The sequence below is a fragment of the Castor canadensis genome, chromosome 4, assembly GCF_047511655.1.
Source record: "Castor canadensis chromosome 4, mCasCan1.hap1v2, whole genome shotgun sequence".
NCBI lineage: Eukaryota > Metazoa > Chordata > Mammalia > Rodentia > Castoridae > Castor > Castor canadensis.
In genome coordinates this window covers 80,446,475-80,518,563 of record NC_133389.1, presented here as the reverse complement: position 1 = coordinate 80,518,563, position 72,089 = coordinate 80,446,475, and the positions used below count along the sequence as shown (strand labels likewise).

The window sequence follows — 72,089 nt, the reverse complement described above, 5'->3', positions numbered from 1 at the left end:
CTGTACAACCAATAGAATTGATAATCAATAAATCTGGAAAGGTCCCTGGACCAGGTAGAGGAACCAGAGCCAGCTGGACTTTCTTACTGGTGAACGAAATGTGACTTTGGGCAGTTTGCTTCTCTTGTGGGGTCTGTCTTTCCACATGTTAAAAGCAATATTAAGTTTAATGGTATCTCAAGTTCTTCCTGGCACTGAATAACTGTGCCTGTGTCCTTTATTCATATTTAGTTAAAGCACACTGAAGAAAGTGCATGACATGGACAAAGAACCTTCATATGTTTTTTTAAAGATAATTTAGATAACTAAATTTAAAATCTGAAATAAACCATGGGTAAAACAGGTGATCTAGCATCCCACAATTCTATAAACTGAGAAATAAAAAAGTAACAAACATCTTATGGCAGAACTGAGTGGGAGTTCCTCTCTTGGGTAAATTAAATCAATCTAAGTCATTAGACCTCTAATTTCCATTTTAAAGAGAGAAAGTACACAAGTAATTATCTAAAAATATAATTATAGGGTGAAATAAATAAGTCAGAGTGTGTATGTGTGTATTTTAAATTACCCTTTTCAGGATAAATGACTTTGGGAAATTATTTCTGCACAATGAGTTTTTATACTATCGAAGGGCTTTCCATCAAATGCATTCAAGTTTATGTGAAAAAATAAATAAAAGAGCATTTCCCAATACCAAAGTAATAGGCAATCTGAAGGAAAGGTAGATCTCAACCATTATGTCCACTCCATGAGTTTGATTGCTGAAGGTGACATCCTAGTTGTAACTGCTATTGCTACCATTACTGAAATAACAAGCTAGTCTTTTAAAGAAAACTATGGATTTTTCTTAAAAGTTTACATTTGCGGGCTGGGATGTAGCTTGGTGGTACAGCGTTTGCCTAGCATGTGTGAGGCCCTGGGTTCGATCCCAGCACCAAAAAAAAAAGACAAAAGTTTACATTTGCCAGCTTGTTCTACTGTTACTATTCAGAAATGGAATAACGTCCTCATTAACTGATGCCATCTGACTGGGAAGCAAGTTGATAGATGTTTTCTTACCAGTGGGGATGTAGGCAAGGCTCACTTTCAACATCTGTTGCTTGGAATCATGACAACCTGGGATGGGTGCTGCCACGCTGCAAGTGAGCAGGCTGCAGAACCAGCTCAGCTGCTGTTTAGCTCCTTTTCCAAGACTAATGTGTGCAAAACAAAAGCAGTGGAATTTATGCACAGCCCTGAGTAAGGAAATTGGAGCAAAATGGCCCCACATTAAGGGTAGATCCCCTTCCTTTTTCCTTGTTGTCAAACTCTTGGCATTCCATCTCTGAAACTCAGAGGACTTGTATAGGATTTTGTCTGGAGGTTCATTTTTGCCCCACAAAGAGAGGAAAATTATTCTTTAGAAGATTAGTGTTAGCAAGGAGGAGGACAGTAGCATTTTCATTCCTACAGCAGGAACTACCTGAAGGATTTTGCAAGTCAGACTTAGTAATGCTGAGACAGTCTGGAGGTTGTTTATAGTATAGTAGCTAGTTTATGTGAAAATGTTTCTTGGTTCCAAATACAACAACTACAGAAAGGTTAACAAGCTGTGTGCATCCAGATATTCAAATAATAAAGACCCATTCATCTACTCATTCATTCAGTCATTCACTGTACAAACAATGTTTTTAATGCCTGGTATAACCACAGAGAATTCAGCACATAAAGTCCCACATTTGTAAAATTTACAATGTGAGTAGATCTCCATTTCAGCATTTATAATTTTTACATTTTATGTGTTTTATGCCCACATATACACACATGCACATGTATAATAGAAACTGACTAAAGTTGGTTTAAACTTAAAGAAATTACTGAGAGGGTATAAGGAGCATTTCTTGCATTTGAACCCATCCCTTAGGATGCTAAGGAACCAGGCTGGGATACAAAGCAGGAAAAATACCAGGGCCAGAAACATCATAGAGCCATTATGGGAAGACACTAAGGCTGAGCAAGGGTGCTAGACTTCTAGTCCTGCCACTGAAACTGTAACCCTCACATCTGGGCTTTTAGAGCTATTTGCCTCAGCTGTCTGTGCTTCTTACCATCACAGCCAATGAAACAAGTCTCAAAACAGTATGATAAATTTGTTGAGCCTGGTCACAGTGAATGAGAAACCAAGTTCTAGTGCAACACACATAGCCTTTGGTCAAAGGTAGCTGCATCCTTTGTACCCTCCCCCACCACTTGATTGTAGCTTCATGAAGACAAGTCATGTTTGATTTCACCTCTGTCATCTCAGTGTCTAGCACAATGCATGAGCTCATTAAGTGTAAGAATGGAATCATTTATTAGATGGAGTGATTAAGTCAGTTTTTTATTCACTCCACACATGAAACCCCTTTTAATCTTTCAGATTTGACTCAGCTCCTGATCTCTTATTTGAGCTTCTAAAAACCAATAGAATAGAATGAGTCTTTGGTCCTTCCAGATCTTCCTGAGACCCATGGAGTTTCTTGGAGGGATACTAAGGATTGAATGTGCCCAGAAAGACATTTCTCACCCTGGGCAAGAAGCCCACAGGGCAAATTAGACAGAGGTAGCAGGGCTGCCTGGCTGTTATAGCACCGAGGACAGCCAGCTCTTCCTCACTCTCCTCTGAGACCAGGAGATAGGTTTGGAGCAACACCTTTCTGAGAACTGTTTAGTATATTACCTTGAAAATGTCACCTTGAGATTCAGAGTGGTCTGCAAAGGATGACAGGAGTAGTCGGACATTAGTGTCCCACACTTAAGGAGGCTTGTTCTTGGAAGGCTCATTATTCAGAGCAGACATTTAATCAAGGGAGTTGAGTGTCAAGGTCACCCTGCTTAAGAAGAGCCAGTGCGAGAAACTCTTCTAGTTTTCAAGCTAATTTTATGTGTGTCATAAACCTTAAAAGTTAAAAAGTGGGTGGGAATTGCTGGGTATTAAATTTAGCAACATTTTCTTATAATTCTAAGACAATAAATAAAAAACGTTTTCTCTTAGAAAGCTGTTCAGAACCATTGAGATTCTAATAACCATGCATGCGGCATGGAAGAAACTAATCTACAAATCAAGCTCAGGAAGCATAAAATTTGAAGATAAAACTAGTTCCGTTTACATTTCCAAAAAACAACAGATGGTATTTAACAAAATATGTTAATATGACATGGTTCTCTCTTCTTTCTACCTTTCAAATATTAAAAAACCAAAACACCCTTATATATATACATATATATATATATATATATATATATATATATATACAGATATATAAATCTACATGCACATACACACATATACACATGCACATCACAAACTACATTCAGAAGAACAGGAGAAAGAGAATTCACACCTATGTGGTACTTACAGTTATGCACAAATAGAAGGTGCTTCACTTGCTTTCCTGTTTATTCATCATAGCAAAGGTATCAGGTATGTAATGAAAATGCTATTAATTTTTATTTTTCAGGTGACACAGCTGAGAGTCAGAGTCTTTTTTTGTCATGATCAGGCACAGTCAAGAGGAAGAAGTAGCTTTGTATTTTTCTCCAGAATCTCTAAATTGTGTCCTTCATTATGCCAATGTAGTACTGATTATCATCTGTTCACATTTATTGGATATTTTTACTAGAACATTCTTTTATCCTGTGCTTGAAAAACTGCCAGATGGAAGAGTGATGTACATGAACATGTGTGGGACCTAGACAAGGCAAGCTGCACATTTGTAGCCAAATTCCCAAAAGGGCAGCTAAAACTTTTCATTCCCACGTTCAGACTCTTCCCCTTCAAAGACAGATTGCTTTAGCCTTCTATGGGGAAATTTCCCCCTTGCTTTTGTTATTTCAAAAAATGTAAAAACTCATCTGCCACTGTTGGATTCCATAATGTCCAGATGAATAACAAGTGAAGGCAGGGGAAGGTGGGGTTGCTAGGGGAAGAGCTCGAATCTTCAAACGCTGGTCTTCAGAAACCATCACATGGGTTTTCTTGATGTAAACAATTGATATGGTATAGTTGAGGCAGACTGGTGGCTAAAATTTTTTAGCACCACAAATGGAGAGTCATTCAAAAATTGAAACTTTTTTTTTTTTTTTGGCAGTATTGGGGTTTGAGCTCAAGGCATCTACCACTTGAGCCATTCCACCAGCCCTTTTCTATGTTGAGTATTTTTGGGATAGGGTCTCTCAAACTATGAGCCTGGGCTGATCTCTTAACAGTGATCCTCCTGATCTCTACCTCTTGAGTAACCAGGATAACAAGCATGAAAACAAATATTTGAAGTAGACTTAAATGGATTTGCCTAGAAGGAGAATGATTAAACCTCTGAACAGGAATGAGGGGATATGGAAAAAAGAAGCATCAGGGATAAAGCTGAAAGTTACTGCTGTGTAATCTAGGGAATGTTTCTGCCCAGCTGAAATGCCAGGGTATATAAAGTATTTGTTGAATAAGGAAACCTGGTAGGTTTTTTTTTTGATGTGTTAAAACTGAGTTATTTATTAGATAGCCAAGTGAAAACAGTGATTAGGCCCTTGATGTATTAAATATCATGTTTACTGGACAATTCAAGCTTAATCACAAATTTGAAAATATTGAGTGATATACCAACAACAAATATTTTATGCAGAAACATGCCTTATTACATATGCATATATTTAATACTACTACCCATGATGTCCAATTAGTATAAATATCTTTTGGAGACAAAAGTCTATATTCACAACAATTTTTTAAATTAAAATATTAAAACAAACTTTCACTTTCATTGGCTTGCCTCTCCTGGATACTTAAAAGAGTTCACCTGGAAAGAAAGCAACAGAATCCTTAATAGCACATAACTTTAAATAACATTGCTAGACCTCAGGAAGAGATTGCCAATTACTACCTTAAAAGCAAACAAGCAAACAAACAAAACCTTTAAACTGAAACCTAAGTGGGCAGCAATAAGGAGGAAGTTAATTCTAAAGCTGAGGGCAAATCAAGATACCAGTACAGTCTTCAAGAAATTTGAGGAAGGCTCTCAATTTTGAGGAGGAAAACATCTACTTAGTATCTCAGACAGGTCTTCAAAGGAATTAATTAGTGCTCAGCTGCTTCCCACCAAACATAGATCATGGAATTAACAAACGAATTTCCTTTTGGGGTGACAGTATAAAGATCAAGATCAACCAACCATAAGTAGACTAACAATCAACCTTTACCATGAATGACAGTCAGCAGAAGAAACAAACTCCATGTGTTAAATGTCCTCAAAACTTTGGGTACTGAAATTTTTAAAGGCAGAATCTGGAATACCGATATAGGAAATATTTTAAGATATTAGCAACAGGATCACTGAATGAGTTAATAATTAAGACTATCAAAATTTTCAATAAATATAAATCATGGATTTAAACTCTTAACCACAAATTAGACTGCAGTCATTCATAATTTGCCAAGTGAGCCATTTGAAACCATCTGGAATATATGATTTTAATCACATAAAATTCTTTCAGATATAAGGAAAATAAAGCATTCTCTAACTTATTCTATAAATGTAATATAAGTGACAGAGAAATAGACAGGGAAATAAAAGAAAACATGGGACAATTTTTTATTATAAACTTAGAAAAAACTCAAAGTATTAATTGAACAAAATCTGTTGTGTTTGCAACCATGATGAAAAATTTGACTTTATTTCCAGAATTCAAGGATGGTTCGACATTAGAAGAATCTCTGGGTATTATTTATCAATAATTATAATTTCAAATAAAAAAGATTTGTGATAAAGAGAAATCATTTGATATGGTTTAAGATTATTCCTGACATTTTAGTAAATTAGAAATATGAAAGAACTTTCTTAACTTCATAAAGTATATCTATCCAAAACTTAACAGCAAATAGTCTTTTTATTTACTATTAAATATTATTCTCTCCAGTAACACACTGGTGTTATTTTTTCCTATTCTCTGAAGTAAAAGAAAAATAAGTAATTAAAATGTATAAGGCATAGAAAGGAAAAAAATGTTATCATTCACCAATGATATGATTGACTCTGTAGGCAAATTATTAGTTTTAATAAATGAGGTTAGTAAGAAAGCTAGTAAAAATAAATTAATTTCCACATACACAAAAGAAACATAATTTAAACTGAACACATTCTAGGCATAATGAAACTGAGTTTTGGTAAAACACTAACAAAATTCACAATTCCCTGTACTCACCCTACTGCAGTGCAATGTACTCAGGTTTCTGATGCAAAAGAGAAATCCTAACTAATGAGTCGTGAGGAATAGAAATTATGCCTTGTGTAACTCATGAGGAGAGTATCAGTTCTTCTCTTGGCTTGATCAGTGACCATGATACAACATGCAATGGAAGTGTATGTGAAGTAAGGAAGCCTAGTGTTCATTTTCAATCATATTAAAACTGAGTTTTTAGGCACTTGAGTGAAAATGATGATAAGGTCATTGATGTATTAATGGTATATTCTGGAGAAATTAAGCTAAAACGAGACTATTTTGTCATAATAATTATACACATACATGTCTTAATACAACAAGCTCCCTCTCTATGCACCCAGCTAAGCAATCATAGTGAATGTCCTTATGTGACCAGGGGTCAGCAGTACAACACTTAGGAAATGACCACAATTGATGGTTTTTTGTGTGTATATGTGTGTGTATGTGGTTTTTAGCCAGAGTTTTTCAAACTTGAGCATATACCAGAATAACCTATAGAATTTAACTCACAGATTTATAAGTATACCCTAAAGTTTCCAAATTAATAGATCTGTGGTATATTTTGAGAATTGGTATCCTAACAAAGCCCCAGGTGAGGTTGAAGGTGGGTCCTAGGAAGATACTGAAAACACTGCCCTAAACATTTGCTTTCAGACAATTTGATGGAGCTTGGTAGGAAGACCAACAACTTCTGAAGTTGTAAATAAGGTGAGTAAAAATAACCAAATAACAAAGATTATTATACATTCACTTCAGGAATTAGTGAAGGAATAGAAGAATAGAGAAAAAGAAGACACGAGTGTTTACATCACATCAAACACAAAATCAAGGCATGGGAAAGGCAAAGTTTCAGAGTAAATATGGAGTACATCTTAAAAAACTTGAATTGGGGAAACATTTCATGTCAAACATAAAAATACTAGTCATAAATAAGAAAATAGTTAGATTTGATTACATTATATTTAAAAAATCCCTACCTATCAAAACACTCCATTACAAAAGTAAAAAGTTAAGCCAAAAAAGTGAGAGGTGATTAAACTATAAATATATAAGAAACTAAAATGTTAATGACTTTTATAAAGGATGTAAAAATGATGAAAAAGTGCTTTATACCCTGGAGCCTCATTCACAATGGGACCTGAATTAGATTTGAGATTAGATATGATTTCAGACATTAAATTTGCACAATTATTAAATTCACATTTAGATGTGGAGATTGCTGGTACCCTTGCCGCCTAGTTCTTTTCCCATTGGGTATGAATAAGACCTGTGCATATGATGAAACAGTAACCCCTTGAGCAGGGTATGTTATGTAGCACTCATAATCAGTCAGTGCATGATTTTATTACATTATATAAGACTCCATCATAGACAACTGCAGTCAGATTACATGTATGTTTCAATGAGGAATTAGCCAATGGAATAAAATAAAGGAAATTTATTATGGGAAGGAAAAAGTACTTCTCTAGCAAGCACAAGGTTTTTGATTCAAATTCCAACACACCAACCCCAACAAAGAAGAATTGAAAACAAATGCTGAACTAAAACCATCTTAATTTGTAAATGATACAATAGGTTAAGTGGCAAATCTTAGAGAATCAATGACAAAAATAGCAAAGTTTCTTTGCAGTAAAACAGGGTGATATAAAATTGACATAACTGATTATTGATATCAAATCAATAATTTTCATAAAGTCAAAGAATAACTAGCAGGAAGACATAATATTGGACTAAACTACATTTTAAAAATAGTGAGAAAAAGATATTCAGTATAAACTTAGTAATAAATGGGTTTACAAAAAATATCCAAACATTCCAGAGTTATAAGTAAACATGAAATAATAAAAATATTTTGAGTAGAATGACTCAATGCCATAAGATATCAGTTCTCCTAAAGTAATTGGGAGAATTAATATAATCCCAATAAAATTCCAACATGTTTTTTCACAGAGCGATACAAGTTGATACCAATGTTCAGATGGAAAGCATACATAAAAAAAAAAAAAAGCACAGGAAAATGCAAAAAGAGAAGCAACAAGAGGGCTAAAACTCTACTACAAAGCTGTACTAACTAAACCAGTCAGCGCTGCTCAGGATTAGATAAACAGATTAGTAGAATGAAACAGTAAGCTCAAGTACATGAAATTTTAGTATATGATAACAATAGGCATCTCAAAATGCTACTGCAATAGGCTCTTATTGAGAAATTTTAATGGAACAACTGGCTATTATTTTGAAAATGAGAGATAAAAATAGACCTACTTCTCTCTCATATGTAAGAATAAACATATCCAAACATTCTGGATCTTTTGGTTGTTGTTCTATAACATATTCATCCTCCAACAGCTTGGGGGCATCTTTTTTTTTTTTTTATTTTTGTGCTGGATGTACATTGTGGCATTTATAAAAGTTCTTACAATATATCAAATATCAAGAAATTAAAATGTACATACATTGAAAAGTGGATGATTTTATTTATAATCCGGATATAGTTAAATTTTCCAACTATGATTCAATGCCCATTCATAGTAAAAGAAAACATGGCTGTAAATAAGAAAGAGAAAGCCCTTGGGATTAAAAAAGAAAAAAAAAGATTTAAAATCTGATTGAACAATGGGAAGAAATGTGACTATAATTTATAAAAATAATGACAACTTCCCTTAAACATATGATAAAGTATTTGCCCTCACTCAGATTGAGAAAATACAAAAGGAACACACTTGATAAACCATTTTAATCTATAAATTTGTCAAAAATCCAGTATCATACATCATTGCATATTCCCAATGCATCTGCCAGAAGTAATATTTTTCAGTAACAATTAGCACCCATAGACACAAGATTATTGTTTCTAAATATCATTCTTCACTAAAGAGAGCCAAGGCTCCTCTGATAAACAACTGGATACCTGATTCATCTCTTTCTTTTACCATATAAAGCTCATCACCTTGTGCCCAGAAATCTCCAAATTATTGTCTATATCTCCTTAGAGTTACTCCTCACCCAACATGTGGGTTATCACAATTATAAACCTATGGTTTTCTGGGAGTTATTGAAATATGGGAAAAATATAGTGTGAGCCTCAACCATTTTGTGACAGAAAGATTATGATAAAAGGATAATGAAGGCATGTCAGAGGAACAGAAGGGATTTTATTAGTCAAAGCTGGTCTAATTCAAACATCAACATAAATAATGTTACAAATGAATTATAAATCATAAACTCAAATGATAGTGCATAAGTTTTCAATAAAAATAAGCACATTAATAAGTAAACAATGAATGAGAAGGAAAAGTTTCTCCCTTAGTGTATAATGCAAACCAATAAATGTAGAAATGGTGATGGGATTAGAACATCACCTTTGATAATCACCATAGTAAAAACTATTTAAGACATAATCAAATTATCTTTCCATAGTTATAGTTGTTAATTACACAGGGAAACAGTTAAATTTACAGAGAAGATAGACCTTTAACCAAAAAGATCCAAGGTAATTTTAACCAAGGTGATCAAAGTGACACTATAAGTAATGGCCCTGATATTATGTATCAAGAATAATAAAGCTTCCCTGCTTACTTTTACAAAGAAATATGCAAACTATATGTACTCCCAAGGAAACATCTTATAGAAATTTAGAAAAATTTATTTGAAATAAAGAGCCTGGATTCTTAAAACTATCAAGGTCATGGACAGCAGGCCAATTGATGTAGATTAAAAGAAAATAAACACAAACACCACTAAATATAATGCAGGATCCTGTATTGGGTCCTGGAGTAGATGATGGTGGTGGTGGTGGTAGAGGTGGTGGTTATGCTGATGATCCTTGCTTTAAAGATTTGGAACTAGGATTGGGCTCTGGTGGCTCACGCCTGTAATCCTAGCTACTCTGTACGCAGAGATCAGCATGATCTTTGTTCAAAACCAACCTGGGCAAACAGTTCATGAGGGAGGGGGCAGAAATGGCCCAATGCATGTACATATGAATAAATGAATAAAATAAAATAAAATAAAAACAAAATACTCATCTCAAAAAAGGGCTGGTAGAGTGGGGCTCAAGTGGTAGAGGATCTGCCTAGAAAGTATGAGATACTGAGTTCAAACCCCAACAACAAAGTACTGCCCCCAACAACAAAGAAAAAAGAATTAGAACTTGGAAGTATGGTTTGTTGGACAATTTTGGTGAAGTATATGTATGGACTCCTTTGTACTCCTTTCATAATTTGTTCCCTTTAATACTCAGTGTTTTCTTTCAATTGGAAACTTGTGATTCTTATAAATTATAGAAAATTAAGACCAAAAAAACTTTTGAATATTGATTTTCTTGGTCATTTCCTTCCTTACCTAGTTTTATGATTCTTATTAAGCATATCTGAGAGACTCTTAATCTATATTTCATGTTTTTAACTTCTTTCAGACATTTCTCATGTTTTTAGGTTTCTGGATAATGTTTTGCACTGCACTGCAAAACACTAATTGTAGACTATAGTTTTTATATCATTGCCTGAGGATTTTGGTTTTCAGGTCATGTTTTTCTCTTCCAGATTTGCACTTGAATGTTTTTATTTGAATAGCTTTTTTGTCGTTGCTGTTATCTTTTGTGTAGTTGTCAAAGGAAGATATTTTTTCCAATCTAACCTAATGAATCCCTTTCCACATATCTCACATTGAGTGGCCTGAGGTCATGGATTCAATTCCCAACACTGAGAAATAATAATTTTAAAATGCCAGCACCTGGAATCCCCTTTCAATGTCCCTTCTGTTTTCATGTGTAGCTGCAGTTTGTAGTTTGATTCCCTTGCTGTAAAATATTACATTCTATTGGGGATTGGTGAATGATGGCTGATGAGGCGTGTGCAGTTCACTACTTGTTTTTACAAATAAAGTTTTATTAGAATAGCCAGGCATGATGACATATGCCTTTGTTCCCAGCACTCAGGAAGCTAAGAGGCAAGAGAATAGAGAGTTGGAGGTCAGCTGGAGTTACATAGGAAAAAACCTTATCTTAAAAAAAATCTATTGGAGAACCATAAATGTTTGCTTAAAATTGTTTATTTCACCTTTAAAATTACAGAGTTGAGTGCTTGTGACAGAGAAGGATTAGAAATCCTAAAGTGTTTGTTATCTATCTCTTTGCAACCTAAATTAGCCAACCCCTTTATTTACATGGTTATAATGAAATATTTTATTCATTCTATGTTGATGGAGGTATAGTATTATTAATTTCTGATTGTTCAACTAATTCTTCTATGAGAATTTATCCACACTTCTCTTGGGTCCACGCTAATGAAGGAGAGGAATGATTGGACTTTTGGAACACGCATCTTCGATATTTTGAGATGATGCAAACAGCTTTGCATAGGATTGTATTACTGTGCATTTCTACTGTGAGCGTGTTGGAGTTTTCTTTATTTTACATCCTTGGCAACATTTGATTTAATCAGAATTTTATTGTGTTTTTGTATGTTTGTTATGTTTGTTTAGATGTCTCCTTTTTAAGTTCATATCCAAATTTCTTATCTAATTTTCATTTGGGTTGTGTTTTACTTTCAAATTTTGTACATACATATGTACATATACATACATATATATGTATATATACATGTGTATATATATATACATGTGAATATATATATATATGACAAATATTCTACCTTCTTTCCCCTTTGCTTATCACTCATTTAATAGTGTATGCTGATGAGCAGAAATTAATAATTTTAATATGGGACATTTGGTCAAATTGTAAGATTATTTTATTTATTTCCTATTTAAAATGTTTCTCTATTTTAAGGTTATAAAAATAGACCGCTATATTATCCTTTAGTTTTAAACTGCTTCATATCATAATTTATTGGAAGACCAAACTTTCTCCCACTTCTCTATATTGTCACATTTGTAAAAACCCGTATAAGTTCCTGGACCCATTTCGATGATCGTGAAGTTTGTTTTACTACTGTACTCTCTTTAGTCTTGATTCCCAGAAAGCAGGTCCTCTTAGCTTGTCATTTATTGAAGGATTTTGGATCTCTGTAATCATTCGATTTTCCGTATTACTTTCAGAATTATCTGTGTAGTTTGTACATAAGCACACATTAAAAAAAACACTGATTTTTTACTATAATGATGATTAAATATTGATTATACTTAAAGATCAATTTTGGATTGTTTTTTTGTTTTGTTTTTTGATACAGGATCTCACTATGTAGCCCTGGTTGGCTTCAAACTTACAATCCTTCTGCCTCTGCCTCCTGAGGGATTATAGGTGTGCACCACAGTGCCTGGCTGGAATCTATTTTTTAAATTAATCTTTTTGCATTAGCTTTTAGAAAGCTCTGAAAAATATTTTTAATTTAACATTAATCAAAATATCTGAACTTTTTCATGTCCTTGATGTTTTATTACATTTGTACTTGCTTCTTTAGAATTGCTTCAAATTACTTTTGGAGCATAGCAAGGCAAGCATGCAGTTTAAAATTGGAGCAAGGTGGTGTAGTGTAACTCAAAACTATCCATTTCTATCTGTGCTAAAATCTGTGTTGCTTTAAAAATGCATATGTGATTTCTCTACCCAAGGAATGGAGATCCTAATTATAGTAGACCTGAAATTTGACTTAATTATCAATATTTTTAGAAGCTTAGCAGGTGCTATCATTTGGATATTAAATGTTATCTAATGACCTATATGTTAAAGGTTTGGTTGGGAGGTGGTAAGAACTTTAAGAGGTGGGTGGGGCCTTATGGGAGGTCTTTTGGTCATTAGGGTGTGCCTTGGAGAAGGATTGTGGGACACTGCACTCTTCTGCTCTCTCTCTCTTTCTCTCTCTTTTCCCACCACTATGTGCTCCCAACATGATATCCCACCTCTGGTCCAAAGAAATTGGTCATGGACTGAAACTGCAAAACTATGACCCAAAAAATACATCTTTCATCTTTTTAAGTTGATTTAAGTCAGGTATTTCTTTACAATATCATAAAGTTGAGTAACACAGCAGGTACTTACAATAGATAAGTCTAAGTTGAGGGTGCTATATGGAGAGTATGATCTCTAAATGCTGATAGCAGTATCCTTTCTGGCCTTGCTCAATACATTGAGACATGTGTTTGGAGTCACAGCTAATTAATTTCTAGATAAATGAATCATGAACATATCTGCCCAAATCTTTGTATAGCATCATAAAATTCTGCCACCCTATGGGGATGGAATGATATAAACATAGCAGTTTAGGGTTATAGTTTATACATTCATAAATGTAGTCCTCACAAATAAATCCAGTCCTTGGTGAACAATTTCCTAGATGTGTACCTGTGTTTATTGAAGAAATATGCCAGGCTAAATTACTGAAGTGAAAAAGCAATATAGTTAGAAACTTCATAGATTTCTTTCAGATATAGATTAAGAACTTTATTTCTTTCCAGTCTTATTTTCAGACATTGATAGGAAAAAAAGCTTCTCCAAAGAAGATTTTAAGGCAGTTTTTAAGTAAAGTAATATGGTGGGTTCCTGTATCACATAGTGGGCATATTACCTTTTACAATTAATAATATGTAAATTAAGCAGCCTTTTCTATTTACAAAGGAAGATTTGTAATCAATAAACTTACATAAAATCTCGTGTGTACTGAGTGAGTAGGTCCTGAATCTTGTTTGCATTTTGTTTTTGGCCATCGTGTGTGGCCACCCACATTGCCAAAGGGAACTTCACTGATAAAGTTATGAGAAATGGAGACATATCTGTGACCTCAGAGAATCACTTTACTGTTGTGTGAAGCATAATTACTTCTACTCTCTGAGCTAAGTGTTATGACTTAATTAACATTTGTAAAATTGCCATGGATGAAGTCACCATAATCACTAATAGGGATTTATGTCCCTCCATCTCTTTGGGCTCTTTACCTTTTACTCTCCAGCCTGCAACAGTGATAGTGAACACCTTGGGAAAATCCTCCTGACTGAACAAGCTTTGATTCTTTGCAGCAGGAACGTTGCAAATAAAATGAGCACCATTGGAAAAGGAAGGAAAAGTACTGACCAGCACAGGTAAATCTGTAAGAACAGCTGTCCTGGTAAGCATAGCACCTTTGATAAGGAGCACATCAGACATGTTTGACAGCAGCAGAGATTTGTTTTTAACAATCATCACGCCACTATTTTCAGTAACAATAGCTTAGTTACCAATAATGATCATTTAAAATATTCATAGCTTGAAAACAATTAAAAACTAAACAAAAATGAGTTCAGATAAACAATTAAGTATAGAATTAAACTTTCTACCTGCCAAGCAAAAGTATTGCTTCTTGAAGTTGGCCTTTCACTTTACTACTTTACATTTTAGACAGAACTAAAATGTGAAATTGTCAGGAGGTTCAGAATAGAAGTCACTCCCATTGCTTGATCTTCTTTGCAGTCCCTTCACTGTTCAGTTTATTCATTTATTTACTTACTTATTTAATTGTTTTTAGCATGGTTTAACATGGAACCCAAGGTGTCATACAATCTAGGCAAGCACTCTATCACTGAGCTACAGCCTCAGCCCACTATCAAGTTTTGACTCTTCTGTAAAAACACAAGAATACACAGTCCAACAGGCTCTGGAGGCAGAAACTACACCTTAGTGAACCACACTGTGAGTGAACTGAAGTGATTTCTAATCCTTACCCACTTACCTTCAAAACATTGGTGAAACATAGTAGTAATGAGAAGCAGGCTGACTCTATGTTAGCTTTATTATTACTTAAAAATTTCTGTGGACAATGTGCCTGTATTGCCTGTTCCTAAGGTGATAACCCTATAGCCTACCTCTGCCAATAATATTTTTTGTATGTTCTGTTTTCCCAAATTGGAAGATTTTAGAGAAAATATGTTTTCCTATACAAAATAGCTTCAAAGAAGCTATTGAGCAAGATGCTCAATGTCATGGCACATGACATGTTTGAGCAAATACCACACCTGGGCTTTTTTTCTTTCTTTTAGAAAATCTGAAAGAGTATATATGGACCAAAGAATCTGCGAATTAATTTAGGACTGAAAACATCTGTGATGCCCCATGTTCCAGAAGAACTGAAGTATTCTGAAAGGAAAAAGTTTTACAGGAGATCCAAGGCAGTGGGAATACATGAAAAATCTTTCCTTTCCACAGAAGCTCTGGGGCTAATCCAGCTGGGTATTGGTTGGGTAGTCAGAGCTGAGGGTTGGAGAGTCCTGCATAAGGAAGGATGGATATGGATGGCACTAGCATCTTCTGTGGGGGGAAGCCAGGTAGACAGTGAAGGCAAGGAGCATCAGTGGATGCCATCAGAGTGGCGGTCTGAATTAGTAAAATCATCATAATATCTTAAGCAGAGCTGAGCTTGATTTTGACTCTATCATTCATTAGCTATATCCCTTTAGCTAGTTTACTTCACCTCTCTGATTACTAAAGTCTTAATCTGCAAAATGAATTAATGATATCTACTATTCTAGGATTATCATGAATATATATGTCATCACGAATATGCCATGTTGACCAGGTGATGTGATCTATTTGTTTGTGGTGGCAATAAAATAAGCATGGAGAGCCAGAGTCAAACTCTGTGAGGAACCCAAAGCTATGACTGCAGATCTGGGAAAAGTTGGAAGTCAATAGACAGCATCTTTTGTGCCAGAAGCCAGGAACAGGAGGTAGGAGAACAGATTTCAGTTCTGTCTGCCACTGGCTGACTGCGTGACAGCTGATTTGCTACTTGTTTTTTCCTAGGGCTTTTTCAGTTTCCTCCAGAGCATGGTTATTGTTACTGGGCCATTCTGAACCAACTGGTTAATCACCAACAATTTTTATATCCAGATAATTTAAGTGATAATTGTTCCGGTGTTTAAACTATGTTCCTAAAGATACACCAACTCTATGTTATTTGTTTGCCTGCATTGCATCCTTAGCCCTCTTCACTATCTCTCCATGTGGGTGAATTTCAAAGATTGGGACTGTGTTGGGCACAGGCAACAATTCATTCCCCAGACTGTAGGGATTTGAATGTTTTTCTGGGTGAGTGGTCACCAGGGGTGGAGATATCTCAGGTAAATGGTTAAGGGATGCTGACTACACACATGATTTGACCATAGAAAATCTCACATGCATGATAGTTGTTTTTTGGATCCCAAAAAAGTAGAGTTGAAAATTCCCTGACTTTCTTCAGAAGGGCACATTCTTGTTCTCTATTCATTTAATCATTCAGCAAATATTCATTTAGTGCCTGTTATGTCTTAAGTGCTGTTTTAGAAGTTGGAGAAAAAGCAATAAATCAACAGTGGATAAAGATAGGAAATAATAAAAAGGAAGTAACTATATATGGCCTGCCACAGGTAGATAAGCATTCTAGAAAACAAACCGAGGCAAAAGGCTGATAAGGCTGCATAATACCCCCAAATTTCAGAAGCTTATAACAGCAAACATCAATTTCTCTTGCTCAGAGGCTTGTGGTTTGCTAGAGTGTGTCACTTCAAGTTGGTTTCAGGCTCAGATCTGCTCTACTTGTGTGTCATCTTCCTTGTACTAGCAGCCATCAGAGCATGTTCTTCTCATGAAGAATCATAAAAACATGAGGGGGGTAAATGGAAACTCATGTGATTTTTTTTAATGCCTCAGTAAGGAAATGCTACACTCCTGCTAGGACCCATGGTCTATTGGCCAAATCAAGTCACACAGGCAAGTCCAAGATTACTCAGGATGTGAGAGATACCCTCAATCTTCAGTGGGTACCAATGCAATATGATATAACACATAAACAGTTATATTTATTATGCTGTTAAGAAAAGGACCAAGAATTGAAGACAGCAATGCAATGTAATGCAGTACCCTGTTGAGGGATGAAGAGGAGCATCAGGAGAAGGAGAATTCTATGACAGTCCAGGAAACCCTCACGTAACGGATGACAGATGAGCTGAGATGCTGAGGAGGTAAGCTGGGTAAAAACACAGGAGGAGAATGTTCTACACACAGGAACCAACTGTACATAACACCTGAGGTAGGAGTTTGCTTGAGTAGCCTGTGTGAGTGTATCAGCATCTGTGCTGAAGAGATGGAAGAGATAAAGAGCAAGATGTATTAGGGAAGGAGGAGTTGGGGTAGGGGTTAAAGCAGAAAATATACGACCGTATGAAGGTCTCAGTCTTTACTCAAGTGAGACGAGAAGCCATTAGAGGGCTGTGAGCAGAAGAGAGAAGTGATTGGATCTAAAAGGTAGTAATAAAATTGGGGGCTTTTTGGGGGTGAATTCAGGGAGACACAGGTGAGATTGACAAAGACAAGTAAAATGTTATGGTAGCATTCCCTATATGGACTGATAATCTGGTCCATAGCTGTAAAAAATAAGAAGACTCTAGATATGTTTTGAAGGTAAAGTTGATAATATTTGCAGATGGATCAGACAGAAAGAAATCAAAAGTGGTTCCAAAATTTTTGGCTGGAAATATGTGACGTCATTAATGGAGGTTGAAGATACTGTCATTATAACACTTACAAAATCTGGGCTTGTTACTGTGGACAAGGACTCTCTTTTCCTGCTCTGCAGTACTGAGAAGGCTTGATCAAAATAATGCTATTACTAATAGAAAACATTGTTTAGGTTTTTTTTTATAGGTTCTCCTTAAACCAAACTACTGTATCATAAGAGCTGGAATGTGTCCACATTGACTTTTGCTGTACTTTCATTGTAAAAGTCATGGGAAAAAGAACCAAGACATAAATAATTCATGATAACCAAATTTAAAGTTAATGTTAACCAATAGCATGTCATTAAAATGAGAATGTGAAAATAGTTCAATTTTATTTTTAATTAACTCTTCAGAAGTAATAGCTGACGATTGTCCTTGATGAGGTCAAATGCTACACTTAAATACCTGACAGTTTTTAAATACTTAGTAGAAATCAATGGAAACAACTTCCTAAAATGCTTCAGTTACTTTTATCTTTCTAGTCAGTTTTTAATAAGAACCAGGACTTAACAATAACTTTCTGGTTCAACTTGCCTTATTTTTCCCCAATTAATTTAATTGGGGAAATTAATTTCTCACAATCTATATGCCACCCTGATTGTTAAGGGTCAGCATAAATCCCACTTCCTGCATTCAGTGACCCTGCCTCCAGCTCATATGGATCTCATATACTTCAATATCATATCTTATATATAAGTTTTCACTTTCACACTTGTTTACAGGAACCATTCTAAGAAAACATTTAAGTTTTTGCCTATCCTTTCTTCTTTTGTAACCCTTCTTTCCAATCATTCTTGGAAACAGGACACATTTATGATTCTTATGAGCCCTACTTGGTCTCTTACACTCTGAATCATTGGTTTATTAAAGCACCTCACCATGGAGGGTAAGGGAAAGGAAGGGCTGGAAGGCATGGTGTGGGGATTCAGAGGGCAGCCTGTGCTCCCTTTTATTTGATGAGATCTTGGAATGCTATAGAAAAGGGCTGGGCTTAAGATGGCCATTGTTCTGCTGGCATCCATGGGCCATTTACTATGTGATACTAGCCGTAAGAGGGTGAGGGGTGGACAGGAAGAGGGTGAACCCCAAACGGATTTTTTTCACTAGTAAACTATTCAGAAGATGATGATTAACACAAATGCATCTACCTCTGGAGACAGGTGGTGTCATTGGAGAAAGGAAAAGTAGTTCACTAGTGACATGGTCCTTGATGGATCTATCTGTCCTCTTTACAAACCTATTCCCTACACCAGTGGTATTCAGAAAAGATGAGATACAGAAAAGCATACCTTAACTCCTTCATGCAAAGCTTCTGCAGCTACAAGTCTGTCCTATCTCAGAATTTTGGACTGAAATTAAATTTGAATTTTTTAATTGGACAACAGTGAGCTTTAAGAAGCAATAACTTGAACCAAGCATGGTGGTACAACCTTGTACTCCTCAGCAGTTGGGAGGCTGTAGCCTTATAATTTGAGGTTCCACATTAAACTGGATATTTTCCTAATGTAGTTTCCTTCTTAGGAAAAAAGAATGATAATAACAATCTTGCGAGATATCTGAAAAGTCTAAGACCCAGTGTCTAGTGAAAGTGATGGGCAAATGATGACTCTCCTATCTCAATGACATATGCCAGCAGTGTGGTATGATTTTATCTATTTGAAAATACTTGCAATGTGCATATATTTAGTAAATAAATATTTACATCTCACACCTTCTCAGTTTCATCATAAGTAAATTTAAAAACTTTTTAAAAAGACATAATGTCTTCACCTCCAAAGTTCTCTTATCTTCCTTGGTAATGCTATTTGTTTCTCCGAGTTAGAAAAGGGTATTTTTTAGTGTTCTAAGGTGATTTCTCTATATTTCTCTCTTAGTAAACATTTTTTTTTGGAATGGATATCAGAATGCTCAAAGCAATTCATCACCTAGTCAATCATTTATGGCTAAAACTCCTTATCAAAATGATTAGAGTTAGGTGATTCTGAGTATCTCCTTTGACTCTTGCCCTTTCAATTTGGTCTACTGAAGAAAACATTATTTTATGCTGAGTTCACTTTTTTCTACTTTATAAGTTAAAGTCTTGTAAATTTAAACGCATGTAGTTGAAATACAGTGTGGTTTCCATGACATAAAGAAGATTTCTCATATGAATCAATGAGAAGAAACTGAATTGACAGAAACATTGTTTTGATAATTTTTTTAGTATTACTTTTATTCAGTGGGCTAGCAAGTAATGGTGTTTTGTTTCACATCTGATATTGGGCTAACTCTTGTCTCAGTACGGAATAAAGCAGGTAAGACAGGCTAAAGATGTTTTAAGAGGTAGCATAAGGAGAAAAATTCTGCTCTTTGAAATTATCTGAACTTTCATTTGGGTTCATATTTTATCATCACATTGTTGAGTTCTCTTTTTTCATGTTTCTGGGCCTCTTTAAGTCATAGCTTCCTATTGTTCAATAGATGTTGCCTACTAAGTGACTAATGTAACACATTTGTATGGTTGGAATAATTTTGAACATACTTTCAAACATGATTGAATACATACTCTAAATGGACACATCAAATTTTGTTATCAACTTTTTGAAGGAGCTGGTAGGATGGGAGATATTTTAATGTACCTGAGATAAACAAGTCATTAGACATTCTCCTTGAAGGATGAGGCAGCTGAAACTTCTCTGAGAATCTTACTCAAGGTTATATGCTATCTAGACAGGATGAAACCAGACTCTGAGTCTCCTGAGCTGTTATTTTCTTTCACTTGATCCCAGGCATGTTTAATGAAGGTTATACCCAAAAATAGTACAGAATTTTAGAAAATATTCTTAGTCACAGCTGGATGTTTGATTAATTGAAGAGCTCAGTTCTTCACATTGGGCAAAATTAACAATTATCTTTTAAGAATAAAATACTGAAACAAAGTCAGAAAACCAAGTTGTCTGAGTATAGTTATGTCTACAATTATATTCACGTTCCATATATTATTTTACTGTGTAGTATACCAAATATACTTGAGATTGTATTTACTCCTCAGTAGTAAATGTCAAGTAAAAACAGTAATAAGGCCTATTTATAAATTAATGTTCCCCTATACAATTTAAGCACAGAATAAACTTTCCCTAAATTAATAGGAATTGGATAAATCCTTCCTAATTTAACAGGATAAGCTTTTAGTGTGAACTTTGTGTGTATCTTTGTGTCCTTGTATTAGTATTCTGCTGTTTCAGATCTTTTTTTCCTATACATAAAAGGGGAATTTGAGAAATTTGTTCTCTTGGATTGGTCTTTAGTTTGTACTTTGGGCATCAACCTTGAAATAGGTGACAACTATTTATTATTGACTGTGTAATCATGATCCCTTCTCAGAAGTTTCTTGCACTTTGCATATTTCTTGGATCCTGCTTCAGTTATACCACTAAACCCAACTCTGGTCATGACTGATTGCCCCAGGATGGAAATCAGGCAGTGGATCTAACCTATATCAGGCACTAAACTTTACAGATAAATGTTTTTAAGAGATTAAATTAGATTTATTGATTGAGTGTATTAATCACATATAAATAAATGTAGTTGGGAGAAACATGAGTGAACTTGCTGGTTATGGGAAAGTAGTTTGGAGACGAGGAAGAATCTTTCTGAAGAATTGAGATTAGAGCAGATTTGCTAAGAGATGTGTAAGTCAAAAGGAGTACTGTACTTCCCAAGAAAGAGGGAAGAGTCCAGGAAGAAAAGGGAGATAAGAAGTTACCAGACAGGCATGGCTGAAATCTCTGCTTTTTTTCCTTGGTATTTCAATGAATCGTTACACGAAACCTACACCAGGTACTTTTATTTGGGTTCATTATCTCAAAACAACCTTGTGCTTGTCCGTTAAACTCATGACTTTTAATTCAAAAATAGGAAATTCTAGCACTTTCTTTATTTTTGCCATAAAATCTTGAATGGAGTAGGTTACCAATAAAATATTTTATTTAAATCATTAATATTGTAGGGAGGTGTGTTCTGAAATGGTATAGGCTAAACTTTTAAGTACCATCCCCCTTTCTAAGGCAATTTATTTCTAATATACATCAGAGGGGGTTTTCCTATTATATCAGTTGGTTAGAGTTATTATTATGATTAGAAATGAGAAGTTAGAAAGAGGAACGGTTGAATTTTTTTTTAAGTCCAGCTTCAATGAAATTGGATTTTTGATTGAGCACAGAATAGAGCAATCGGAGCCTAAAAACTTACAAAAAGTTCGCTTTACTTTGAAAAACGTTTAAAAATCTTTTTTCATTCAAAAAATGTCTAGTAGATACTAAAACATCTGGATAAAACTAAAATCTTCACTGACACATCTGGATGTTTGCTCCATAACATGTCAAACATGAGGATAATTGAAAGCATAGATCTAAATTACTAAAATGTTAGGCTTTCATCCAGATGTTTGATGCTAACTATGTTAGATGAAAAAAAAATCTTTACGTCAGACATTAAAGTAATTAGGAATATCTAAATGCGACCATAAAATAACATTTCTAATATTGTTCATGGAGAGAATGTAATATTCAGAGATTAGACTATATAGGAAATTTGCTTCTTGGATAAAGACTTTTCCCCCTGTTGGATCAGTAGTAACTAGTAACTAATAAAACATAGAAATATAGCATGGATGTTTCCATAGGATAATTGGCAAGACTGATTGACAAATGCCTGAGTAGATTTAATTTCTAAACTGATTGTTTTGTTGTCATTATACACAGAAACATCAACAAGCCAGTGTTTTTTTGCTACTAATTAAGGAACATAAGAATTGATGTTTGGATATTTGCTGGAGAAATGGGACAAAATTTTGAATTTCAGTCTTTTAACAATGTTTATAAGAAGTAAAATCTTAGGTAGGTATAATTTACCTTTTAATTCATCTTCTTGAAGTGCTAGATGTTGTAGCTGGGGTTGGATCACAAATGATATCCCATGGGAGAATGGGAAACAGCAAGTCCGAGAGAACTGAGGAGAGGAAAAAGTATTTGGCTGGCACTGCAGGTCTAGAGAGACAAAAGTATTAAATTTGGTCCAGTGAGTACAGAGAAGAAAGGATGGTCATCTTGGATGGTGCAGGCAAGAAAGAAAGGGTTATAATCTAGGGCATCAGAGGAAGCTAATGGATGTGAGGAAGTCAAACTAGTGTACAGAGTCAAATACTGTTTCATGGCAAATAATATTTCTCTGTTCCATTTTTTAAATTGGTTTTGCTTATTTCAGCTGCATTAAATTATCTCTCATCAAAATAGCTCCATAAAAATGTTGACAACAAATTAATGGTCCATTATGAATGTCTACTCACAATAAGAGTAAACATTTTAAGCTCCATTTAGATAAGAGGACACTGAATCTCAGAGACATCTTGTGACATATATAAGCACAATACTCACTCATGGCGTAGCAGGATATGAACACAGAGCAGGTCTGGCTAACTTGATAAACCACATTGTTTTCTTTTGCCATGTGGCCTCTTAAAACATCAGTTGCCTTATTCTCTACTAAGTTGAAAATTATTACATTTCTTTGATTAATGCAGATTACAGATGCATATCACAAATTGACTTAAGAATAAGTTATTATTGAAACAGTTCTGCATACTGTGCAGAGTGTTATATGTGGGGAAAATAGCAAGTCTTCATAAAACATATCATGAAAAGATGGTAGATGTTTTGGTCAGAGAAATACAAGCTTGAGTTTTGGTTTTACCACATTGATTTTGTGCAGATAACGTAGATATTTATTTATAAAGTAGAGATGACACTAATCCTACTTTTTTTCTTAAAACAATCAAGTTTTTCAAAACATGTAACTATGAACCCAACTCAGTGTCTGACACAGAGAACTCAAAAAATACAGAAGGAATGCCTAGTTGAGGAAATTTTTAATCTACATCTATATCTATAGATAAAAACATATAAATAGGGAGATGTGTATATTTGTTAATATTTATTGACATAAGATCAGGATTACTTGTTACCATACATAATGAAGGCCAAAAATATCACTTTATTCAGGAAATCATTTCAACCATAAGCCAAGTCAAACACCTTGCCAGGAAAGACATGGTTTGACTCATAATAGAATCTCCTTTATCTAGGTCAATGATACATAAAGATTTTAAATTATATCTAATGGTTAAAATTCAAGACAGAGTAACCCAAAAGCCAGGTGGAACCTCCCAGCCCTTAAGAATAATATTAACATAATTTAACATTAATTATGATGTCCTCATGTTTAATTTGCTTGTTTGTTAGTTTTTAATAGCAGCAGAAGTGTGTGTTGGAGGGGTGATGGAGTGAGGAGGAAATTGTTTTCAGTATAAAATTTGGTCAGAATCTAACCTTTCCGTATTTTGCTTGATTAGTTGTTGTTGATGTTTTCCTCCTTGTAACAGTGCAAAAGCAACATGCATTCAAGTAGAAATCATGCTTTGAATTTTGAATCTTTTTCCAGGCTAGTGACATGCAGTGGTATACTCCATGTGATACTGCTCAGTGGCAGGGTGATAGCTCTCAGTCAGCCATGGGATCACAAACGGAAGGATCCGTATTCTACAGTGTGTTGTTTTGCTAAATATGATTATTTGTGGGTTAGGTGTATTAGATGCACTTTCAACTTATGGTGCTCTCAACTTCCAATGGGTTTATTGGGATGTGTCTCCTTGGTAAGTTAATGACCATCTGTATTTTGCCATTTTTACTAAAAGAAGAGAGGGCAGAGGAGGTGGTGATCACATCAAAGGTAACCAAAATCTTTTAAAGACCTTTGCTCTTCTCACTATGAGAACATTTTTCTTGCCATTTCAGCCAGAGCTTTGGAACATATCATTGGCTCCTTTCTCTTCTCTTTTCCTTTAACATTCTTCCTCCTTTTCTCACTTTCTTCTACTCATTTTCTCATGCAGTTAGCTCTTATCCATCTTTTGTGTTCTCTTGGCTGTTGTTTTGAGGGTTTTAGCCACTATTGCAAGGTAATTATAAAGTGTTTTCTTAAATACAGATTCAAGGTGGATTTTTCACATAACTATTATTTTACCTCTGCTTCAATGTAATTGATCCCTTCTGATATTCACTTAGGAATTTTTCAAATCACATTTAATAAATCCAACGAATGATTTTCAGATTTTTGTAAAGTTAGGTGGTTTAATATATATTGATATTGTCTGAATGCTTAATAACACATCAACAAAATGTTTTCAGTAAAGGCAAGTGCTGTGGTTTGTGTAATTTCATTATAATTCTATTCTTCCGTTCTGATGCATAAATATTCTCATCAAAGGAGCTATTTGTGGAGAGAAGCCTGGTTTCCTTTTCGTTCTCATTTGAAGCAGAAAGTGTGAAAGACCCCACTAGATTCAGTAATTGGCTGTCATACACTATTTCGATGCTGCTCTGAAGAAGACCCACTTCTTCCTCTACTGTTCTCTGTTTGCACCACTAAATATTCAAAATGGACAGATCAAAGTAAAATGTTCATTTTTATTGCTTCTCTCTCATTTCTGAACTTTTAAAAATTCTTCTTGGAGTAATGGTCAAAGATTGGGAGATTTGAAACACAGCACAGAATTTGAACAGAGATGGATTGTGTCTGTTAGTTGACCAGGGGATGGAAACAGGCCTTAAATTAGAAGAAGCAGAACTATAATACTTGAAATACTTGTAGGACTTGCAATGTTATCTTTATATAGCTGAAAGCAGGCATTTACCATCTGAGAGAAGAAAATGTTAGGTCTAGAGGGAGAAAAAACTGAGAGAAAGATATTCTCATGAATTTGTTTACTGAATGCTTGGTGAAGTTATTGATTACTTGCCTTGCAGTCCAAAATGGAATTCCACCTCTGAGAGATTGCCTTTGCCTGACTTCTGAACACAACTGCCTCCAAGAAGATGGGGATGTGTCTATAAGGAGGCTGGCTTTACTTTGCAGGTGCAGGAAAGAATTAGTTTATAGCATACTATTCTCCTGGAGCTAACTCTCAAACACATGCACTTATAGGTTATTTCACGTTATATGGCAGAAACAAGGCTTTGTTTTGGCAACTCTGCAGCTAACAAAAATGCTTGATGAAGTCTTTCTCTCTGAACCTTATGTGGATCTGACTTAAATGAAAATGGTTCAACATGAATACATACTTAACTTTTGTTTTTATTCTTTATTATATGACATAATTAACTTTTCTTGAGATGAGGTCGCACTATGTTAGCCAGACTGACCCTGAACTCCTGGGCTCAGGCAGTTCTCCTTTCCTCAGTCTCATCATGCCTGATTTAATTTTTTAACTGAAAGAAAAATAATTTTTAATGGTCACACATCAGACAGCACACAATAATGACTTCATTCTTTCCATTGTCATAGTGTCTCCACCTTAAGGTCCTTAGAATTCTATGCCTCAGAGATCATAGAAGTAGCTAAAATCTCTGGATTTCCTGAAATTTGACTTTGAGCTGCTCAGCTAGCAGGGTTTGGGTCCTGAGAAAAGCTTGCTGTTGTCTATTCTTGATATTTTTGCTCTTCTTTCTTGAGCTGGCTGTCTTCTGTCTCTTAAGGGACAAGTATCAGCATGTTAGGTAGGTCTCAAGGAAGATGGATCTCACTTGAAGCTCCAGCAGTGGAATGTCATGCAGAGGTCAGAATGGGCCAGAAATGAGCTGACTGAACCCGAGAGGGGACGATTGCCAGGGTTATCAGAGGTTGTCAAGACAGGCAGGTTAGAATTAGATTCTACTATTATCTTAGGGATGAATGCTTCATGAATTGAAATGCCAGGAAAGAAAACAGGTGGAGAGTGTATTTGAGTAATTGTCTGGCCAAGGCGAAGTTGCCTCCAGCTATCTTTTTCTCATCCCCTCTCTTTCCAAACAGAAAAATCTTAGTTAACCTTCAAGATTCTTCCTTGTATTACATAAGAATTTACTTAATTGCCCCATTTAGGTCCCTTTAAGAAAGAATCAGATAAAGTGGGTCTGATACTAGATATTTCATATTTCAGAAGTGCTCTGCTTTATCTTTCATACCACAACATGGTCACCTAGGTCTTCACACTTATCTACCCCTATGTTCCCAGCACCATCTTAGCTACAGATATGAATGATCTTAATAAATATCTGCTGCATGATGAACACATCACACATAGAGCCCACTCTCATTAGGTTGAAGACTCTGCTATGCATTGTGGATTCAACAATAACCACATCACAAACTTGCTCCAAAAGATTGTTCATTTGTATGATTGTGTTACTGGTTATCTGATATAAGGACAACATTATTGGCACATTTGGGGACTTTTGCATGTGTGAGAAAATTCAGGGACATTCTCCTTGAGATCAAAAGGAGATTATATTATCTATTCAGTAGGAAGTCTTAAGAAAAGAGTCAGGGGCATCCAGAGAAAAGTAGCATAGAAGTTATTAGAAAACATAGCATCAATGTGGGAAAGATGGACCTTACATTCCAATTTAATATTTTTTAGATAATAGTGAACTCTGAATAGTGGGAGCAATACTCACTTATCTTGCTGCCCACCTCCCAAAGTCAGGTAGCCTTGGGATATGTGCTGAAGAAAAAGACTGGTGTTCATGACCTGACTAACTTTTCTTCCCTCAGCAACTAATTAAGTATGCCATCACTATACTCAAGGACTCAGCCAAAGTGGCAATTCCAAATGGCAAACCCAGTGAAGCTAATGTAGAGTTTTGTTCCCATATGTTCATCGGAGGGAGTGGATGAAGATGTTACCAATGCTTAATTATTCTATATGCCCAATACCTGTTCATGGGGAAACCTTCCATCTTTATAAAAAAATTTAAAAAGCATGCCTGCAAGGAAATGAGGATTTAGTGATTTGATAAAAAAAAAAACAAAATTGAAAGCAAAAAAGCTGAACTAACGTGTTCTATGAATGAATTTAGGCCACACGATTAACTTAGCTGATTCATGTTTCAGGTATAGATGATAAGCAAAGAACACAAACATGGTCATTGACAAGATAAAGTGACACAATGTAAAACTTTCTTGTACACTCTTTAACATCCAATAAATACTTGCTTCCTGACTTTCCATTTTCTTTCACTGTATAAAACCAAGTCAGAACATCTTTCTCTTCACAGAGCATTGAAAGAACCAGGATATTGGTAAAAATGACTTTTAGTTTCCATTTTATATCTTTACTGGGTTTCATTTAATTTTGCTAGGACATATCATTTAGAAATCTTTAGAAAAGACTTTGAGAAAAACACATAGGCTAAGCTAAATATGTCAGATACAAATGAAATGAGGACTTATTTAAAGACTTTATCATCCCCGTGAAAGATCCGTGAGGCTTGCTGTGATTTTATACATTTGCTGTGGTGATTGTTTGTGTTCTCTCCAAATGTGTATGTTGAAACATAACTTCTAAGGTGATGCTATCAACAAGTAGGGCCTGTAGGAGCAGATTAAGTCATGAGAGCTCTGCCCTCATAAATGGGATTAATGCCCTTATAAAAGAGGTCTGAGGGAACTTGTTATCACCTTCCACCATGTGAGGATGCAGCAAGGGAAGACTTTCATTACTGTGACAAGATACCTGACATAAGCAACTTTAAAAAGAAAAGATTTATTTTAGCTGGTGGTTTCAAAGTTTCAGTCTATCATTACCATCCATCTCTGATGTTTCTGGACCATGCTCAGGCAAAGCATCAGGTGGGAAAGGTATGGAGGAGAAAACTTGGTTTGTTCATGGTGGCTAGGAAACACAGAGAGAGATACAAGAAGGAGATATAGGATCGCCCCACGGATATTTCCCAGCCCCACGGATATTTCTCTAGTAACCCACTTCCTCCAACTAGGCACCACTTTCCACAGTTCTACTGCCTCCAAATAGCATTCAAAATTATCAATAAATGAGTTAATCTGTTCTTAATGGTAGATTCTTCATGATTCAATTATTTCCCAGTAGTCCATCATCTAGCAAATAGGCCCCCAATACATGAGCCTGTAGGAGACATTTTATATTCAGTTCATAATATAGAAGGAACCATCAAGAAGTTTGGGTACTTTCTAGACCCTGGATCTCTTGGACTTCCTAACTCTCAGAACTGTAAATAATAAATTCCTTTGATTGTAAATTACCTAGATTAAGGTATTTTCTATAACAGCATAAAGGGACTGAGACAATTCTACTCCTCCAAAATCCAGCATTGGAGTCTCCATATTATACTGTGACATTCCTAGTTCTAACATCCAGTTTCAAGTTAACTGGTAGGAAAGTGACACATTCCTAAAGTCAGTTACTACAGTGGTAAAATACCATGGGAACATACAGTGGAAAAAATTATCTGGAGGTGAAGGGTATTCTGGAGACCCTCACAGAGCACAACACAGACTACCACTAAGTAATATAGAAACCAAAAATGACATCTGGTAATGTGTAAAGGACTGCATTTTAGAATTATATAATTATACTTATCAACACATGAAGAAACATTCTTAACACTTTTTAAATCAGATTGCAGAAGGAAGGGAAAGAGGTAGACTTGAGTGATGTATTAAATCAAATAATATTGTATACATTTTAAAAAAGATCTTGAAAACATTATTGTTGTCCTTATACTGCCTTGAATAAGGGAGCAATTGGGCTTTCTTCTTGCTGAAGAGTGCTAGCTGTTTCCATGTTTTCCCTCTTCATTCCTCATGGCTCCTTCTTCGTGAAAATGTACTGCTTCTAACTTGCAGACTATATTTGATGCATATTTAATCTTTAGTGGGCCATAGCAAACTCAGAGGTGGTTAGAAATTCCAAAAGACCATTTTTTAACTTCATTTTTCTTTTTTATTCATTGTTTTCTTTGGAAAACAAATACAACTTCTAGCTCCTTTTAGCCTTCTCCCTCCAATGTGTTCTGTTCTGTGTCATTAGCCAACAGGAAGCTGGGCGAATATCGGCTTATATCCAAGATGATGATTGCTTTTCATATGCTCTGTCTTTGGTGTTGGCTCTCTGACTAATGTCTTCTGCTTTTAATGGAGGAAATTTAGTATGATTAACTCTCAGGTGATTAATAGATGGTTTGTTCCTGAGAGCTAAATAATGAGGAAGCAATTAAACAAATTTGATATGTTGTCTTTACCACAAATCAAATAACTCTTTTTCTTCCTGTTCTTTGGACTGTGGGTTGGAGGTCAGGAAGCTATTCTAACTCAGAAACAAGGGCCCTTGGCAATGGTTCTGAAAGACATAGTGACAGGCAGTGGTAGGGAACTCTCTATTATCATTGTCTCCTCGGTTTGAGATCTTATGATGTCATTTGAAAAATAGGCAAGTTTTTAAAATTGTGAGCCCCAGACTCTACATGTCTAAAATAAGAATGTTAATAAATAATTTGCATTGTTAAATGAAGATTAAATGGCATAGTGTACACAAAGCATTTTGCAAAATGCCAAGTACATAGTGTTTAGTCCGTTTATGTTAATTGTAAATCCCTTTCCTTCACCGAAACTTAGCAGTTAACATTTTCCTGGGTGAAGTGGATGCTGTTTCTCCCACTCCCTCCCTTGCTGGAGCAAGGTTTTCTCTCGCTCCTTGGTTATTACTGGACCTAACTGGGCTTAACTGGGGGTGACTGGAGATTTTAGAGAAGATATAGGATAGACAGACAGACAAAGAAATTTGGGGTCAAGTGTGTTGTATGCTCGGCTGGGGATGCACAACCCTTATTGCTGCTTTTTCTCTGTCTTGATTCTTTAAGACTCAAGGCCTTGCTCCTTGTAGTTCTTTAAAACCTTGCTTGAAACCTCTTTCCTTAGGATGGCACTGCCCCATGTTTACTCTCAGCTTATCTTTAGCTTAATTGTTCGTTTTTTTTTTAATTTTATTATTCATATGTGCATACAAGGCTTGGGTCATTTCTCCCCCCTGCCCCCACCCCCTCCCTTACCACCCACTCCGCCCCCTCCCTCTCCCCCCTATACCCTCAACACCCAGCAGAAACTATTTTGCCCTTATTTCTAATTTTGTTGTAGAGAGAGTATAAGCAATAATAGGAAGGAACAAGTGTTTTTGCTGGTTGAGATAAGGATAGCTATACAGTGAGTTGACTCACATTGATTTCCTGTGAGTGTGTGTTACCTTCTAGGTTAATTCTTTTTGATCTAACCTTTTCTCTAGTTCCTGGTCCCCTTTTCCTATTGGCCTCAGTTGCTTTTAGGGTTTCTGCTTTAGTTTCTCTGCGTTAAGGGCAACAAATGCTAGCTAGTTTTTTAGGTGTCTTACCTATCCTCACCCCTCCCTTGTGTGCTCTCGCTTTTATCATGTGCTCAAAGTCCAATCCCCTTGTTGTCTTTGCCCTTGATCTAATGTCCACATATGAGGGAGAACATACGATTTTTGGTCTTTTGAGCCAGGCTAACCTCACTCAGAATGATGTTCTCCAATTCCATCCATTTACCAGCGAATGATAACATTTCGTTCTTCTTCGTGGCTGCATAAAATTCCATTGTGTATAGATACCACATTTTCTTAATCCATTCATCAGTGCTGGGGCATCTTGGCTGTTTCCATAACTTGGCTATTGTGAATAGTGCCGCAATAAACATGGGTGTGCAGGTGCCTCTGGAGTAACCTGTGTCACAGTCTTTTGGGTATATCCCCAAGAGTGGTATTGCTGGATCAAATGGTAGATCAATGTCTAGCTTTTTAAGTAGCCTCCAAATTTTTTTCCAGAGTGGTTGTACTAGTTTACATTCCAACCAGCAGTGTAAGAGGGTTCCTTTTTCCCCCGCGTCCTCGCCAACACCTGTTGTTGGTGGTGTTGCTGATGATGGCTATTCTAACAGGGGTGAGGTGGAATCTTAGCGTGGTTTTAATTTGCATTTCCTTTATTGCTAGAGATGGTGAGCATTTTTTCATGTGTTTTTTGGCCATTTGAATTTCTTCTTTTGAGAAAGTTCTGTTTAGTTCACTTGCCCATTTCTTTATTGGTTCATTAGTTTTGGGAGAATTTAGTTTTTTAAGTTCCCTGTATATTCTAGTTATCAGTCCTTTGTCTGATGTATAGTTGGCAAATATTTTCTCCCACTCTGTGGGTGTTCTCTTCAGTTTAGAGACCATTTCTTTTGATGAACAGAAGTTTTTTAGTTTTATGAGATCCCATTTAGCTGTGCTATCTCTTAGTTGCTGTGCTGCTGGGGTTTCGTTGAGAAAGTTCTTACCTATACCTACTAATTCCAGAGTATTTCCTACTCTTTCCTGTATCAACTTTAGAGTTTGTGGTCTGATATTAAGATTCTTGATCCATTTTGAGTTAATCTTGGTATAGGGTGATATACATGGATCCAGTTTCAGTTTTTTGCAGACTGCTAACCAGTTTTCCCAGCAGTTTTTGTTGAAGAGGCTGCTATTTCTCCATCGTGTATTTTTAGCTCCTTTGTCAAAGACAAGTTGGTTATAGTTTTGTGCTTCATATCTGGGTCCTCTATTCTGTTCCAATAGTCTTCATGTCTGTTTTTGTGCCGGTACCATGCTGTTTTTATTGCTACTGCTTTGTAATATAGTTTGAAGTCAGGTATTGTGATACCTCCTGCATTGTTCTTGTGACTGAGTATTGCCTTGGCTATTCGTGGCTTCCTGTGTTTCCATATAAATTTCACGGTAGATTTTTCAATCTCTTTAATGAATGTCATTGGAATTTTGATGGGAATTGCATTAAACATGTAGATTACTTTAGGGAGTATCGACATTTTTACTATGTTGATTCTACCAATCCATGTAGCTTAATTGTTCTTAAAGTCTTTTGCCCCAGGCTTGCACTGTCTCAACTCTGGTTAGCTCACTCAAAGCCTCGATGCTCAAACTTAACAAACAGCAGAGCCTACAAACTGCATATGTGTAACTCTTAAGGTCTCAGTCCTTAGACTTGCACTGTGCACTGTCCCGTGTTCTCTTTGTCTTTTCTTTGGCTTTAACTTTCCTAAGACCTATGTATGAAGTTCTTTCTCAGCTTTGCTTTCTGAAGCCTAAGTGAAAGTTCTCAGTGCAGACTTTCTATCAACTCCTCTTTAGCATTTTCCCTTCAACAATTCTTTTCCCTTCAGCAATTTTTCTGTTCAATAATTCTTTTCCCTTCCAAAAGCTTCCCACACCAAAAAGCCCAAAGAAAAGGTAAAAGCCAAAAGCAAAAAGCAAAAGCCTCTCTTCCTCCTTCAGGGGTCTTTCATAGCAACAAACAGGGTGGTGCCATGGGGAGGGGCGTGACATTGCAACAGGAGAAATCTGAGTTCCTGCTTCTCTGAACATAGCTTAGGAGACATAGCTGTTCTGCCTTTCCCTGTTTCTTGGTGTATAGGTAAAAGCAATTAACTGCATCTCGCCTTACTTGTGTCCAGTTCTCATAAGCTTTAATCCGCTCCCCACACCTGGGAGTTGAGAATATTTGGGAAGACGGCTGGGGAATTTAAGAAATCTTCTTGGTTTATCTGACTTTCAATATTCTAGCAAAGAAAGAGGACCTTTCTCCCTCCCCAATATCAAAATAACTGCCATTTGGAGTCATGGTCACCATCATAGGTTATCATTATTTGAAAAACATAAGCCATGAATTGCCAGCTTCTCAGCATTCAATATCAATTTCCAAACCCCACATCATTTAACCTAGAAAGAATAAAACAGTATATAAGTATATAAAAAACATATAAATATATAATAAAACAGTCAAATAAGTAAAATTAAATATTACAGATAATTAATGTGTTTTGAACTTTTCAGATTTAAAATGGTGAGTCTTTTTTAAAGTTTAGAAATAGGCAGGCTATTTGTCATGAAACAAGTAAGACTTGATCTGTTTATTAGTCATCCTTGGTTTGGTTATGTCTCCGTGACAGACAATTCTTAAATCTCAGTGGCTGATAACAAGGTTTAATTTCCTACTCACATCGTACTGTAGCTTAAAGCATTTCCCAATTTTCTCTTTTACCGGTTGGATATGAGAAATAATTCCACTTATCACACTGATCTGCAATTCTAATTTTTTTTCTCAATGTTTTTGTTGAGGTGTAATTTACATATCACAAAATAGTTATCAGAATTCAGATGAATGAGATTTTATGATAGCCGATGTCCATGTTACTACCACCTAAAACAGCACAGTCTCTGTGCCTTTTGCATTCATGTTTTATGTGTATCAGTGACTAACACCTTTTTATTGCTAAGTAGTTTTCCATTGAATGACTGTACAACAACATAATATTCTTTCTCATTTCCAGTTGACAAACTCTTGAATTAGTCATGGCTTGAACTGTTATGCGTAAAGCTACTGTTCATTGTATGGAAGTCTTACGGATATGTTTTTGTTTCTCTTGAAATACTTAGGAACAGAAATGGCTGTGAACAGCTGCTGAACTCTTTTCCCAAGTTGTAGCATCTTACATTTTGTCAGGAGAGTAATAGACTTCTAGTTGCTCTACAGTCTTGTCATTTTCAGGCTGTCCTTTCAGTATCTAAATAGAATCTTTCAAAGATCAGAGCTTGTGGCCAGGTATAGTAGCACACATCTGTAAATTCAACGTTTGGGAGACTGAGGACAGAGGTTTGAGAGTTAGAGGCCAATCTGAGCTACATAGCAAGATTCTGTCCCATAAAAACAAAAAACAAAACAACCATCAAAATAAAAACCAAAGAGCATAGGTTTTTAATTTGGATGAATTTCAATTTATCATTCTTTTCTTATGGATTAGGCTGAGATATTTTGCCAAATTCCTTTTTTTTCTAGTGAATTTAGTTTTCCATTTTACATTTAGACCTATGATTTACATTGAGTTATTTCTTGTGGTACAAGAAATGTATCTGTTTCATTGTTTTTTGTTCATTTATTTGCTTTTGCTTTCTTTTACATATAGATATACACATAAAACTATTCTGGCACCATTTGTTGAAAAGTCTGTTCTGTCTTCACTGAACAGTTTTGACATTTTTGTAGAAAATCAGTTCCATACCTGTTTGGATTTATTTCTGTAATCTCTACTCTGTTTCACTGATATGCCTATACATATACCAATATCCACTTGCTTAGTTATTGTGAGTCTTGAAATCAAGCATTGTTAGTTCTCAAATTTGGTTCTTTTTTGTGTTTTTAGTTGTTTGGGCTAGTCTAATATCTTAGACTCTCTATACAAGTTTTATTATCTTGTTAATATTAATACTGAAAGCTCCTGTGATTTTTATTGGGCCATTGTTGAACTGTAGAATAATCTGAGGAGAATTAATATTTCAGTATTATCTCTCCTAATCCATGACATTGGTGTATTCTTGATTTATTTAAGCTTCCTTAATTTTCTTCCAGCAATATTTTTTAGTTTTAAATATATAATTTCACATATTTTCATATCTAACTTCCAAGTATATTATATGTTCAATATTAAATTGTTTAAATTTTTCAACTTTCTATTATTTGATGAAAGTATATACAAATAAAACTTATCCTATTATCCTTTTATTTATACTGTGTGTTCTGGAATATTGATAAATTCACTTATTAATTCCAGTAGTTTTTCTGTAAGTTATATTGGACTTTATACAAAGATGATTATGACACCCATGATAAAAGGTCATTTTATTTCTTTCTTTTCCTATCATGTTAGCTTTTATTCCTTCCTATTATATTCCCAGGTTCAGTAAAACACTGAATATAAATACTGAGAAAAGAAATCCCTGAATTGTTTCTGATCATAAGGGAAAAACATTCAGTCTTTTAACCATAAAGTTTGATGATAATTGTAGGTTTTCCTAAATGCCCCTTTTCAGGGTGACAATGCTCCCTTTACTTCCTAAATTGTTGAATGAGTGTGTTAGGATATGGGTGTTAGAATTGTCACATGCTTTGTTTCCATCTGCTAAAAGGGCTTTTTTTTTTTCTCTTGTAAACAAGAAGGTAAGCCAGAAATGATTCCAGATCCTGGGGGCTGAGAATAAGGATCACAAATTCAAGGTCATCCTAGGCATGACACTGTTTTATAGAAATAAGAAAATGAAATAAAACAAACATACAAAAAGTCCCCAAAGATGGCGAATGATTATCAAGTAGTACACTGACCTTGTATTCCTGAGAGAAATTCACGTGCTCATCCCACATTATTATTTATAAGTATACTTGTATACTATTTGCTAAAATGTTTAGAATTTTTACATGTATGTTCATAAAAGACACTAATCTATATTCTCTTTTCTTGTAATATCCATTTCTGGAATTGGTTTCAGGATGATGCTTTCTTATATAATCATTCTGTAGACATTATCTGCTTTTCAATTTTCTGAAGAGTTTGTGTTGTTTATTTGTTCCTCAAAAGTGGTATAATTTATGCAGCAAAGTCATCTGCTCCTGGAATATTCTTTGTATAAGTACAACTTTGTTAATAAAAAGTAATATTCAATTTATGTTTTTATATGTAGTTGTTTGGTGTTTGGAATCTTTCAAGAAATATCTCCATTTCATATAAATTGTTGAATATATTGGTAAAAAGATTATTTATTTATTAATTATAATATCTTTAGACTATGTAATGGTGTCACTCCATCATTCTTTTCCTCCTGATATTGGTAATTTGTGTCTTCTCTCTTTTCTAATCAGTATGGTCAGAACTTAGTTAATTTCATTTATCTTTTTAATAATCAGTTTTGTTCTTTGACTATGTATTTTTTCTGTTTTGTATTCCATTGCTTTCTGTCAACTATCTAGATATGTTTCAGAGATTTTTCTTCAAAATTAATCATGTTATCTAAGATAAAAAATTTCAGTTTGAATCCTTTTGAGTTTGTTGAGAATTACTGTATGGATTAAAATATAATCTAATTTGGAAATGTTCCAAATATACTTGAATAAATCTGAGCTCTACTTAGATTTACATCATATGCTCATATGTGGAACAGTGGAGTGTTCTACATATGTTTTAATTTTTTCAAGTTGGTTAGTGCTTTTCATATTTTTACTATCCATTTGAGCTTTTTTTCTATATCACTTATAGAAAGAGGTGTGTTGAAATTTTTTTAAATCCATGTAATTAATACCAGTTAGGTAAAAGAACAATATAGGCTATATAATATTTTCTTCACATAAATTTTCATCTCTTAAATTATTGTAAAACATCATGTTTTAATCTTAATTGAAGGATATCATAAATGTAGTTCTTGGTGAATCTAGATGTAATAGAAAGAATATATAAGTAGGACACAAAGATCATATCAAGTTACTTGGTCTTTGTTATTTTAATACTTTAGATTTTTTCATTATTCATTGGACTAAGACAATTTTAGAAGTAAAAACTGAAACCAAAGCATATAAAATGTTGCTGTTTTCGAAAAACAGTATAGACTTTAAGAAATGTGAAAAAAAATTATTCACATTAGGCATTAAAAATAGTGGTTGTGATTAAATAAAAATTACTGTAACTCATGTATGAGAAACTTACAAAATAATATTTTAGAAGTTTTATCTGATATGTTTGCACTGTATTAAAATAAATCCTCATAATGTGAATAAAATGTGCTTTATTATGAATAAATAAATCTCTAGTTAGTCCTGGATTGTTTTGGAGCAGTGCATTTGTCCTCATATTTTATAACAGGAACAGATGCTCTCAATCCAGGAGCTATAGTTTTGATTTAGTGAGAAATGAAAGTATTTAATCCTAGTCCATCCACTCCTTCCCCATTGTTTCAACATCTTCACTTTGAGATGAGGCACTTTGTGCAAGGAATGTAGCATTGCACATGTACTAAAAGTGTATCCATTGATAGAAGAATTACACTAAATTAATAAAGAAAAAAGACATCTTCACTTAGAAAACAAAACACTGAATTATAATTTTATAGTTATAACACAAGCTCTAGGTTTTCCTAGACATAGTGGAGCAACTTGGGGTTACTCCTTTGTGGGGTGACTATAGCCTCCACTATGTTAAGGTGACTCTGTTCACCATAATCCCAATGGCGTACAATTTGTCACCAAGTAAACAGATGCCCACTGCACCTCTGCTGGCAGTCATAGCTGCCACTGCAGTCCACATGTCTACCTTGGAGCACGTCCCTTCGCTCAGTCTGAGTCTGAAGTTGAACATGGGAGCATCCTGCCCTCCAGCAATGGGCAGCAACACGCTCCAGCTTGTCACTCCTACGCCACTTCTCCTTTTTGACATCTGTGCTACTGTGTCCATTTATTAATACGAGGACCAAAGCAGTCTACTGATGTGGCACAATAACTTCTGTCGTGACCATCAACTGCACTGCCATGCTGACTGCTCCTGGGAGTGAAAATAGTTTAGCAAAATTCTTCCGGCAAGCCTGCACCCATCTCTTTACTATATTCATATAGCTCCAGCTATCATGCTCTCCTACTGCATATATGGGGCCTTCCAAAACAGAAACACCAAGACCATGTCTCTGAGTAGACATAGAAGCCACCACATTTCAAGTTTTTGTTTTGGGGTTGCAGCACTCTCTGTTATTCTAATTCTTCAGTCCCTCTCTGCCTCCAACCACATCTAACATAAAAACACTGAACTGTAGCTTCTTCCCATTCATACTCAATGCAGAAGTCCACATATTGGTACAGGGATCATACTTTTCAATACTTGTTTGCTTTTGTTAAATCCATGCCTCCACCACAAATACTAACAGTCAACTTCCATGGTTTTGTGCTAAAATTCTGCAACATGGGGCATCTCTCTGCTAATAAATTGTACTTCATTGTTTCCATAATGAATTTCTGACATTTTATGTCATTCTCAAAAAATACATTGTTTTTCATGTCTGTGGAGCAAAAAGAGGTAGCCAAGATCTTTCTGTCTCTGTTCCAAATCATGAGAGACCCAAGTAAGATTGTGTTCGATGTTGTTTCCTCATAAGGAATGTTCACATCATACCTGGTCAAGAGTTCTGCAATTCTGGCTGATCACATAATGCAAATTCCTGCTTTCTGATTACTTCCACGACATGTTCAATTTCCACATTATGCAAATCTGTACAACCTTGGGTCTGAGTGAAAGAAGGGATTCCAAGGCAATTAGATGAGTGAAGATGTTTCGTTAAAAACTTACAGCATACTTCCAAAGCCTGTGAAAGCTGAAGAAGGCAGGCTGTAGGGTATCAGGCTCTCAATATTATCTTCAAGCAACCTATATATGTATACTGAATCAAGGACTATAACGAGTTTGGTTCTATACCTTCCGTATTTATTTCCTCTTTTCTTACTTCTCTCCCATCATTAGTAAACATGGCAGCAAAAAAATCTGCAGCAGAGGAGATCACCAATTTCTAAGCTGGAATTCTGTGATCACTATCAAATAAAATTACACCATGTTGCAATTTATGTTTCAAATAGTTTTCCATTTTTTTAAAATGTTTCGTTGACATAATTCAGAGCTTGAAAACTTCAGCTGATGATGGATTTTTTTTTCCTACATTTCATCTGGTTTCAACTGGTTGACATACAATTTTTCATAGTATTTCTTACTTTTATTTATGATTTTAGTTACTTGTACCTTGGTTTTTTTTTTTCTCTGTAAATTCTATCTCATGATTTAGCAATTTTCTTGCTCCTTTCAAAAAACCAACTTTTGATTTCATTGATTACAAAATAACAAGAGGGAAGTAAAGCAAGGAACAAAGCAAACATGAACCCATAAAGCATGAAAGACAAACAATGGGGGTGGGCAAGGAGAGAGAGAGAGAGAGAGAGAGTTCTCACTCTCTCAAGATCAAGAACCACTTTCAGGTCTTCTGGAATTCATTCATTTTTCTACGTTTTGCAGCATATATGTTTATTTTTGAATGTCTTTATTCCCTTTAGACACTCTCCCTGGCCTATACTTTTAACTTTATGCACCCAGTGTATGTTTTGGCTGTCATCTTTGCCACAGGGACCTGAGGTTGTTAGTTTGTCTTGCAGTGATTTCCAGCACTGAAAACTGCTTTTCCACCACTGAAAATTGCTTTTTCAGTCTGAGTTCCCCCGTTAGGCAAAGCAGAGAGGAATGCATTGTGTTAGTCAGTCAGGTAGCCCTTGACAAAGTGAACTAACTGATAGACATGATATGATGTTTGCAAATAAGATCTTACTCTTCTCACTTTAGAACCATGGAAAAGGGTTCCCCACTGGGAACTCAGGCTCTAGACCTTTCAAGATCAAGGCTGCTGAAAGGTGGTGGAGTTGGGGCAAAACTTTCATGCCGTTTTGAAGTGCCTTTTTCTTCTTCTAACATTTGTTTGTTCTTCACAAATTTTTTTTTTTCTGAGTTCTGACAATTTGTGTTCATTTCTTGATGATTCTCTGGATAGCCAAAAGGTTATGGCTGCTTAGTAAGCCATTTGTAAATGTAGGGATTAGAAAGTTCTTAATTATCTTTCAGATGTTTATTTTGCCTCATTGTTTTTCTATCCTCTCTTTGAAACCCTTATTAAAGACTGTCCTGACTTACACTGACTGGACTTATTACATTTTTTTTAACTTTATCATGGTGGGAAAGCAACAGTACCCATTCAATATAAACCATACTTCTAGTTTTGAGTTTGGATCTTTTAATCATATAATGCTGACACTCACAGGCATCTGTGTGTACAAGAATTAGAACATCTAGGGTATTGTGTTGCTGCTGATGTTCAGTAAGGTAGGTACAGCAAATGCGGTTTTGACTGATGATATTTTCAGCTTATGATGGTTTTATTGTATTGCAACCACACCAAAAATTGAGGCGCACTTTGCCTTGATAGTTGATATTATATCTCAGATTGCTAGTGTTCTGTATTTTATCTCATTCTTTCTTATCTTTATGCTTCATTTTTGATACTTTCTATAGTTGGATTTAAAAGTTAATTAAAATTTCCTCTGCTCTATACAACCCACTGTTAAGCCCATCTAATGAATTCCTCGTTCATTATATTTTCCCTTTGTCATTTTTTACTGTTTCCTTCTCTCTGCTAAAGTTCTCCATTTTTTCACCCCTGTTGTCTGCACATGTTATTAGATACTTCAGCATTTTTATTAAAGTCATTTCATTAACATAATTTTTCATAGTATTCTTCTTCTGAGTTTATGGCTTACATCTGTTCTTTGTCTTTGATAACAAAAGTTTGTTTTTCTGATATTGACTTCTGGTGTTCCAAGGACTTTGGTTTACCTTGATATCAGGCTGTTGACTTCAACCTTCTTTCCAGGCTTGCCAAGTGTTTCCAAGCTGAGGGCCTAGAACCCAATGCTTATTAGGTAACAGTCTAATATTTTAGAAGGATAATGTGAATCTTCTATATCCTGCATATCTAGCTCTTCCCCAATACCATTATAGATTGCTATAGTCCCCTGCATATAATGAGACAATTGACTATGATGAGACTGCTTTGAAATATGAGGATTGATAATATAAGCCTTCAAGAAGATGTACCTGGATTTAAATACCTTCTTTATGGGTCACAATCTGTTTGATGTTGAGAAAATTATTTCAGTCTTTCAAACCTCAAATTTTTTCACTTGTAGATAAAAATAATCCATCCTGCAGAAGCACTGCAAAGATTGAACAAAGAGCAAAGGAATACAGTGCCTGAAATTCATTAAGAAACCATTAAATTATAATTGTTATTATTTGCTTTATGACTCTAACCTCATAGAGTTATAATTTCTTTTTTATTTATTGATTTATTTTTTAATTCAGTTATTCACATGTGCATACATTGTTTGGATCATTTCTCCCCCTGTCCCCCATACCTACCCTCTCCCCGCCAACACCATAGCTTCCAGGCAGAACCTGTTCTGCCCTTTTCTCCAATTTTGTTGAAGAGAAGACATAAGCAATAATAGGAAAGACAAAACGTTTTTGCTAGTTGAGATAAGAAAATAGAATTATGTTGTACAATAGTAAGCTAGTATAAAGTACCTTTCACTATAAAATAGCATGAAAATTTAGTAACTAAAATTTATAACACAATTTACAAATTACGAGTGTCTTTACATAGATTACATTTGCATAGAAACATAGAAGGTGGGGGTTGTATTCCCTTCTGTGAATGAGAGAGCAGACTCTAGGGAAGAGCTATGAGGGAAAGCTCCTAAACCAGTAACTTTCTCTCACTAATCCTAGTCCTGTGCTTTTTCTACTTCATGCTTCTAAATTCTATAGGAACAGGCCAGGAGCAACTCAACTGTTCCTATTCTTTAGGCCAATATACACAAATGGACTCATGATTTCCATTCATTTCCCTTAATGGATTATAAACATCTCTGATTTGCTGTTTTATGGCCTTCTGAGCACTGTTCCATGCTACATTTCATTTCATAACCTCTTGTCTTTATTTCCAAATGTAGCTATTTGTCCAGACTGGTTTTACACTATGAGGTATTATTTACAATACCTACTAATTTAATCCTCATATAGGGAAAACTGAGGAACAACTGCTGACTTTTCTGGATCACTGAGAATTCAAGCCTCGGAGGTCACCTCACCTCTACTCTTTTGTGTGTGTGTGTTGGGGGGGGGTGAGTGCTATATGTATTTATTTATTGTTCTGTGTATGTGTGTATGGTGTACGTGTAGTCTCACTTCCATTCTACACAATAATTTTTGGTCTTTTGATTGTTTTGAAGTTCTTCAAAGTAGATTGTTTTGATGACAATGAAAACAAGGGAATTGGAGGACTCTTGAAAATGTCTAGGGAAGAACATTTCACAGTGGTTCTCCTGGCCAATGCCCATCCTAATGCCTATGTTTCTTGCTCTCCTATTCTTAAGCTTCCTCCCTTGTGTCATACTACATGTCTGCTATTGCTAATCAAAATTTAACCAGTTGTACCTCCAGGGATATCAACCTCTCCAAAATGCGTGGATAGTTGGCTGATACCCACCATGTGGAGGTCGGAGGATTGGCTCGAGACTCTTTATGACCTGTGGCTGCAAGGGACCTTCATCAACTTCAGGGAAGAGGAAATCTTCATTTTCGGAGCCTGGGTGTATGCCATCATGAGGCTCAGCACCCCAACATCGTTTGCCAACTAACCCTCCCTCCCCCTATGCCGCCCCTTGCAAGCTTGAAGAAGCCAGAGCGAACACAACGCCCCCCTTCCTTAACAAACAAAAAAGGGAGGAATGTTGGCAATAATGGCACCGATAGGTTTCGGTTCTTACTGCACCCTTAAGCTTCTGTTTTCCAGGGTCATGGTCCTGCCTCAAGTCTAGCTTGAATCCTCCTTCTGCCCCAACCTCCAATCAGCATGAACCATAAGATCCTAACCAATCAGATCATGCTGAGTCTCACTGAGGGGTATTTAAGCCCCTGCCCTCCCCCCCTTGGCTCTCTCCCTCTCCCATCTGGCAATAAAGAATCTCTTGGCCAGATCACTCCTCTCCATGTGGTCACTTTGGGGCCTACATTTGCCTACAAATGGAAAATGGGTAAATATCACTCTCAAAATAGTCTTTAATTCCAAGCACTGTTTATCATAATATATGTAACAGAAAACAGCATTGCAGAATCTAGTCACAGATTTTTAATATAAACTCAGAGACAAACAATGTATGACACTTAAAATTTGATGATGCCAATGTTGAAAGTAAAATTATCCAGCCATCCCTTTGGTCACAGAAAGTCAAAGCTGATGTAATGAGATGTAGCTGGTCACATATAACATATGGCACTTGGAGGCAGAATCAGAGCCCACAACCTGTCTCTCCTCTTATACCCAGGCAATTCAGGAAAGCAAACTTATTCTGGCTCTTGACTTAATTCTAACACTATTTGCCTACTAGTGTCTTTATCTAGGTGGAGGTGGAGGCTTCATTAAAGAGAAATCTACTCCCCAAAGTAATTTGAAGTATTTTTCACTGTATAGTGCATCCCTAGAGCCAGCTTTATTTAATAAAGGCTCTAATTGATGGAGTACCTCAATTAGGTCATGAAATTTAGTGATGGATTCAAATATATATTAATTTAATTAGAAATAGCATACATTTTTAGGAAGAGCTCAGGCTTAAGAAGGATTTTGAATTTCCTATTTCTGGGCAATATTGTGTGACAAGGACTTAGTGGCTGCTTTTGCTCAAAAGTACTAACTTAACTTAGCCAGCAGGTACCCAGTGCATGACTAAAAGCAGAATAAAAGCTTAGCATTTTTGCCTTCATTTTGCATCTGCCTCCTTTTTACCTTAAACTTTGGGTCAGATAATGTTCATAGACATTTAAGGAATATCTGTCTAAAACCTCATGATACAATATCCATTAGCCCTGTATTTACCTAACTTACCTCACCTCCCCTTCATTGCTGAAGACACCAAGATAAAAGCAACTGATATTTTCAAGACTTTAGGAATGGAAACATTTCAGGAGGATCACCCCATGATGATAGGTACCCCCATAAGCAGGAGTAATTACCCTATGTTGGGATCTGAGGCTGCCCCCCACAAAGCAGGAACAATCATCTCACAGTAAGAACTGAATGGCCGCCTTGAATGAAATGGCTTCTTTGGAGTGAGCAAGACCTCACAGAATCAAACCTGAGAGAATGATCAAGTTTGACAAAGAATGCATATTTCTTGCTACTTACCCTAATTCTTATAAACCTGAAGCTAACATCAATATCTCTGAGGACAGGTCAGAGAATCCTCCTTTTTCCAGATTAATTATAGTTTGACCAAGTCTGATAAAAGATAAATATAAATCAAAAGGAATTTCAAAAAGAAAAATTTTGTTCCTATGTGTGCATTAGGCAGCTCATTTGATGAAGAAAAGCTCTTGGTTAGTCCCTCATTACCACCCATTTTTTGTTTAAATTATTGTATGATCTGCTGAGTGTTTCCCTGTCTTTAATTTTATGAAGATATGCTTCCCCAAATGCAAATGCCACACCAAAAGGAAGGTAAAAGTGAATGTGTGTATTTTAAGTGACAAAGTGAAAATTTTAGATTTGTTGAAAGGTGGCATGTTTTTAGTGGAAGTTGGGTGGTATGGAAGAAATGAATCAAACATCCCTAGTACAGTGTTGAACTCTATGTCTATGCATCCTGAGTTTTGTGTGTTTTCTTCAACAGCACTCTCCTTGGAATCATATAACCAATATAGGGTCTACTATATTGAATTAATTCCTTTCCTGTCTTGCACTATTACTTTTTTCTGTTTGGGATTTTGGACATGTGGTTGGACCCTGTTTCTTGGGACTCCCAAGAGTCAGGACCCTTCTTGCCTGGGACTCAGACAACAGCTGTTGTTTCTGACCCTCCATTGAGGATTCTCCGGCCTGATGTTGATGCATGGGTGACATACACAGGAATTTCAGGTGCTCAGGGTTCTTGAGCCTGCTGTGAGAATGGAAGCACAGACAGACTCTAACAGCAGAGGTTGGAAAGATTTTATTTGTAGAGAATTTAGTTGGAGAAAAGAGAAGAGAAAGACTGCACATTGGAGAATGCAGGGGGACCTGGAAACCAGTGATCCCCTGGGTCAGGGTGGGGAGTGGGTTTTATAGCCTATTTTTGCATTGCCTGAGGGCGGAGATGCCTTTCAGATGCAAACAGGTGTTTCCTAGGGAGAAGAAGTGTCTCCTTGACCACTTATCCCCTTTTGGGACCTCCCACAGTCCGTCCTTCAGTCCTTCAATGTCACTCACACCAATAGAAAAAAAATTCCAGTTCTTCAAAGCAGAGCAGATACTATATTTACTGATCAAATAATGGCAAAAGAAGAGCTCATACTATAAAGACTCCTTCTCTCTGAGGTAGAACAAGATGGGTTTCTTTTATGGGGAAAAGGGTGGATATCATGAGTTGAGGCACAGTATCATAGCCTCTTTTGCTGTTGTCATCTTGAGTTTTTCTGGTTTATGCTGGTTTTCCAGTTTGGCCTTCTGCTTTGGAACCTGCTGAGCAAACACAGCCAGTAGAGCAGCTAGGCATAGGTTGAAATACAGAAGGAGAGCTATTGTGTGACAACTGACACTCTTGGAGGATTGACTAAGTATGAAGTACTCTGCTGAATATTTTACATGAATTTAATCTGCGAATCTGTAGGATGAGCCTATATAGCTGTGACTTTAGACAGTCATCTGACCTCTTTGATTTTACTTCTTCCCTCAGGAAAGAAGTGAGTGATACTGATAACTGCCTTTCTTTTGATACCTGCCTTTCTTCAGAGTGTGTTCTTGAGACTAAAATGAAATTATTTCTACACAAGGCAATTGAATGGCTTTTGAGTATTCATATAGAACATTAAATCTTATGTTTTTTTCCTTCTTTTAAAACGTTTTTACCAGTAGCTGACAAGCTAATTTAGTATGCGCTGTTCATTTTATATGTTTTAGAGTCTTCACAACTTTGATCATATCAGATTTTTCCACCTCAAATATTCTTTTTCCTTTTATGTCAAAATGTCTGTAAATCAACATCCAATTTAAATACTCTTATTGAAGATTTTCTGATCTTACAAATGAGGTAATTTATCATGTGAACATTCATAGCTTTTAAACCTCTGCTATGACAATTATTTTACACTTTGAATTGCTATGTCCCTCTCTTCCTTGCGCTTATGGACTGTGAGTCCCTTAAGCCAGAACTTAGGCTATGTACATAATTCTTTCTCTCTCTGGATTCTATGACAGTACATTGTGACCCTCAACAAATGTTTTATAGGCATTTCTGAATGAGTTTCCTAAGATTTTTTTTTGACTACTGGTCCTGAAATAAAATAGAATAGATGAATTTTCAAAACATGTTGAAGCTTGTCATTTGGTAGTTGCTGAGGCATAGTAGGGGGTATTTACCTTTGAAATACAATCTCCCTTTGTCCTGAAAAGGGACAAAGTAGGGAGTCATGTAGGTGTGGAAAACCTACAGGAAACACAGAAGTGTTTTTGTTATTCATGCAAATTACATTTATTAGCATGATGATCTCCTACAGAGTCAGGTAAATTGTGTGTGTCCCTGTGTGTGTGTGTATGTGTGTGTGTGTGTGTGTGTGTGTGCAAGTGCTTTCTATAAATGTGTGCTTTCGATTTTCTATGCTAAATGTGGAAGACTTGTTGCTTCTTCATGGGTAACATGTCTCTTCTGTCCAGAAATTAACCAGGGAAATTATGATTAATTTATACACATTTAGACAGAAGAAAGTGGCTCATCTTTGCTTTTCATGAAGAACACCCAAGGGATGGTTGTCGGTGCCATCCCCACCCAAGTTTGCTCTACAAAGACCCACAGTGATGCTTTTCAGTGAAAAGCCCAGACTCACAGACATCAGCTCTTGAATATTACGTTTGCCTTACTTGGACCAGAGGGTCAGGCAGGACAGCGTGGGATAGAGATGGGCTGGTACTTGCTGTGTACTGAAAGGAAGCCCATTGGTTGAAGATGGGAGGGAGGCATTTGTGTTGAAGAAGGTGTTATCAATAAAATAAACCTACAGCTTTGTCTTAAATAAGCAAGAGAGAATGGCAAATCCTTTATGGGGGAAAAATAAGAAAAGGCCCAAAATATTTAAAATTTTCCCAATAATTTTTTATTTGGATAATCCCCTTCCAAATGTGAAAATGGCTTTCTTAAAATCGGAAACAGAGGAATATGATGAGTTTTAACCCAGAGTCAGGACTTGGCTCTGTCTTGGTCTTGCAAAGATGATGTTGGTAGACATTGAGAAAAGCCAGTGGGCAACCTTTCATTGATGGAGTCATTGTGCCTAGATATTTGCTTTTGAAATTGTAGGGATATTTTCTGGCACTGTGACTAAAATTTATTTTAATGGCTCTCAACAGAGCCTAAAATGCTAGGCAAAATAAATGACATCTTAAATCTCATTTAACATTTACATGAAACAAAATATTCAAAATAAATGAAAAAAGCTTAATTAGTATCAGAATCAAAGCAACAAAACCCATCAATAGAATAAGGATCTTATAAGAAAAAGAGACTGTTTTTATTAATGTCTAGAAATGTCATTTTCTTTGTTGTTGATTAGGTTGATTTTATTCTGTGTCAACACATTTTACAAAAAGAGATCAAGATTCTAGTCTTAGTTTCCTACTATGAGAATTTTTTTTTTTTTTATCAATTTTTCCACTTAGTCTCACTTAGAAGCCTTAAGTTCTTAAGCAAAGAGCATTCCCGGATGATTGAGCTCATCCTGAAGGCCATTCTATAGGCTTCATGGTGTGGTGTGGTGTATGTGTTGTATGGTGGTACTACACACACACACACACACACACACACACACACACACACACATGATGTGATTTCTAACTCCAACCATCTGTGATTCTAAGACAACCTGGAGAATGAGAGCAATGAGGCTTTGGAATATTTTCTGCTCTCAACCCAAACTGAGTTTCATGTTTCAGATACCTCTTTAGCTGACTATGAATCATTTCATTGATGATAATCACTCAGAGTTTTGAGTTTGTTTTTTAAGAAATTTTTATTTTCTGTAGACACATCTTGAACGTGATGACCATTATAGGGCTGACTCTAAGGAACTATAATAAGATTATTTTTAAGAACTGCAACCCACGTGTTTGGGAACAGCCATATGCATCATCAGTGGTTTCCTTTGTGCCAGATACTCATTATTATGTAGACACTATTCTGCTTTAATTTGTTGAAGATCAATTTTGAGAACTCTAGCTTCATTTGAGACAAACAGTACTTACTCAAATGGCATGAATCAAAGGTCAGTATTGTTTAACCTCAGTACCAAAAATAAAAATGATTCTTGCTTTACACAAGGGCTTTAAAAGATGTGACCTTTATCTTTAACCTGAAAGAGTAATGGTGATGTATACCTGTAATCCCAGCCTTCAGGAGGCTGAGGCAGGGAGATCACAAATTGGAGATCAGCTTAGACTACATAGCAAGTTTGAGGCCAGCCTGGGCTATAAAAAAAAAGAAAAAAGCGACCTTTTTTTCAACATCTGCATCACAGCACTTAATGATAAGAATAAACTAACAATGACAATAAGGACTGAGTGTGATGGCTCACATCTGTAATCCTAGCTACTTGGGAGGCAGAAATCAGGAAGATCATGATTTGAGGTCGGCCTGGGCAGAAAGTCTTGTTGAAGGGCCTCATCTCAACCAATAGAAAGTTGGATGTGGCAGTGTGCACCTGTCATCCTAGTTATGTGGGCAGCATAAATAGGAAGATTGCAGTCCAGAACAGTCAGAGCATAAAAGCAAGACCCTCTTTAAAAAAATAACTAAACCCATGAGGGCTCGTGGCATGGCTCAAGGGGTAGGGGGCCTGCTTAGAAAGTATAAGATCCTGAGTTGAAACTCAGTACCACCAAAAAAAAAATGATAATAAGGTATCAGTGATAAAAATAACAACAACAAATATTATTTGAAGGCTTATGGTGTATTGATGTGTTAAATTTTATGGAAACTGCTTTATGTGTATTATTTAAGTTCATCTTTATAGAATCCTCAAGAGGTAGGAATTCGTAGAGTCATTTTATAATCAGACCAAATTCACTCACCTTGTAAGTGACTGTTCCAGGAATTTTCTTCTCTAAGCCCAAGACCTTAACATTGAGCATATTGCCTTCTATAAAGAAAAAAATAATGCTATGGAAGGATTGTAATTTGTATCTTGTAGCTCAGTCTACCATTTTGGAATTAAATTGTAAATGAAAAATTTTCACTCTGAATACTTTTTGATATTTAAAATATATTTGAAAGAAAATTAAAATGTACTAAAATCATTAGTCATGTGTTCAGACTGTCATAAGTATTTGTGACTTGAATTAAGAGAAAAATGAGAAAATAGATTCTCTATTAACCTGAAAATAAAGGAAAATGCAAGAAGAAAAGGAAGGAAAGAAATAGATAAAATATTTTTCTCAGTCTACGGGCATAGCTCAGTGATAGAGTACTTAACTAGAATGTACAAGGCCCTAGGTTCAATCCATAGCACTGCAAAAAAATAAACAAATAAATAAACCTTTCCTTATAAACTGTGAGCAATACCATCTATCATAACCATAATTATTAGAAATCAGTTTTCAAAGCATTTGCACTTTTTATTGTTAGCTATAGTGTGATCACACAAAATGCCTCTTTACATTGGCTGAAATTAATATATGCATCTTACCTATGAATTTTAAGAAATTATAATAATAGTTGGCGAGAAATAATAATGTTCTGTGCTCTTCACTATGCTGGATGCCTTACAAACGACTCTTACTAGAAACTCCTAGCAGAAAGCTATGCCTAGCCCTGCTTTTCAGATGAGGCTTTGGATTTTGCAAAAGTAGCAAGCATTAGTGAGTGAAAGAACTGAAGTGGGATTTAATACAGCTGTAAAGCCCCAACCTGGCCTCTTTTCAATGTACAATGTCCCCAAAAGAGATGGGTCAGCATCATCCCTGGGAGGGGACAGAAATTTTCTAAGAGTGCTCAGATCTTTTTGAACAAGCACATTAATAATATAGCAGCTCACACTTTTCAAATTGTCAGTCTCTTCTTGGATGTAATCAAAACTGTTAGAGGGCTAAAGCCTGAGGCTGCCTGCTTTCTGCTGTTGATTGCAGAGCTCCAGACTCTGGGGCTCCATTCATCCATGGATGCCTCATGCCCCCTGGTCATGCACACCCTAGGCCAATAGGCAGCCTCCAACCAGTCTCTGCTTCTACCCTTGTCAGCCCTTACTCTGAATTGCTCACTTAAGTTTTTCTTGTGTTTTAAAAATTTTACAAAAAAGATGATTTTTTTCTACAGCAAAATGCATAGATTTGCATTCCTTGTTTTTCCTTTTCTCAGACCAATAAATGTGACCCTTTGTGAGAAGGAAGAAAACATCTCATTATTCAGATTTTAAGTTGACCAAAACTATTTACAAGTTAGATAAAATGGAGAATTTTAATCAAATTCTGGGAAATCCAGATATATACAGAAACCAAACAACTTAGGATGGTTTGACTTAAGATTTTTTGCTTTACCATAGTGCAAAGCAATGCACATTCAGTACAAACTTTGCTTCCATTTTGAGTTTTGATCTTTTACAAGATAGCAGATAAGTGGTAGATTACTCTCTAATGATTCTGGGCAGCAGTGGACCAAGTCTCAGTTCCCAGTCATCCATGAGACAAGGAAGAGAAAAAAAACTGGTATTATGCAGTGTACTGTGTTGTTAAGCTATGATGTTTGGTAGGTTAGGTGTTTTAAATGCTTTTCAACTTACCCAATATTTTCAACTTTTGATGGGTGTATGGTGGAGGTAACCCCACTATAAGTTGAGGATCATCTGTATTCAACAAATATTCACTATGTGCTAGGTATTATTTTAAGTGCTAGTGAAATCAGCTAGAGTCTAGAACATTCAACACAGATTGCTTAAATAAAAAAAGTGCTCAGGTTGTCTTTTGGAAAAAGCTTCCACAGAAGGATGAATCCATTCAATGACTGTTAGCAACCAACTTTCAACAATGTACATGCACAGAAGTAGCCAGTTCATGATCAATGGGTCAATGACTGTCATGATCAATGACCTTTTGATGCTACAAGCTCAAAATCACCTAGGCAGAACATGATAACACATTTACAAAAGAAACATGAGACCATTTATGGCAAATAGAATGGACAGATTCTCTATGGAGTGTGCATCAAATGAGAGTTAACATAGTTCATATATTATATGCTGGTGTGGAAATGTGGCAGCCGGTGTTGAGGGTCCTTGCCTTCACAGGCCAGGGAACTGGCTCGCGAGGCAGCTGAATGATGAGCCAAATCCGTTGTATAAAGTAGGATTTATTAGAGAGAAAGGAAAGACTACAGGTAGAGAAGTGCAGTGGAGCCCTGAAGCCTGTTGCTCGCTGCTGAGGTGAAGGCTGGGGCTTTTGTGTATGTTTTAACTCCGCTTTAGGTGGGTTTTTCTCATTGGCCATGGATTCACTGGCTTTCTCAGGTGAGCTGGTTTGGTTAGCGCCTTTATTGGGGGAAGGGAACAATCTTGAGAGCCCTGTGGCAGATCTATCAGACTCTCCATCTCCTCAGGATGCATTCACAATATAGTGTCAGATAGTGATAAGTTCTAGAAAGAAAAATGTAACAGAGTAAGGAGATTGAGGGTGATGGGTGGGTATTTTACATAAGGTGATCAGAGAGTGCCTATTCTTTTATTGGCAGTTTCAGTCACAGTTAGGTAATCAAGAATTATATTAGAAGCATTTATTTCCCAAATGTTGGGTTAAGCATAATAAAATAGTGGAAGCAATGTATCTTTGATTCTCTGACAACTTCTATATATACAACATTATTTTAAGGACTTTTCAGAGTGCTTGCTTTTATTAATTCTTTGGTTTAGATCCTGCTAATCTTCTGGCTTCTTTGATTAGAGTTTTTATATTTGTCTTAAAAATAAGACTTTCCTAAAAATTTTTCTTAGGAGATGGGCTTTTTATGAATACTGCCTTAGACCAAATATTCATTTAATAGGTAGAAATCAAGTGTCAATGGGAGAAATAACTTGGCCAAGAAAGCCTATGCTCCTGGTGGCCCAGGGAGACACAGGCTGCTCTACTTTTTGTCCAAGATCTGACTTTGGCCCTTCATCAGTCAGCTTTCTGTTGCTGTAACAAATACCTGTGATAGTTAACTTAAAAGAAAGAGTTTTTATTTTGGTGCATGGTTTCGGAGATTTTAGGTCATGGTTGTTTGGCTTTCTTGCTTTGGGGCCTGTGGTGTCACAGTACATCATGATGAGAGTAAATCATTCAGAAGGTCAGTTCACCTAAGGCAGAGAGAAGCAAAAAGAGACAAAAAGCAAGAGGGGCTCCCAGTATTTCCTTCAAGGGCATACCCTCATGACTTCACTTCCTCTCATTTACCCCCACCACCTAAAGGTTCCAGCACCTCCCATGGCACCACAGCCTGGCAATCAATGCATAGACGTGAGGAGGACACTCAGGATCCAGATTGTGTAGTCCCCTAGTCCCAGGGGGAAGAGGCTCTCCTGCACTGAGAGGGACTACACACTGTGCCTGTGAGGCAATCCAGATCTTCCTAACTAAGGAAGGTTGAGGCCCCAGCTGCAACCCGAGTAAACCAGCAACTTTATGGACAGTGAGTGCCCTCTCCTGGGCTCAGCACTTTGTTATGCCCCATCCCAGATTCGCAATTTGGATACCAACTTTGTGTCCAGTCTCCAGCTGGAATGTAAACAAAGTCAATAAATACCTAAAGTAGAGGAAAGTAAGAGTCAGAGGGGAGTAGGCACAGGTACCGTGGACTGTGCTGTTAATTTCAGTAACTCTTTAGAGTGCTCAGGCTTGCTCCAGAGCTGAGCACCAAGGGTGGCTGTGCCCTGCCTCTGCCCCAATATGAACCAGTACTTACTCTCCCTTCCTGAAGCAGCTATTATTTTGTGGCTGCCTTTGTGTTTGTTGGCTGAATTGTCACTGAATTTCTCCTGGATTTCTTTTTTTCCTTTTGAAGAGAGAAGAAAAGAAGCAGGTAGTGGAGACTCCACAGGGAGCCCCATCTCCTTTGCATGAGCAACCCCGCCCAGATCCTGGAGGCTGGCAGGCATCTCCGCTCCAGGAGCTCCTGCGGAGACACCTGGTGACAGCCCCCAGGATTCATTAGTACCTACAGTAGGCACACAGGCAGCGAGTTTCCTAACAAGCAGTACAGAGATGTATGTAAAGAAAATGAAAGAAATCGGCAGTGACATTCAAAGCAGTAGGCAGCAGTGGGAGTCCCCTAACTTTTCTTCCTTTTTCTGTTTCTAGCCAACTTTTCATTATCCACAGTGAGGATGCTAATAGAGTGAATATATGGGTGTTCCAAGTAAAGAAACAGTGGAGATTTCAGTGCTATGAAATGCAATCTGGGGTGAAAAATAGCCTTTTTCCCATTAGTGTGTGTGTGTGTGTGTGTGTGTGTGTGTGTGTTTGTGTGTGAATGCTTTGCCACCTATGAGGCAAGGGCATTAAAAGTAGGATGAATTCTGAGCTTTGAGTGGAGTCCTCTTGGTGAAAGCCTTGCGTCAGACCCAGAAATTCAGCAATTCCGGCCCTGGGATTTGACTCTTTTTTTTTTTTTTTTTTTTTTTTTTTGTAAAATAGGAGATTTGGTTAATAGCATCTCCAGCCCACTCACCTCTACAATTTTAAGATTCCATTTAAAAACTCACATTTCAAGGTGGTAGATGGCAATGACATCATATATATATGAGCATAGTAATGTGGGCTGACTTGAAAGACAGTGACAAGACTTCTCTTCAAAGTGTATACGTTTATGGATTCACTACACACATAGGCGTACACAAATATATGTACAGCCCGTCATTTTCAGGTGCCTGGAAATTTTTTTCTAGAGATAGGTATGGGTTCCAGTTCTATCAAGAGTTTTTAACTGTGAACATCTTAGCATTGCTTAATCTCTGCAAGACTCAATTTTTCTTCATAAAAGCAATAAATGTTATCTACCCTGTAACTTTTTTTTATGGGATTTAAATGAAGAAACTTGTAGAATGCTAGTTCTTCTTGCTGGAAAGATAAGAACACATGGGTGCCATCACTTAATCTAAAAATCATTGGATTTTAAGAGAAAACAGTATGTTGGTAGGTAGGGAATTTCCCTAAGCCAGTAGGAACTCTAAGTTATTTTTTAACTTGTTTTTTATGCACCTGTGTTGGCTCATTCTCATGAGGACATGTTAACTGTGTCAATCTTTCCAAAGCTTTGCTGATGACCTTAGAATCATCTTGTAAATATGTACTACTTGCTAGCACTGGCAAGTACATGTCAATGGTCACTTTGACCTGATGCTTTCTGGGATTTTTTTCTTTCATATTGGTCTTCCAATATGGTTGATATTTATAGATGCTGGTCTGGAATATTATTGATGACAGCTACACACCTGGAAAACATAGGGTTTCTTGTTCGTTCTTTCATAATTATTTTTCTGGATTGAATGCTTTCAACTCAGAATATCTTGATTTTTCTAGAATTCAGAGGTTAAACAGAGAAGAATTTGAGGGATATTCTTCCTTTAGTGGAAATTTTATGCAAGAAACCAAATAAACAGAAATGCGTGTTTTACTTCATACCTCCATTCATAATGCTTCAGGAATTATTTTTATTTTTCTGGCAAATGTCCCTGAGGAGAGGAACAATTCTTAAGACAGAGCTAATTATAGAGACTCATGGACTCAAGTTGGAAAGGGTGTGAGTTGTGATGTTAAACCATCTTTACTTGAGTCCTATCCATCATTTCCTCTCTGTGCAACCTTGGGCAAGGTATACAATCCATCTAACTCTAAGTTTTCCTTTATACAATGTTATCATTTGAGTCTGAATGTTCCCCTAAGACTCATGTGTTAAAGGCTTGTTTACCAGCTGATAGTGCTTTTTGGGAGTGACTAGATCATAAATGCTGACTTTCTCAATGGGTTATCCATTGATGGAGTCATAGTTTGTTAGTGTTTTGAGGAGGTCTTAGAGATTTCAGAGGTTGGGCCTTTGAAGAGCACATCTGAGGCTCAGCCCTTCCTGCTCTTTTCTGTTTTCTGCCCTCAGTGAGGTGAGCAGCATTGTTCTACTATACGCTGTGGCCACCATGATGTTATGCTTTGCCCCAGGCCCACAACAATGGAGCAAGTGACCATGCACGGAACCCTCTGAAACCGTGAACCAAAATAAACCTTTTTGTCTTTTAAGTTGTTCTTCCCAGTATTTGTCAAAGCAACAAAAGTCTGATAACACATGTAATCTGGATGTAACATCGTCTACTTTATAGTACTTTTTATTTATCTGCAAGGGATATGTTTTCCAAGCACCCCAGTGGATGCCTGAAACCACAAAGAATACCAATCCCTATTTATGCTATGGTTTGTTTTTATACATATATACCTATGACAATGCTTAATTTATAAATTAGGTACAGTAGAGATTAACAACAGTAACTAATGATTAAATAAAGAAATTATAAACTATACTATAATAAGTTATGTGAAGATGGTCTCTCTCTCTTTTTCTCAGTCTCTCAAAATATTTTATTTATTATACTGATCACAGTTGACCTCAGGTAGCATAATACATGGGTCATGAACCTGATGATGCAAGTCTATTGTATGTGAATACTATGAGTATTAAATAGAAACCAATAGTCTTATGGAACATGCTTGGCACAGTGTCTATATTATAGGTAGGAGTTCCATATACTTGGGCTTTGTATCAACAGAATAATCGTGAGTGAGATATGACCATGTTTGGGAATTAACATTCACTGAGATATCAACGTCTTGCCTGCAGTTTGCAAAGCAGAGTGAAAGAGAAAGGACACCATATGGCTACACTCTTTCTTTTTCTTTTTCTTCTGAGGAAGAGAACATTGGTGTGGCCTGCAGCTGTAATGATTACATTTGTCATGCCAGCATGCTGTCACACTGTCTACACAACAGGATATCATGTTAATAAACAGTCAGTTAAACAAGTGTCCAAATTGGGCAGATCAGCCAAATGTGGAATAGGGAAAGTTGTTTTTCTTCTAATGACTTGTCCCCTGGACATAGGCAATGCCATAGAAGTTCAGGAATGTTTATTGTCTGTGGCATTTCTGGGAGTTACTCTCTTTGTTAAGCCCCACCACCATGGTGCTCTGGGGGGCAGCTGGTGATTCATTAATTCACTGTGATGATTTGTCCTAATTATTCTAATTGCTGCCTTGTCTCCTCAGACCAGCTGGTGCCTAAAGCAGAGGGTAAGTCGCCAGTCACGAGCACAGCAGCAGCTGCAAAATCCCAGGCACAGAACATGCAAGGTTCACTCCCACCCTATTAAGAGTGCTTTGTTTCTACTGAGGCTTGAGGGGCTGACTTGTCCCTGATGCTACCCTGACCTGGATCCTAGTCTCTGGGGTCCTGCTATTCCACACTTCCTGGCCTCTGTTTCTCCTCTACCTTTTCCTGCAGGGGCAAACCTTGATCAATTGTGCTTTTCCATCTTGCCAACCTGCTCCCCTGCCATACCCAGACTACCTCTGTTGTGTGTTCTTTGTGCCTCCTACAGTTTACTCATACCTGTCTGAATGGCTCTTAACCCAGTCTTGCCTTCTAACAACTTTTTGTAACAAAAATATCATATCTATTTCTTACTGCATACTACCAAGTGCCAAGATAGGTTTTGACTGCCTAACGAGTACTATTTCTAAGTGCAAGAGTTCACATGTCTCACTCTAAGATTTAGTGATTACCTCACATCACCCAGAAAGGGTCTGATCTGTCAAGATATCACCTCAAACTGGGTCCTTTGTATTTTATTCTTCAAGGGACCTTTCTGTTCATATAAAGGCCTCTATGGCAATGTTCCTTGGGGCTGTCATCTCTAAGCTCCTTTGATGTGATCATGTAAACTTTGTCTTAGTTGGCATCCTTGACAGCCATCAATGCTGACTCAGCAGGCTGGTTCTGAATCACCTACCAGGCTTCCTGAGGCAACATGGTTTTGCTGCTCATGGAGACTGGTTTGGGGGGCCCGTGTCGGCACCTTCCTGGTGAGCTTTACCTCCTCTTACCTGGTTTTCTCCGATCTCTGGCTACAAAAGTTATCTCCACAGTTCACACTTATGTACTATCTGTCTCCTCTTATGCTTCTTCTATCTCATTTCCCTGGACAAAAGTAGAGTCCAGGAAAACACTGGAGGTGACTCAACTGGGAAAGAACTGGTAATACATAGAGCCATGCTAGAAACCCTGGAAAGAAGTTGACCTATTTATATCACAAAATAGTTTGGCGGCTCAAACAAATGCAAAAACAAAAGAAAAAAGAAGCAAACAAAAACAGTCATGAAGCACTATCTTCATGCAAGGGGGGTTGTCTTTAGTTGCTCTTCAACTTACTAACCCAAATGAACACTGGCTTGTTGTGCTCCATTTCACACCGTCAGCTATTTGCTATGTACATTCACGAGCCTAAGGCTAATAAGAACCAGACTGATGTCATAATGCAACTTGAAACCTTCAAGCTGGATTGATGAGAATGATGTGTTATACTCATAGGAACAGATGGTTTAAATGTAAATTCAAATTTTAAAGACAATACAAAGACAAAATGAAACTCTTTGAATGCTTGATGAAAACATTTGATATTTATTAATAATGAAATCAAATTTAATGGAATTCAGTTGAACTATTAAACTGTCCAGTGAGTAGAAATTAATGCCAGTTCTTTGATCTTTGTATATAATTAGAGTAATGATTTAGACTTTTCTACACTGTAGTTCTATGGAGAAATACTGATAGAAAAAAAATAAATCAAACTACAGGGGATTTTTTTTAGCATGAAATTAATGCTCTTGATGGTAATTTGAAAAAGAGCCAGTGCCTTGGAGGAAGCTGACCAGAAACAAGCTTTCTAAGTGTAGCCTATGCCCTACTTGCTCTGCAGCAGTATGGGGTTCTAGTTGAGTATGGGTGTGGATCTCCTAGAAGGCCACATCTAACTAAACCCAGTTTGGTGCAGCGAAGCAAATGAGGAACCTAATTCAGCCAAAAGTCAATTACTTGATAATTTTATCATCTTACGAAATAGTCTTTGGCTTCTTGGGTCTCAATTTCTTGATCTGTCATTAGTCCTGTATGAATCTTCCAGAGTGTGATAATATTTAGATGATATAATGTATGTCTGAGAACTTTGAAATAGAAAAGAGAAAATAGCCAATTAAAATAGTAGCATTGTAGCCACTCTTCTATAATCCATTTGTTTTTCCCTTATGATAAGAAGAATGAGAAAAAATTGAGACAAACATTTGAATTACTGGAGAGCATTTGGTGGCCATAAATGCCAAATGTTCAAGTCCTAAGTTCAGATTGGCAGTTTACACTTCAGCCTTAAATTTCCCTGTTATTACTTTCCTTATAGAACTTTCAAGAGTTAGACACCATGACCACTTCCAGACTCTAACATTAGCTTTATTCATCCAAATCACAGTCCTAAGTTATCAGTCCTAAACTTTTAGTTTGAATAAAAACTCAGTGTAAACACCTTTAGTGTGTATAATTCTAGCTAACTATAAAGGAACCCAATTTTCTTATATAGTATTCTTGAGTGACAAGTGATCATTTCTTGTGGGCTGTTGTTGAGCACTGTGAAAAGAGGCCGAGGATGGATTACCCCTCTCCATACTTCTACAAAAAATACATTATTGTCTTCTCTCCTGGTTTTTGTGGGCCCCATGTGAGGGTCAGACCCCTTCACATGCTGCATTAGAGAACTGTCAGAGCCATCTGTTTGAGGGATCTGAGGCTCAGCAAAGGACCCAAGGTCAAACAGCTAATGAGGAAAGGAGCAAAGAGGTGAAACACCCACAAATCCTCTGTGCTCTTTTCTAATCCAGTCACTAAAGCCCACTTCTGCCAGGGATCTGGGAGCAAGATAGAAGATCAAGTACTTTTGAAATTGACAGAAGAAAGGAGTTTTTCTGGATTTCAGGATATTGTGCATTTGTGCTGCTATGTGCCTGGAATCAGAACCAAATGCAGATTTGAGACATTAAGAAAACCAAGGGGTTGATTGACTATTATAATGTCAAAGATACCTGCTAACTTGAATCTGAAATTTTGTCAGACTCACTCATCAAAATTGGTTTAGCTTTAAAAAAAAAAAATAGATACCTAAACCTGACTTCTCTCTCTTTTTCAAATCAACTCTACAATAAAAATGATTTACTGTGTTACCTAATTTTGGACAGGCCTCATATGCTAATTCTATGTAGATCATCAATATTTAAGTACATAGACATTCCATTTGAGAATACCTGCAAAAGAGAGAATCATCAATATTATATTCAGATCAAATAATTTTCACTTTAACATCTGATCTTCCCAATTCTGAAATGTGTCTGGTTCATCTTTATGCTTGCAAATCAGAGAAAGGGGAAGTATGCAACTTCATCTTGCAAACTGCTAGAAAGGAGGCCATCACTTGGAAGAGTCAAGAAGTCTAAAGGCCCCTGACTGGGCTTGTTTTCTTGAAGTAAAGATACTCAGTGGGAGGGTGTGACTATGCTTCAGTTAGTAGGAGGCCAGCGTGTCAGTCAGGGCATTGGAGGGTGACGGATGCCAAAAGGCAGAAACAAAGGCACTCTGCCATAGGAAAAGAGCACTAGCCAAATCCAGGTATCCCACAGGTGATGATGAGTGCACTTCAAAGAGAGGCCTGTCAGGAGATGGAAAGAAGGTAGACAGATGCTTCAAGTGCATTCTGTAGTAAGCTGGGAAGTTTACTTAGCACTTTCTATAAGCCGTGCATTGACATATTTCCTTTATTTTTCATTTACTTTTTACTACTACCCTGTGAAGTAGATGCTATTTTATAAATGATAAATGCTGAAACTCCTGAAATAAAAAATGATTAAATTTGTTTGCCTAAGGTTACATTTATATGTGATGATGAGATTGGACCCTTTTTAGTAGTATTTCATAGCCTAAATTTTAAATTACTTCACAAAGATAAGTGTTTTAAAGCTTAGAGGAGTTGGGGATTGTAATTGTTAGCTAGGGAGAAAGATGGACAGAGAGAAGTGGGACAAACATTTTTGGGTATTTATAATATTCTTGAGAAATTTTAACATTATTTGATTTAATCATTTAAGTGTTTTCCTGATTTGTTTTCTTTCAGGTGTAGACATAGAGACTCAGAGATATCAATATCACTCAGCTAGTACAATGATAAAAGGGATTTTTGTTCTTGTGATTGCAAAGTTGATGTCTTCTCTGCTCTCCCAATGACATTGAGATGTGACTCTGCAAAATAACAGAGCAAGAAACATTGGTCCCACATCTTTCCTTGGAGTGTCTGAGGTGTTGACTGGGGAATCCCCTTCCTTCCATACTGCATTTCTGAACACTGACTCTAGGAACTCATGTTTCCATATTTTTCTGGTTCTACCCTCTTGAAGTGGACTTTCAATTTCCTCCTTACCTGACCAGTAACAGGTTTCCACGGTATGCCATAAACCCTCAGACCTTTACTAGGTGACTGGCTACATAATCTTACAGACACATTGGTTTAATATGATGCCCTGCATCTGGCAGCCATGGTTTTAAAAGACATCTTTAAGAGAGGATTGGCTGGTGGTAGCCATCTTGACCATAATCATGACTTTGCACACCATGTGACTAAACACTACAGCACAAAAAGTCATTAAGATAGTCAAATAAGAGTTTTGTTCCAGGTCCAGACTGTTTCTTGACTGACATTTGACATGTTAATATTTTTTTGAGAAAGTCCAGGTACCTTCCAGTTGGCCTTAGTTACTTTTGTAGTTTGGTGCATAAACTCCTTCCTTTTGCCTGGGGATACAGTGATGCTCCTTTCTCTCTGCCATCCAAGATATGCTTCTGAATGTAAGCCCCTAAAAATTGCACTTTGTGCAATCTTGGATTTGAACACCTCTTTTTTTGGTCTCGTGGCATCTTCTGCCCTTGGTGGCCAGTTCTTATAGGTTGGGTTTTTCCAAAAAGAGAGGCAATGACTTATCTATTCAATGCTATTAGTTGAAGCATCTCTCTGGATTAGGCACATTGATCATTATATATTGTCATTTCTGATACCATAGAATAGCCAGTGGGCCAATGGGGTCACATTTCCCATCTAATAGTTGAGATATAACTCTTTTCCACATAGAATTGTATCTCTTAACCACACAACTCACCCAGCAGTAAAGTTCCCCATACCTGATATTCTTGGTTCTTATTTCTCAGGGTTAATGGGGACAAAGAAAAATTTGGTACCAACTTTGCCATCAGGAACCATAAGCTCCCTCACAATTTCTGCATTGGTAGAATAACATGTCTGTATTTTTTTATTGCATAGATTTTCCAGGAAGGTAATTAAAGATAGTGAGAAAAACCATGAATGTGAAAAAGTACTGTAACGTTTGCACATTATTGTTACAGATTAAAAAAAAGTCATCTATGCAGCATATTTAAAGACTGTTTTGGAACCTACATAAGTATCAGGTCCTGTTAAACTATGTAGAAACATACCTTTTTTTGCTAGAAAATAAATAGAGAATAGTAAATGTCTTGTTGATGACTCCCCATTCCCCCAAATTGCAGACTCATCATGGTAACAGACTCCTGGCCCATTCTTCTTTCTCACATCTGACTTTTCAGTAATCAATAAGAACAGTCCATTAATGGAGCAGTTGATATGGCAAAGAAACTGTTGTAGCAAAACATTTCAGATGAAGCTAATGAGAGCATGTGAGAAAGGGAAGAGGGTGGAATTGATGTCGAAACTAATTTATTTCATTAGCTAGCACTAGATGTAAATTGCAGTGTAATAGAATTAATCATTTAAAATGGATTGTTCACTTAGAAGTTATAAAAATACCAACATTCCACTTGGTGCTGCATTTTTATCTCTGCTGAATCAATTTGTTTTTAAATGATTTGTTTGTATTTAAAGCATGAAGACAACCAGAGGATCATGCATCCCTGCTCAGACACAGGATCTTCTTTCCTGTACAGATCCTCCAGCGCAGGAGATATTTGGAAGCCAAAAACCTGATCAAAGAGGAAGATCAATGAATGATTGCTTGGATTCAATGGATAAGGCTGAATGAACTCCCTTAAAAATTTTCCTAAAGAATTACTCTATTAAGAGCTATGATGAAAACAATAGGTTGTATTTCCAATGATCACAGAGTTGGGAATCATGAATAGTTGTGATGAACAATCACAACTATTTTTAAAAAAAAGATATGCATACATCTCCTAAACTCTTGAACTCTCCGAAGTGATGACTATTTCTCCCATTGATGAAATGCCCAGTGGCTGGTAGTCTATTGGGAACTTCAGGATGTGATTTTTGGCTCCTATTCCAACCCCCCCATGAAAGGGAAAAGGGTTGAAGATTAAGTTCAATCACCAAAGGCCACTTATTTAGTCAATCATGCCTAACTAAGTAATGAAGCCTCTGAACAACCGGGAAGGATTGGTTTCATTGAGTTTCTAGATAACTGAACTTACTGATGTTCCTGGGAGTTGGTGTGCCTAGAGTGAGCATGGAAACTCCTCATACTTCATTGAAAATTTCTTTTAATATCATCTTATGCATCTCTTCCATCTGACCCTTCTTCTGTAGCCCTTGTAACATCCATATAATAAACCAGTAAATGTGTTCCCCCCCAAAAAAGATGTGCGAAATCCCTGTGACAGGTGTGACCCAAACACATTTCATAAATTTTACTATATGAGATCTATTTTTTTCAGCATCCTTGACTATAGAATCAATAATGAATGTTTTTGAGGGAAGGGCTTCCTACTTGCACAGTTTTATAGAAAATGGTTCAGAGTGGTTAAAAGATGTCACTTGACATGGTGTGTTACCATTTAAAACCTGTTCCCAAGAATCCTGACTCCAAGTCTGACACTCATTCTTCTATTAAAGATGTTCTTTGAGAAAAGGCTTTGGGTGTTATTTTGTACATATAAGGAAATCATTTTAATTAACCTGAAATGTAATGAGAAATTGTTGACAAGACAGTAAAGGCAAGAGAATCAACATCTGCTGGCTTCAGCCAATTATAAGTCATTAGCTTATTTAATCTTCACCACATTTTCCATGGATATTTACTTATTTCACATGTGAAGGATCTGTATCTTAAAAAGATAAATCTATGTGAGCAAAATCACATGACAGGTACTGGAGCTGGCATTGCAGTACAGGTCTATGTTTTTTCTACTCCATATACTTGTATACTATGAGTTCCAAAAGGGATAATTTTTGTCTTACTCTTACCCAGAAAGAATATGTGAATACTAAGTAGGGGATTGTGTTCATATCTGGGAGCTCTAAGTTCATGCAACTGCATTAGTGTTACACTGACTGATAAACAGCTGTTGTTCTTTGAATACCTGCAGTTCTTTCCAGAAATAACATCAAATGACTTTCACTGTAGGTTTATTTTACCTGGCTATAGAATCACAAAAATCATAGTAAATCCACATTTGGTGTGCCAGAAGAAAGTCCAGCCAACAGATGAAGGAATTGGGTAAGGCTGGTGAGATGCCTAGGGCATAACCATTAAGAAGGTTATAGTTGATTTTAGAGTCCTTCAAGTGTAAGATTGACCCCAAAGAACAAACACTGTCCAGAGACCTTTAAGCAAAGGTCTCTCCCACATGGACTGAAGAGGTATAGTTTATCTAGGGACCTCTGGAATATTATGGGTGATATCCCTGGGGGCATATGAAGCACACAATTTACCTAGAATCAAAGCTAAGATTAGAGTACAAGAAATGGCTTTGGACCTACAGAATCTTGTAATGTCCTACTTAGATAAGATATTAATGGTATCTAATTTTAGAAGCCTAGGCTAGGTTTATAAAAAGGGTTGCCAGATAAAATAGAAGATGCCCATTTTATGTTCAACTTGAAATTAGCACTGAATAATTTTTTTGTATAAATATGTCCCAAATATTGTTATGAAGCTTACTGACATTAAAATAGATCATATCTGAAATTCAAATTTAACTGGGCCTGCTATATTTTTATTTGCTAAATCTGACACCCTATTTATAGAGGAAGTTAGAAATCGTCTTTTCCACTAATTTTAGGATTTGATATTCCTGTCTAAAAGCTGATGGTGGGAGTAGAGAGAAAGCAAACTTGGACACATGAAAGTTATTTGAACTACAATCTCTTCTTCTACAAAACAGTCATAGTAATAGCAGCAGTCCTTCTATGTATGAAATGCTGAACACAGGACAGCCATGTAGCAAGGACTTATAAATTTTAACCACTATATAAGTCGATATTTTATTAAAACAACGATGGGTGACTGAATGAATAAATGTTCTTAGTGAAGAAGCACACTGTGAAAATCTGAATAATATTCATCACAATGTATTTTCTTCCTGAAGCTTAGGCTCCATCCTTTTCGGCATGGGAAACCATCAAAACAAAGTGGCATAGCAAGGAGTCCCACGACAGTTGTGTGGAAATGCCATCCTTTCTTCTTAAGGTGAAGCGGTAAAGCTTTGCAAGTGGCATTTGTGCCTTTGACAAATGGGAGGCTGACAACAGTTGGACGTGGTTGACAAGTACAAAATAGCGTTCAGTAGGCAGGCGTCAGGAAGAGGAAAACAACTCTTATGTATTGCTGTCTATATTGAGCCAGATTTTAAAGAACTGAAAAACTCTGTATATGGGAATTAAGGACATAAAGATATTCCAGCAAAATCTGTTATCCCTTCTAAGATAGATTGTTTTCTGAAGCTTTGTTTTTGCCCCGTAAATAGGATTGTATTGGAAAATATCCCTAGAAAACATAATTCAGCAGATTTTGATGGAAAACATTTCTTTTCAGTTATAAACATCTAAATAATCCATTGTGAACATCAGAAGTTATTGAAATCTCTGATGCAGCTTTAATATATTCCTTCTTGTAGAATATGGGCATGTTTTCTGAAGTTTATTGAAAACTGAAAGTCTCACATAAAATATATTTCACATCATTTAACTTTTCTATCTTCTTTTATGATCCAATGAATTTTATTCCATCTACCAAGTCATGTTAAACCTAAATACTTTAGGATTAAGATTAAAATACTGAGTATATGAATTAGGGTTAATAAAAAATTCAATATATTTTTGCTTGTGCAGCTACTGTCACTTAAATAAAATGGTGTAGCTCAGAGGAGGAGTATAGATAAATTCACTGATTTTTAGGAGAAAAAAATCATGTCCACAGAAATCAGACCCAGATGGTTCTGTTGTTATAAATTAAATTTGATCAAAGTGACACAACTCTCTTGGGAATTTTTTTCCTTGAGACATTAAATCAAGTACCTAGAACTGTACTTCTACAGCTGTATTCCATGGTGTAAACGGGGTAAGGAATTGAGACAGTTTTCTGGACAATATCAAATGTCTCTCAGATTTTAGTTTTAATTGGTTAGATTAACTAGAGAATATAAATACAAAGGAGAAAAGTTTTAAAATGATGATGGGTTAATTTACTGAATTTCGATGAGTTGAAGTAGTGTCGGTACTGGGGAAAGGGAAATTCAAGATATTTGTAATTATGTAATCTGAATTAAGAAACTGTATTATGCAGGTATATACACAAACCCTGCTTCTGTGTTAGTGAGGCTTTTTATCACTGTGACAGAGTACCTGACACAAACAAATTAAGGAAGGAAGGATTTATTTCGCTTACTGTTTCAGAGGTTTTAGTCCATAGTCCTTGGTTCCATTGATTCTGGACCCTTGGTAGAACATCACGGCAGCAGGATCCTACGGCAGAAGCTACTCATCTCATGGTGGACAGGAAGCAGAATGGAGCAGCAATAGGAAGAGGCCAGAGCATGTCCTCACAGACAGACCCACAGTTGTGTTTTACTAATCTCCTAGGTGGATCTCAATCTAATTGAAGCTGACATCAAGGTTGGCCATCACACCCTGAATAAGCCCCATGGAGCTTCCTCAGTTCATCTCCATCGGACAGTGGAATCATGGAGAAGAGATGCTTATGATACACACTGCTGCTATTCAAAGCCTGGTACAAACAGGCCTAGCTTAGAGATTATGTATGTTTGGAAAAGTAACCTTGCCATTAAGGTGAGGAAAGGATAAGGAAGAGAAAGGTTGCAGGAGGCTGCTTGGGAAGCTGTTGATGTAATCACAGCCGAAGTAGAGAGAAATGAAGAAATTTGAGAAAGTCAGAGGCAGTGGAGTGACAGGATTTCTCAGTGAGTGGACGTGGAATGTAGGTGTTCTTGGGTACCAATCATTTCAAGATGCTATTCAATAAAAGAAGATATAAGGGAGGGCTGCTGAGAAAGTTGGATGACTTCAATTTTGCATTAAATTAAAGGTGAGTTTTTTTGGGGGCACACTAATAACTACCCTTGGGAGTCATTTTAATGATTATGGGTCATCAGATTGTCAAGGGTCACCAAAACAGCACAGAGTGAATACAGTGGATGCAGTGAGTGAGACATGTGTACAGGAAGGAGACCTTTTCTGACACTTTCAATGGCTTCATGAACTCTGATGTTTGCAGCATGGCTAAATGGCACAGAGAGCTAGAGAAGGGTGAGGGCAGTGGTGTGGTGCTGCCACCAGCCACCAGTTACATCCCCAGCAATTTTATAACCCTGTTGTTGGAAATATCTCTTGCCAAATATAAAACTGTATAGATTTAGAAAATATAAATTAGGTTTAAACAAAGTTAATACAAAACTCAAATATATCATTTTTTGTTTTTTATTTATTTATTTTTACTGTTGTGCTGGGTGGGGATACAATATGGCATTTACAAGAGTTCTTATAATTTCTCAAATACATCATACTTGAATTTACCCCCTCCATCATTCTCCTTTATCCCTCCCCATTCCTGGAATACTTTCAACAGGTATCATTTTTCCACTTGCATATATGTGTACATAGTATTTAGCCTCCCACACCTTTTCCACTTTCCCCACATTCTCTCCCCTCCCACTGAAACCAACCCTATACCAGGCAAGACCTGTTCCACCCTCCTGTTGAGGGTGAGCAATGAGCAATACTATACCACAACCTTTGCCCCGAAGAGCAGGTTATTAATATTTACCAGCACACCATTGGTTAAGGAGGAACTTCCATATCCAAGGAATAGACAGTAGCCTAAAAAATGTGTAAAAAATTCTACAATTTAGTGACTTAAAATAAGTAATCATTTAAAATATATATCTTATGATCTCTGTTGATAGATAATTCCAGAAAGACATGGCTGGGTAATTCTGGCTTGGGTTTCTCATGCAAGTATATGTCTGCACGGGAGCATTAGGACTGGCAACGCACCTCGCTCTGCATGTCGTCTTCTCCACATGTTCTCTCTGTGTGAGTGAATTTGGGAGTTGTTATAATACAATGATCTCATGGTACTTGGAATTCTTATATGGTATCTCAAAGCTCCAAGGACAATTGCCTTAAGAAAGGAGGTGGCTCCTACTTCACCTTTTACTTCTTTGCTTCAGAAGTTAGAGAGTCATTTCTATCACCTTCTCCTGGTTAAAAACAAGTTTCAAGTTTTCCTAGATTCAAGGTGAGGGAAAGCAGAGTCCAGTTCTTAAAAATGTAGTAGTAAGTTTTGAAAAGAACTTGTGAAATTAAAGATACTTTAGGACCATCTTTAGAAAATACAATCTGCCACCGAGTCCACTCAGCAGAAGAACTGGAGAAAAACAACTCTACGTAGCTACCATTAGCACAGGAACAATAGATGATACTTGAGAATCGTTGCTGTCATTAAGAAGACAAAATTCACATGCATGACCAAAAATATCCTTTCTTAACGATGCAGCCATATGGGAGCAAAAGTAGTTTGATTTGGGAATATTTTATGAGGTAGGGAAGTGAGTAATAATAAATTTTGTGCCTATCTGTATGGCCTGGAAAAGTTTTCAAGTCTGTAACCAAGAACTTAATACTTTGTACCTTTTTTCCTGAACATTTCTCCTAAATGTTGCCTGAGATTTTTGTGCTTGTCTTTATCATATTTGTTTGCTTGCTGCTTTTATCCTTGCTGTTCTGTATGCATAGTTTGTTTGCTTACTCACCCCCAGTTTTCTTGATTACAGCTTTTATTTCCATGATCATCATATTTATTCTTCACTCAGTCATGGTATCTCAAGTTTTCTGCTGATGGGTGTAGAAGACAGTACCCTTCTGCTCCAAGCTCTGGAGTCTCCAGTGAGAACCAGAATTCAGAAATAAAGAAAATAGGGAGAAATTATGCAAGGTGAAATGGGTGTTAGGTGGTAGAATAATTAAAGAAAAATCCTGACATGAGTTTAAACTATTTGAGACTGGGCTACATTGTAGGACTTTAGGAAACTGTTTAAAAAATAATTTGAAGTTTGGTATGGTAGTGGATGCCTATAATCTCAAGCATCTTGGTTCTCACTTTGGAGATGGAGGCAGGAGGATCACAGTTTCAGTTATAATAACAATTTCCAGGCTAGTCTGGCCTACATAGCAAGAACCTATCTCAAAAAAACAAAATGAAAATGTGAACTTACACATTGATTTTTAAAAATTTTTAAATTGATAATTAAGTAATAGAAAACTAAGAGGAAATGGCAATAATTTATTTTAAAAAGTCTTCAGGTACATTATAAATTCAATAAACATTTTTGAGAATCTTCCAGGTGCCAGGTTCCATGCTAGGTTCTTGAGACAGAGCAGAAGTAAGATGAAAACAAGCAGCTGGTAGGCACTTAAAATATAGCTTGACAATTAAATGATACTGTAGATCCTGTCAGTTATAACCTCACCCTCTAATTTTAGAGATGTGACAACTTTTCATGGGAATTAAAAGGCTAAAGAAAGCTGAAGGTCAGATCTAGATACAGTCAAATAGTAAAATGCAGTTAAAATTGCTAGTTTGCTCAATGATATGCAGATTGCCTGTTTGCTCATAGCCATTACCTGATTATATATCCCTGACCCAGTTAAGCCTTGTACCTGGAGTAAATGCTCTAAACCAGTGATTTTCAAACCTAGATTTACTTACTTGTTTTTAGAACAAGTAAGCTTCTCTCATAAAAATACCGATGAATTGACACCAAACTAGTTGATGCTAATCAGAAAAGTTGTTGGTTAGGACAGGATAGCAATTTTTGTTTAAGCTTTCTTGGTTATTTATAACCTACAACTGCACTGTCACTGCAAACTCCTGACCTATCCAGCATATTGTTTCCTTTCCTCTGTCACTGCACCTGCTACCTTCCTGCCTTGGATAAACTTGGTTATCTGAGTTCTTGGGAAGAAAGTTTCATTTCGGGAGTTTGAGAAGTTCTCAGTACTGTGGTTCTCAAACTTGGCTGCACATTGGAGTACCCTGGAGAATTTTGAAAAGTGCTGAGGTCCGTTCACTAAAATTTTTCTTCAGTTAGCATGGGTTGTGGCCTGGGCATAACAAGGCATGACGTTCCATAGATGATTCTAGTATGTGGTCCACTTGGAAAACGATTGTCCAAGAGCAACTCAGCAATAAAGTCCTGGCTATCAAATCAGGAACAATCTAAATATAGAGGAATATTTACCAGAGAGCACAAATATAAACTGCTTCAGGTGGCCAGCAGTGAAGTGAATAAGAGAAGGAGGTCAGATGGGGACAGTGGTGAATGGGGGGAAGTAGGCGCCTGTGCTCCATCCAGCAGAAGCCATCTGGAGTGTGATGAGATCAACCTCTTTTTCAAAGGAAGTCAAAAATATAGATTGCGTTTTTATGTGAAGCCTGCCAATTTTTAAATTTTGGCAACTAATTCACTTTATAAAACACACTGAATATGCTTAAGAAAACCTGACTGTGAGCTGGATTCAGGCAAAGAGATTGACAGTGTATGACTCTTGTCCTAGAAAGAAGAATTCTTCATGTTGTTTTCATCCAACTTTTCTGGGATTCTTTTCCCAGAAACTTCCTTTAACTTTGCTCCCATGGGAATGTGACAGTACCTTTCCTCAGCTGCTTGTAAACATTTGAAGGACTTTTCCACTGTGTTCCTAGTTTTATCTTTGTGCAAACATAAGACAGGTATCAGTAGATGTTCTTCCATGAAATCACCACTTTGAGGAATGGGTGTTAGTTCATTAATGCCATATACAAAACACCCAAACCAAATTTTGCAATGCTTGTGGATTCATGATGAGATAATTAGCAATTTCTTCACTTCCCACTGAGCAGGATGAGTTGAGGATTAGCTTCTCTCAGTAGATTACACATTAGAGAGAAAAATGTCAAACAGCAAAGTAAAATGGGATGCTGTCTTCCCACACAAACATCTCCATGGTACTAATGAGCTAGCTTTCTGTCACACTCACAGCTAGCAGATGACCTAAGAATCAGTCAGTGATTCCTTTGGAGGAACTTTTTTTTTGCCTCTAAATATATAGTCAAAGTGGGTCAACTGGTACTTACAGAAGCTATTTTAGTTCAACTGGAGAAAATTAACTGTATTTTCAAATAAACTTTGTAAAAGTGAGTCTCCTTGTTTTGCAAGAAAACAAAGTAATCTTAATTTAATGAAGAAATTTCTCATTGCTGTTTTCACTCTATACATTATCTTTGAGTAATGAGGCCACTTGCTGGTTCATGACCCCAGCTACTTTTTCCACACTGTGTTCACCTCTTGCTGCTTTTCTTCTTTTTTCCTTCCACATAGCATTTCCATCCTGCATTTAGAATCAAACATTTGCAGGATCAGGCATGTGAGGCAGAGAGAAGTCTGAGGGACAGGTTAATTAACTAAGCTCTGCATTATGACAAACCATGGTAGGACAAGTGTCCTACTTCACAGGGACATTCTGTTCAGCCACATAGGAACTTTCCAGACACAGTGTTGGAGGTGAGAAGAAATAGTAAGGGAACACACTTGTGCATATGTGCAATCTTAGTCAACTTTCTGTTGCTATAACAGAATATGTGGTAATTATAACTGAAAGAGGTTTATTTTACTTTATTAATCTAAAGGCTTATGGTTGGTTCTGGCAATCCTAGCCCTCACATCTGATTAGGACTTTGTGCTGCTTTAAACTCATGGAGGAAAATGAGAGGGAAGCAGGCACATGAGGAAGAGACAGAACAAGAGGAGTAGATTTGCTTTTTAACAATCTGCTCTTGTAGTAATCAGTCCTGTCCCTCAGAATGAGAACTCACTTATGGGAGAAAGGCATTAATCCCTTCATGAGGGAGATCCCCTGTGACCTCCAACACTTGTCACTAGGCCCTACCTTCTAACACTGCTGCGCTGGAGACCAAGTCTCCACTTGAATTTTAGTGGGGACAAATCACATTCAGATCATAACACTTGCCATTTACTGTTGAAACTATCTATTCATCACAAAATATCCAGGTGGAACCCACTTCCTGCCTCCCTCCATATCTGAGTGCTCCTTCACTGTACTACTGGCCTATGTCACCTGGCTATGCTGACAGCTGTGGGGAAGCAAGTGCTTCTGGGCCCCATAGGACAACTTCTGGCAGAAGTATTAGTCCACATAGTGCTAGTCTCCGCAGTTTCTGAGAAGGATTGAGGCACAGCAAGAGGAAGAGTCTCTGAGATGGGCCAGAAAAGTAAAGAATATCTGAACACCTATGTCATATATATATATATGTCATTTTAAGAAACACTGTAAGCTCTTAAGTTTCAAAGTGAAGGCAACGTTTGACATTCACTTTCTGGTTTGAGGCCATAACCCCAAAAGATCAGTCTCAAATGAGCAATAGTATTTATTTGTCTTAATAGAATTAATACAGGGGCAAGCACTTCCTTTCTCATGATAGTATTCATGACCATAATGACCTGTAATGATCTGTTTTTCCAATAAATTATTTTGGATAGAATTTCACTGTTCATTTTAGATCATCACTGCAATGTTTAGAGCTACTGATCC

At 36.5% G+C, this 72,089-nt stretch overlaps 1 pseudogene; it reads right to left on the bottom strand.

Moving 5' to 3' along the window:
* Positions 1–37,541: 37,541 nt before the first annotated feature.
* Positions 37,542–53,223, bottom strand: LOC109678748 (kelch-like protein 5 pseudogene; annotated as a pseudogene).
* Between the last annotated feature and the right edge of the window lie 18,866 nt (positions 53,224–72,089).